Raw genomic sequence first — 71,827 nt, 5'->3', positions numbered from 1 at the left:
AGATTGTACTAGAAGGGCCAGGTGCAGTGGGAGGTAGAAGCTACCGTGAGCTGTGATTGTACCACTGCGCTCCAACCTGGGCGACAGACGGAGGCCCTGTCTCAAAAAAATAAAAAAGATTGTACTCGATTTGCCATGTAAGAATAATCAGGAAATTATTTTATTTCTTTCTTTATCAAGCAAGTTAAAGGTAATAGTAGAATTTCTGGTTTGAAATGATGGATTGAACATATGTATCTAACTTCACTTCCTCCTGAAATCCCACTAACCCTACAATAAACAAACAAATACAATTAGAAACCAACAAAGAGAACAGGAGAGGAAAACAGCAACCACAGTTTGGAAACCAGAAAGCCAGTGAGCTAAGGGGAACTGGTTTAGAAGCCCCAAGAAAGGCAGTTTCTGCACTGGCAGAGAGGGGAGCTGAGAGTCAACTTGGTTTATGCTGCAGAACCTCACAAAAGTACAGGAGCTGGCAACGTCAGGGCCTCTGGCACCGGAGGAACAAGGGAATGGACTAAAATCAGGGCTGCTGGAAGCTGTTAATCATCGATTGGATTCCTAGGTGCCCTCTACTCCACGTGGCGGGGTGACAGCTCCACCCCAGGCCCATCTCTGTAAAACAGAATGTCTGAATTGGGGGATGCTGGGCATGGCTGAAGATGTGACCTCCATACTAAGTGCACAGGAATATTGGATTCAGATTCCCCACAGCCTCCTACCGTGCTTCAAGAAGGCTGGCAGCCAGGCTGTTACTCTCCAGGAAGAAAACTGAAAGACTATTTCCTAGGGAATTTGGCTAGCTGTGAGGAAGTAGCTGAAGTTATTGACAACAGGAGTTCCCCTAGTAAGTGGATAACCTGATCGCCGAGAAGGAGCTCAAAGTCAGCAATTCCCACTCACACGCAGAGCTCCCAATATGTGTTCTTAGCCTCCGTGTCTTAACTGCAAATAGAAAAACAAGAATTACTGAAAGTTTGAGAAAACCGATCTGAGGAAACCAAAAGAAACAAAGAGGAAAAAATAGTTTAGAGGAAACAGAGACTATGTAGAGAAAGAAAACTAAAACAGGCCGGGCGCGGTGGCTCACACTCGTTATCCCAGCACTTTGGGAGGCTGAGGCCAGCAGATCATGAGGTCAGGAGATGGAGGCCATCCTGGCCAACATGGTGAAGCCCTGTCTCTACTAAAATACAAAAAAATTAAAGGGGCGTGGTGGCGTGTGCCTGTAGTCCCAGCTACTCAGGAGGCTGAGGCAGTGAACCCAGGAGGCAGAGATTGCAGTGAGCCGAGGTCGCACCACTGCACTACAGAGAACGAGACTCTGTCTCAAAAAGAAAAAGAAATAGAAAGCAAAAAGACCAGAAAGAAAGAAGTAAAACTGTTTTTGTGTATGACATCATTATTCACATAGAAAACAATAAGAATCTACAAAAACTGAGTAGAATAAGTTAAACACAGAAGGTGAGCGCACAAAAATAATTGTATTTCTATACAGTAACAGCAAATACATTTTTAAAAAGTTAAATACCATAAAAAAGGGCAAAAGAGCTGAATAAACAGCTCACCAAAGACTGTATGTGGATAGAAAACAAGCATATGAAAAGGTGCTCAACATCATACATCAGAGAATTACAAATTAGAACAATGAGGACCAGGCACAGTGGCTCATGCCTATAATCCCAGCAATTTGGGAGGCTGAGGTGGATGAATTGCTTGAGCTCAGGAGTTCAAGGCCAACCTGGACAACCTGGTGGAACCCCGTCTCTACTAAAAATACAAAAAAGTATCCAGGCATGATGGCCCACACCTGTAGTCCCAGCTAATCAGGAGGCTGAGGTGGGAGGATCACCTGAGCCCAGGGTGATCGAGCTTCCAATGAACCATGATCATGCCACTGCACTCCATCCTGGGTGACAGAATGAGACCCTGTCTCAAACACAAAGCAAAACAAAAAACCAGTGAGACACAACCACACACTTATTTGAATGGCTAAAATCCAAAACACTGATAATGCCAGATACTAGCAAGGATGTGAGGCAAGAACTCTCATCTGTCAAGGTGCAGTGGCTCGCACCTGTAATCCCAGCACTTTGGGAGGCTGAAGTGGGCAGATCACGGGGTCAAGAGATTGAGACCATTCTGACCTACATGGTAAAACCCCATCTCTACTAAAAAATACAAAATTAGCTGGGCATGGTGGTGCATGCCTGTAGTCCCAGCTACCTGGGAGGCTGAGGCAAGAGAATTACTTGAACCTAGAAGGTGGAGGTTGCAGTGAGCCAAGATCATGCCACTGCACTCTACCCTGGGTGACAGAGTAAGACTCCATCTAAAAAAAAAAAACTCTCATTGATTGTTGGTGGAAATACAAAATGGTACCACCTCATTGGAAGGCAGTTTGGCAATTCCCTACGAAACTAACCATACTTTTACCATAAAATCCAGCAATCACACATTTATTCAAGTAAGTTAAAGATTTATGTCTACACAGAAACCTGCAGATAGATGTTTTTATCAGCTTCATTCATAATTGCCACATTGAAAGCAGCCAAGATGACCTTCAATGGGTGGATGGATAAGTAAACTGTGCTACATCCAGACAATGGAATACTATTAAGCCCTAAAAAGGAAATAAGTTATCAAGTCATGAAAAGACCTGGAGGAACTTCAATACATATTGCTAAGTGAAAGAAGTCAACTGAAAGGCTACCAAATGAATGATTCCAACTATACAATGTTCTGGAAAAGGCAAAACCATGGAGATAGTGACAAGATCACTGGTTTCCAGGTGTTGATGAAGAAGCTTGATTCAGGCCAAGTCCCAGCTTTGTTGACAGGGATTGGGCCCCAGACCAGGACCTGTGGCTTCTTCTGGAATCCTAAGGCCTCAGCCTCCCACCTGAGAGCGGGATGCAGGAATATGTCAGGCTGCATAGGAGGAGCCTCTTGAGTCGGCACTGGGAACCACGAGGCAGCTGGGGCTCTGGCGGGCACGCTGTGGGACTGGGCAGGCAGGATTCCAGCCTGAGCCCCTCTGCTGTGCATCATGGGCAAACTCTTAACTTCTATAAGCCTCATCCATAGAGTGGAGGCTTTTTTTTTTTTAATTGAGGTAAAAATTACAAACAGGAAAATGCAGATTTTTGTAGTACAATTCAATTAGTTTTGACAAAGTATAACCAAACCCAAGTGAAGGTCTGGAGCATGCCATCACTCCCGTGAATTCTCTCAGACAAGTCCCTGTCCCTCCACCCGCTAGGCACTAATCATCTGTCGCCAGAGATTAACTTTGCCTTCTTGGACCTCCTACGAATGGAATCGTATGACATGTATTCTCTGTGTTGCTTCCTTCCATATACTGTTTCTGAGATTTTTCCATATCATTGCATGTATCAGTACTTCGTTCCTTTTTTTACACATTAAAATTTTTTTTTAGAGATGCGGTCTCACTCTGTTGCCCAGACTGGAGTACAGTGGCATAGTCATAGCTCACTGCAGTCTTGACTTCCTGGGCTCCAGCGATCCTCCCACCTCAGCCTTATAAGTAGCTGGGACTATCGGCCCATGCCACCATGCCCCACTCATTTTTTTTTTTTTTGAGACAAAGTCTTGCTGTATTGCCAGGTGCCATACAGCTGGAGTGCCATACAGGCTGGAGTGCAGTGGCCCGATCTCAGCTCACTGCAACGTCTGCCTCCCAGGTTCAAGCAATTCTCCTGCCTCAGCCTCCCAAGTAGCTGGGACTATAGGCGCGCACCACCAGGCTTAGCTAATTTTTGTATTTTAGTAGAGACGGGATCTCACTACGTTGGCCCAGGATAGTCCCGATCTATTGACCTTGGGATCCACCTACCTCGGCCTCCCAAAGTGCTGGGATTACAGGCATGAGCCACTGCACCTGGTCTGCCCCACTCACTTTTAAATTTTTTGTAGAGATGGGGTCTCCCTGTGTTGCCCAGGCTGGTCTTGAATTCCTGGGCTCAAATGATTTGCTACTCTGGTTTCCCAAAGTGCTGGGATGACAGGTGTGAGCCACCGCACCTGGCCCCTTCATTCCTTTTAATTCATATCCATCACTGTATGTACATAGCCCTATTTTTTTTTTTTTTTTGAGACAGAGTCTCTCTCTGTTGCCCAGGTTGGAGTGCAGTGTTGTGATGTCAGCTCACTGCAACCTCCGCCTCCCAGGTTCAAGAAATTCTCCTGTCTCAGCTTCCTGATTAGCTGGGACTACAGGTGCATGCCACCACACTCAGCCAATTTTTTTGTATGTTTGGTAGAGACAGGGTTTCACCATGTTGGCCAGGCTGGTCTCGAATTCCTAACTTCCAGTGATCCACCTGCCTCACCCTCCAAATGTGCTGGCATTACGGGCGTGAGTCACTGCGCCCAGCCCCATTTCTTTATCCCTTCACCTGTCTACGGGCAGGTGGGTGGTTTCCAATTGGTGGTGATTATGATAAAGGTGCTGAGAGCATTTTTGTGTAACGTTTTGTAGACATGTTTTTCCATTTCCGTGGGGTAAATATTTAGGCGACGGCCACAGAAGCACACCAGCCATGTCTCCCCCAAGAGAACCTGCCACTGGGGTCCCAGGTGGCCAACAGCTAGCACTGCCCCTTGGGATCCACTTCTCTTAGCTCCTCCCTGCCCATGACTAGGGAGAGTGAGAGCTAGTGCTGGCCCATCCCTGCAGGGCACAGGACTCCCCACTGGGCTTCTGGGCTCAGGGTCTCCCCATCAGTCTGGCTGAGGTTTTCTCAGAACTGCACCGAGACCTGAGGTTTGCTTGGTCTTTTCTTTCTTCCTTTCTTTTTCTCTCTCTTTCTTGCTTTCTCTCTTTCTTCCTCTCCTCCTTTCTTTCTCTTTCTCTCTCTTTCTCTCTCTTTGCTTCCCTCCATCCCTCCCTTCCTTCCTTCTTTCCTTCCTTGCCTTTCCTTTTCCTTCCTTCCTCCCTCCCTCTCTCCCTCTCTCTCTCTCTTTCTCTCAAAAGTGTCTTCTCTGTGGCTTAGGCTGGCGTACGGTAGTACGATCTCGGCTCACTGCAACCTCTGCCTCCCAGGTTCAAGTGATTCTCCCGTCTCAGGTCTCAGCCTCCCGAGGAGCTGGGATTTCAGGCGTGCACCACCACCCTCAGCTAATTGTTTGTATTTTTGGTAGAGATGAGGTTTCTCCATGTTGGCCAGGCTAGTCTCAAACTCCTGACCTCAAGTGATCTCTCCACCTTGGCCTCCCAAAGTGCTGGGATTATAGGGGTGAGCCACCGCAATGGCCTCTTTCTTTTTTTAAAAATAGAGTTTCCCTCTGTTGTCCAGGCTGGAGTGCAGTGGCATGATCTCAGCTCACTGCAACCTCTGCCCCCAGGTTCAAGTGACTATCATGCCTCAGCCACCCATGAGTAGCTGGGATTCCAGGTGTCCACAACCACGCCCAGCTAATTTGTGTATTTTTAGTAGAGAAGAGGTTTCACTATGTTGGCCAGGCTGGTCTAGAACTCCTGGGACCTGAGGCTCTTTCTATCCAAACCTCCTTTCTTCCCCACTCCTTACACAGGGGTGAGACCTGTATTGCCACCTGAGGGCCCTCCCCGGGATCCTCCTGCTTCCTCTCCTTATGCTTCACAAGCATTTCCTCCATCGCTGTCTTACGTGTCCAATCCTGTCCTGGTGTCTTCTTCTTCGAAGACTCACACTGACACTATCCAGGGATGACACGGTGGGCTCATGCATGGCCCACATTTTGGGGAGGACAAGCCAGCAAGGCAGTAGGTGTGAAGCACCCTGCATGGAGCTGGCCCCCTTCCTGGGAGATCAGCTGGGATTCTTGTCGGCCAGGGCAGGAGGTGTGTCTGTGGCTAGAAGTGGAGAGGGGATCCTCTCTTGCGCCCCCGGTGCTTCACGCAGGAAGGCGCAGGAAATCCCTGACACGTGGGCAGCCCTCAGGTTCTCCTGGCTCCAGAGCAGTGGTTTCAGAGCAGGAAACGGCCTCAGAGGAGCCTACAGAACATGGGGAAACTGAGCCCAGAGTGACAGTGCTGTGCTTGAGGTCGGCAGACACTTGAGCCCATGGGTGCCTCAGTGGCTCTAGACTCGGGCTTTGGCTGACACAGGGATAGAAATAACACCCAATGGCATTGTCTGCCTGAGTTTAAGGAGACTCTGGAGGTGTGTGCACTCTAGTGGCTGCATTCAGCTCCATGACACAGCCAACCTGTCTACACAACGCACCACCCCCATTCACCAGTCTGTTACTTTAAAGACTTAGATGAGGTCTAGCATGGTAGCTCATACCTGTAATTCCAGCACTTTGAGAGGCCGAGGTGTGTGGATCACCTGAGGTCGGGAGTTCAAGTCCAGCCTGGCCAACATGGTGAAACCCCATCTCTACCAAAAATACATAAAACAGTGGCCGGGCGCGGTGGCTCACGCCTGTAGTCCCAGCACTTTGGGAGGCTGAGGCAGACGGATCGTCACCCAAGGTCAGGAGTTGAAGACCAGCCTGGCCAACATGATGAAACCCTGTCTCTACTAAAAATACAAAATTGGCCAGGTGTGGGGTGGCAGGCATCTGTAATCCCAGCTACTCGGGAGGTTGAGGCAGGTGAATTGCTTGAACCCAGGAGGCAGAGGTTGTAGTGAGCTGAGATAGCACCATTGCACTCTAGCCTGGGCAACAAGAGTAAGACTCCGTCTTAAAAAAAAAAAAAAAGAAAGAAAAACCGTAAACTAGCCGGGCCTGGTGTCGGACTCCTGTAATCCCAGCTACTTGGGAGGCTGAAGCAGAATTACCTGAACCTAGGAGGCAGAGGTTGCAGTGAGCCAAGATCATGCCACTGGACTCTAGCCTAGGCAATAGAGTGAGACTCCGTTTCAAAAAACAAATAAGTAAATAAATAAAAAATAAGCAAAAAGACTCAGGTGAGCCAGTTCCCTAACAGGCAGGTGATGACACGGGGCCCCACACAGGCAGGTGAAGGTTCAGGCCACCATCTGCTGATTGCAAGGCTGAGATTCTCTGAGCTGCCACGTGGCGGAGGGAGAAAGGGAAAGCTGAAGGGGCTTCCGGAGGAAAGTTAGGGTCAGAGGCGTTCACTGACAAGACTAACGCAATGGCAAGAGTGTGGCGGGCAGTGGGGCAAGGTCTGGGGATTCAGTGGGAGAATAAAAACACAGGGAGGAAAAGAAGGAAGGGAAGAAGAAAGGCAGGAAGCAAAAGGGTGAAAGGAAGAAAGTTACAAAGAGACAAATCTTCTCTTTATAGGTTCTAAACACTTTCCCACACACTGGCTTTTCTTTTCCTTTTTTTTTTTTTTTTTTTTTTTTTGAGAGAGTCTGGCTCTGTCACCAGGCTGAGTGCAGTGACATGATCCTGGCTCACTGCAACTTCTGCCTCCCAGATAACTGGGATTACAGGCGTGCACCACCACACCTGGCTAATTTTTGTATTTTTAGTAGAGACAGGGTTTCACCAAGTTGGCCAGGCTGGTCTTGATTTCCTAGCCTAAAGTGATCTGTCTGCTGCGTTCGGCAGGCAGAGCAGGTCCTGCTGGCTGGACTTCAAAGTCCTGCTTCTAACTCAGCCCCATGGCTGGGCTGGGGCCAAGTGAGGAGACCACGTGCGGCTAAACTATCAATTCCCTGAAATGACATTTCTCTTATCAGTGGTTCTTTACCCTGGCTGCACTTCAGAATCCCTGGGGGAGCTTCAGCAATTACCACAGCCAGGGTCCATCCCCTGGGCTTCTGGAGCAGGGCTGGGGCCACTGGTAGGGTTCAGAAGCTCAGCAGGGGATTTTAACGAGCAGCCAGGTTGAGGCAGCCTCTGTGTGGCGTGGCACGTGGGAGGAGATTGGCCATGCCCACCAGAAGGATCCAGACCAAGGGCGAAGCTGACAACTACCTAATCAAGAGGCAGAAGATGGCAGCCATGTGTCCATGTCCATAGATACGCTGACGTGCCCAGAGTCCTGCCTCTCATGCTTCCCATCCACATAGTAGGCGCCTTCCGGAGCAATCTCTTCCGGGGTCATAGGGAGAGGGAAGGCATGTAGGTGACACACCCATTTTGGAAGGAATGAGGTGTACTTGTGATTGTTGGCCACATGTCAAAGGCTTGGCCGGGCATGGTGGCTCACACCTGTAATCCCAGTACTTTGGGAGGCCAAGGCAGGCAGATCATGAGGTCAGGAGATAGAGACCATCCTGGCCAACATGGTGAAATCCCATCTTGGCTAAAAATTGAAAAAAAATACAAAAATTAGCTGGGTATGGTGGTGCATGCCTGTAATCCTAGCTACTCGGGAGGCTGAGGCAGGAGAATCACTTGAACCAGGGAGTCAAAGGTTGTAGTGAGCCGAGATCACACCACTGCACTCCAGCCTAGTGACAGAGCAAAGCTCTGTCTCAAAAAAATAAATAAATAAATAAAACAAAAGACTGAACCAGGTCCCTCCACACCTTTCAGGAACACAGTAAAACGTCCCTATCAGGGGATACCTGGGCACAAGGAGAGAAGAGTGTGGTGCTTTGGGGAATGCGGGAAGTAGAAAAGTTCCTTTTTAAGTTTCCTTTCTTGTTAAAGCATCATGTGCTGCTCTTTGAGGAAGACACGGTGGTTGTTGCGGATCCTGGATCTGCTTCTGCCCCTGCCCCTGCCCCTGCCCCTGCCCCTGCCCCTGCTCCTGCCCCTGCTCCTGCCCCTGCCCCTGCCCCTGCTCCTTCCCTGCCCCTGCCCCTGCCCCTGCCCCTGCTCCTACTTCTGCCCCTGCCCCTGCCCCTGCCCCTGCCCCTGCCCCTGCCCCTGCTCCTGCCCCTGCCCCTGCCCCTGCCCCTGCTCCTTCCCTGCCCCTGCCCCTGCCCCTGCCCCTGCTCCTACTTCTGCCCCTGCCCCTGCCCCTGCCCCTGCCCCTGCCCCTGCTCACCACTGTTCGCTCTCACCAAAGAACAAGTTGGTCAGGAAACCTCGAAGCAGCCATGCCTTTTAAGGATACCAGAAAAACACCTGTGGAACCAGAGGTGGCAATTCACCAAATCTGAATCACTGTAACGAGCCACAACATAAAATCCCTGGAGAAGGTGTGTACTGACGTGATCAGAGGAGCCAAGGAAAAGAATCTCAGAGTGAAAGGACCTACCAAGACTTTGAGAATCATTACAAGAAAAACTCCTTGTGGCGAAGGTTCTAAGACACGGGATCGTTTCCAGGTGAGAATCCACAAGCGACTCATTGACTTGCACAGCCCTTCTGAGATTGTTAAGCAGATGACTTCCAACAGCATTGAGCTAAGAGTTGAGTTGGACGTCACCATTGCAGATGCTTAAGTCAGCTATTTTAATAAACTGATTACCAGTTGTTAAAAAAAAAAAAAAGAAGTGTGCTAATAACCCTTTGTTAAGCCCTATCCTATGTAGCTGTGCTTAGTCACATAGAACATTCTATGTCATTGTACTTTAACCAAGATCTCTGTGCTGGACGTGCTCACAGGCATGTCCCAGCTCTCTATTGCTTTTACCTGTTTAGAAAAGTTTTAAGTTGTTAGCCGGTTAGGTTTTAGTTTAGATTGTGAGGTCTGGCTCCAGCCAATAGAGATCAGACACACAGCAGTAAGGATGACCCCAAATGCGTGAGGGATAAATGTGTGTGTTTTCCTTGGTTGATTATATTCTAATGGCACAACGGCTAGCAAGGGTACCCTTCCTGCAGTCCAGGAAGTAAAAATTGCATTGCTGAAAGATCCTTTGTCTCAGTGCTAATTTTTCTTTGCAGCACCCAGCATCTATTTCCAACAGGAAAGTAGCCATTTTCCTTCTGGGTTCACCTTGCACCCCCAGGGTAGCCCCATTTCTTTGACTGAGTGATGGAGTGACTATTGCCACTAGCTTTGGGGCCAGACCCTCCAAGTTCCAGTCCTGGCTGCACGCATCAAGTCCCAACCTAAATGCACGCAAGATACTTTGTCTCTTGGTCTCTTTAGCCATAAACAAAAACGAGTAATAATAGTGACCTCTTAGTCCATTCTGGGGAAGAAATGAGAAAACAGTGTGAGGAAGCCTGGCCCCTCCTAAGGGCTTGACGAATGTCAGCTATGGTTCCAAGCCTGAATGGGCCATCCCAGGATGATCAGATCTGTCATCATTACAGCATGCCAGGAGTTGAAGTGGGCAAAAAACATCAGGCCAGACATGCTGGTGGGGCAAGGGCTTTGCAGCTTTCCACCAGACACTCAGACCGTCAGAGCTGCGGGCTCGGCAGCCTGCTGGCCAGGAGTCCCCAAACCTCGCTGTGCTTCAGAGGAGACGAGGAGCTTAAAAGGCAACAGACTAAAAAGCTCTCCAGGTGATCCTGATGGGTAGCCAGCTTCATGGACTGCTGAGCTGCTCTAGCTCCCTTACAGAGGGCGGTGGTGGGGAGGTGGAGACGCAGGGTTAAGTGATCTGTCCAAGTTCCTGCAGTCAGTCAGTGGCCAAGGTGGGCCCAGCACTTGCCGTGTGACATCAAAGCCCCCATCATCTACCCTCAAGGGTTTCCTACAGCACTGACAGTCAGGCCCTCTTGGCCAAAGGCCACCTGGGAGGAAGTGACCCAGCCAGGAATAATCCCGAAGCTGCCTGAATGCCTTGTGTTCTTGGAAGCATTTTTGTCATCTAAAAGGTGGAAAAGTACATTTCCTGCCAACATAGTTAAACACTTCCCTCTAGAAGAAAGGCTGGGGCGAGGCACAATGGCTGGCTGGGCGCAGTGGCTCATGCCTGTAATTCCAACATTCTGGGAGGCTGAGGCTGGCAGACCACTTGAGGTTAGGAGTTCAAGGCCAGCCTGGATGACATGGGGAAACACCATCTCAACTAAAAATACAAAAATTACCCAGGGCTGGTGGTACGTGCCTATAATCCCAGCTACTCGGGAGGCTGAGGCAGGAGAATCACTTGAATCCGGGAGACAGAGATTTCATTGAGCCGAGATTGGGCCACTGCACTTCAGCCTGGATGACAGAGGAAGATTCTGTCTCAAAAAATAAATAGGCCGGACGTGGTGGCTCACACCTGTAATCCTAGCACTTTGGGAGGCCGAGGCGGGTGGATCACGTGGTCAGGAGTTCAAGATGAGCCTGGCCACGATGGTGAAATCCTGTCTCTACCAAAAATATGAAAAAATTGGCTGGGTATGGTGGCAGGTGCCTGTAATCCCAGCTCCTTGGGAGGCTGAGGCAGAGAATCACTTGAAGCCCGGAGGCAGAGGTTGCAAGATCACACTACTGCACTCCAACCTGGGCAACAGAGTGAGACTCCATCTTAAAAAATTAATTAATTAATTAAAATAAGTAAAAGAAAGCCATCCCTTCATGAAGGGCCATTTTAGCTGAATCCAAGTAGGAGCCTTCACCTTGTGGACACAAAGGACGGAGGCTGGGTTGAGCCCTTTACATTTGGAGGATTGCTTCCTGCAAATCAGAAAGAGCTGAGCTCAGCCATCTGTTTTAGAATCCCCTCTTTTCAGGAGGAGGGTAAATACCTATGTTTGGAAATAAAGCATAGGTGTCAAATGACAGTCATTTCTCTTTAATGGCAGACATTTGTTAATGATTATATAAGTGTCCAGAGGTGAGGCTGTCACAGCCTGGACATCATGATTTCCTAGAAACATATTTGCACTGAGGACCAGATGGCATTTGGACTGCCAGAGACACCGAGGCTCAGATGAGCAGGTCTTTGCTCCTGCCTCTCTCTCCTGCTGCTGGCCTGGCTGGCAGTGCCAGGGAGGGGCCCTGTCAGCTGACTCCTGCGCTGGTGGTCTCCCCTGGGAGGGAGGGAGAGAGGAAGGGTTCATGGGACACACGCAGGCCTCACCCTCAGGCAGCTTCAGGATGATTCCTGGCTGGGTCGCTTCCTCCCAGGTGGCCTTTGGCCAAGTGGGCCTCTCTGTCATCCCCAAAGAGCGTGGATAATGCCACCTATGTGGTGCAAGGCAGGTGCCCGCCCAGAGCCTGGCAGTGGGTATGCCATGAGTGACAGCAGCTATGGTCACCAGGCCTGGACTCCTCCCTGGCCTGACCTGTTTTGGGGCTGAGACGCTGGCTCACTGCCATGCTGTGCTCTAAAAAGGGAATGTAGTGTCAGGTCCCAGGCAGGCAGGAAACAGAGCCTCATTCCCAGCCCACGTGCTCCTTGCACGTGCTCCTTGCAGACCTCAATCTCCCCATGGAAGATGAGGGCCAGAGGGAGGGGCTCTGAGCTCTTCCAGCCTCAACAGGCTACATATTTGAATGACTGGAGGCTTAGACTGGCTGCTCATTAAAATCACCTGCTGTGGCTGGGCGCAGTGGCTCACACCTGTAATCCCAGGACTTTGGGAGGCCAAGGCGGGCAGATCACCTGAGGTCAAGAGTTCAAGACCAGACTGGCCAACATGGTGAAATCCCGTCTCTACTAAAAATACAAAAATTAGCCAGGTATGATGGTGGGTGCCGGTCAACCCAGCCACTTGGGAAGCCGAGGCAGGAGAATCTCTTGAACCCAGGAGGCAGAGGTTGCAGTGAGCCAAGATGGTGCCACTATACTACTCAGCCTGGGTAACAGAGTGAGACTCTGTCTCAAAAAATAAAAAACATAAAATCACCTGCTGAGCTCCTGAACCCTGCCAATGGCCCCGACTCTGCTCCAGAAGCCCCAGGGATGGGCCCCAGCCGTGGCATTTGTTAAAGCTCCCCCGGGGATTCTGACGTGTAGCCAGCGTAAAGAACCACTGATAAGAGAAATGTCACTTCAGGGCATTGATTAGCTTAGCCTCACGAGGTCTCCTCACTTGGCTCTATCCCAGCCATGGGGCTAAGTTAAAAGCAGGTCTTCAAAGGCCAGCTAGCAGGACCTGATCTGCCTGCCCTGGCTGGGGAGAAAACAGGTTGGTGGAGGCGGGAGACTGGCCTGGGAATCCTAGCGGAAGAGGTCAAGCATAACCTGGACTGTGGTCCTGGGAGAGCTTCCTTGCACATGTGCAGAGGGTCCTACTCCCAAGCACACCCTGGGCTGGGAAGGGCAGCCTGCTCCAGGATGGAGCCCACAGTTCTTCCTACCTTTCCCCAGCCGGGCCAGCCAGGCGGCAGCCTCCGACCCTTCCAGGTCTTTGGTGGTCTGCACAATGCTAAGGATTGAGACCCCAGTGGTTTTTCTTTTTCTTTTCTTTTCTTTTTTTTTTTTTTTTTGAGATGAAGTCTCACTATGTTGCTCAGGCTAGTCTTGAACTCCTAGGCTCAAGGGATCCTCTTGCCTCAGCCTCTCAAGTAGCTAGGACCACAGGTATGAGCCACCAGGCCCCGTGAGGCCCAATTATTTTAACAACGTCATCACCATCCATTTCTTCAGGGCTGGCTTAGTACCCGGCCAGTACTACTTTACATACATTAGCCAAGGCCAGTGGTGGCAGCTCACACCTGTAATCCTAGCACTTTGGGAGGCCAAGGCAGGAGAACCACCTGAGCTCAGGTGTCCGAGACTTGCCTGGACAACATGGTGAATACCCATTTCTACCAAAACGTACCAAACTGAGCCAGGCATGGTGATGCACACCTGTAGTCCCAGCTACTCAGGAGGCTGAGGTAGGAGGATGACTTGAGGCTAGGAGACAGAGGTTGCAGTGAGTTGAGATCGTGGCACTGCGTTCCAGCATGGGTGACAGAGCCAGACTCTGTCGCAAAACAACAATAACCACAACAAAAAATTAGGCAAAATTTAATTCCCACGGCATCCCAATGATAGGTAGGTGGTATGGTCCCTATTTCATAAAGAAATAGGCAGCTGGGTGCAGTGGCTCACACCTGGAATCCCAGCACTTTGGAAGGCCGAGGCTGAAGGATTGCTTGAGCCCAGGTGTCTGAGACCAGCCTGGGCAACATAGTGACAACATAGTGAAACTTCATCTCTATGTGTAGTTCCAGCTACTCAGGAGGCGGAGGTGGGAGAATCACCTCAGCCTGGGAGATCAAGGTTGCACTGAGCTGAGATCGTACCACCGCATTCCAGCTTAGGTGACACAGTGAGACCCTGTCCTTAAGTAAATAAATAAATAAAATCAGCTGGGCATAGTGGTGCACACATATGAGGAGTCTGAGGTGGGAAGATGGCTTGAGCCCAGGAGGTTGAGGATGCAGTGAGTCATGTTCATACCACTGCACTCCAGCCCAGGTGACAGGACAGGGCCCATCTCAAAAAAAAAAAAAAAAAAAAAAAAAAAAAGGTAAGGCTGGGCACAGTGGCTCATGCCTGTACTTTGGGAGGCTGAGGCGGGTCAATCACCTGAGGTTGGGAGTTTGAGACCAACCTGACCAACATGGAGAAACCCCATCTCTACTAAAAATACAAACAAAATTAGCCGGGCGTGGGTGGCGCGTGCCTGTAATCCCAGCTACTCAAGAGGCTGAGGCAGGAGAATTGCTTAAACCTGGGAGGCGGAGGTTGCGGTGAGCTGAGATCTCACCACTGGACTCCCGCCTGGGCAACAAGAGTGAAATTCCTTCTAAAAAAAAAAAAATAAATAAAAAGTAAAAGAACTGAAAGAAAGAAAGAAACTTGGTAACTGGCTCAAAGTCTCACCAAGAGTAAAACTGCCAAGCCAGAATTCACTCCCAGTCTGACAGGCCCAATTGTCCACGCCCCACCTGCTGCTAAACCACCCTGCTCCTGCCCCCCATGTGGCTCTGAGTCTATACTGCATAAAAATGCAAACTTGTTGGTGTGTGTGAAGCTGGGGTCCAAGCTCTTCACAGCTAGTTCTTTCAGCTATGACCCACTTGCAGCAAAGCCCCATTCAAGAGTTCATCAGGGATTCTGCTTCCAGCTGTGATGCAGTAGCTTTGAGCATGCCAATTTTCCCCCCCGAAAACAAGTAGAAAAACCAGATAAACACACACAAAGATGCGCACAAACATGTTTGAAAGTATATGATAACTCCTGAGGCAGCTAGAACTTAAAATAATAGTAAATACTTGATTTTTCCAAAGAAGCCAAAAAGAGAGAAAAAAAAGAAATAAAAAGGTAAGACAAATAGAAAATAAATATTAAAGCCAGGTGCAGTGGCTTACGCTTGTAATCCCAGCACTTTGGGAGGCTGAGGCAGGTGGATCACCTAAGGTCAGGAGTTCGAGACCAGCATGACCAATATGGCAAAACCCCATCTCTACTAAAAATACAATGGTGGCACATGCCTGTAATCCCAGCTACTCGAGAGGATGAGGCAGGAGAATTGCTTAAACCAGGAGGTTGCGGTGAGCTGAGATTTCGCCATTGCACTTCAGCCTTGGCAACAAGAGTGAAACTCTGTCTCAAAAAAAAAAAAAAAAAGAAAAGAAAAGAAATATTAAAGTGCTCTATTTAAATACAAACATATCATTAAATAAATGTAAATAGACTAAACACTCCATTAAAATACTTATGTTTTTAGTGATTTGATGTAGAATGGTATATTCTGAGGACTGAAGCCCATCGAATTCTTCCATATAAGACTGCACTGTTGATTTTTCAGTATTCTCTTTTTTTTTTTTTTTTTTTTTTTTTGAGACGGAGTTTCGCATTTGTTATCCAGGCTGGAGTGCAATGGCGCGATCTCGGCTCACTGCAACCTCCGCCTCCTGGGCTCAGGCAATTCTCCTGCCTCAGCCTCCTGAGTAGCTGGGATTACAGGCACGCGCCACCATGCCCAGCTAATTTTTTTTTTTGTATTTTTAGTAGAGACGGGGTTTCACCATGTTGACCAGGATGGTCTCGATCTCTTGACCTCGTGATCCACCCGCCTCGGCCTCCTAAAGTGCTGGGATTACAGGCTTGAGCCACCGCGCCCGGCCTGTACTGTTGATTTTTAAAAGGGATTGGAGCCAGGCACAGTGGCTCACGCCCATAATCCCAGCACTTTAGGAGGCCGAGGCAGCTGGATCACGAGGTCAGGAGATCGAGACCATCCTGGTCAACATGGTGAAACCCCGTCTTTACTAAAAATACAAAAAATTAGCTGGGCGTGGTGGCGCGTGCCTGTAATCCCAGCTACTCAGGAGGCTCAGGCAGGAGAATTGCCTGAACCCAGGAGGCGGAGGTTGCGGTGAGCCGAGATCGCACCATTGCACTCCGGCCTGGGTAACAAGAGCGAAAACTCTGTCTCAAAAAAAAAAAAAAAAAAAAGGGATTGGAAAGAAACTGACTATTCTGAACAACAGTGCAATAGCAGATCCAAAAAGGGCATGGAGAGAAGGCAAGGAAATCATAAAAGCAGCCAGAGGCCGGGCGTGTTGGCTCACGACTATAATCCCAGCACTTTGGGAGGCCGAGGCGGGTGGATCATGAGGTCAAGAGATCGAGACCATCGTGGCCAACATGGTGAAACCCAGTCTCTATAAAAATCAAAATAAAAGCCATCAAAGAGAATGAATGGATCACGTTAAAAAAATTAGACTGACAACAGCCTTATGAAGGAGAGGGCAGGAGGCTAATTCCTTCCAGAGGGGAGAAAATCACTGGCAACTCAGAATTGTAAATCCAGAAAAAGTATTTTTCAAAGGTGAAAATGAAAATAAAATTATTCACGTAAACAAACCTGGGAGACTTTACCACCAACAGAGACTAACTAAAGAAACTTCTGGGGCTGGGCACAGTGGCTCATACCTGTAATCCCAGCACTTTGGGAGACCAAGGTAGGCAGATCAACTGAGGCCAGCCTGGCCAACATGGCCAAACCCCATCGCTACAGAAAATACAGAAATTAGCCAGGTGTTGTGGCACATGCCTGTAATCTCAGCTACTTGGGTGGCTAAGGCACAAGAATCACTTGAACCCAAGAGGCGGAGGTTACAGTGAGCCAAGGTTGTGCCATTGCTCTCCAGCCTGGGGACAGAGTGAGACCCTGTCTCCAAAAAAAAGGAAACTTCTGGCTGGACGCAGTGGCTCTTACCTATAATCCCAGCACTTTGGGAGGATGAGGTAAGAGGATTGCTTGGGCCCAGGAGTTCGAGACTTGCCTGGGGAACATAGAGAGACCCCATCTCTACAAAAAATACAAAAATTAGCTGGGCATGATGGTGTGCGCCTGTGGTCCTGGTAATTCTGGAGGCTGAGATGGGAGGATCACTTGGGCCCAAGAGGTCGAGGCTGCAGTGAGCCATGATCTTGTCATTGCACTACAGCCTGGACAACAGAGTGACACTTGTCTCAAAAAAAAAAAAAAAAAAAAAAAGCTTCTAAAGAATGTACATTAGGAAAAGGAACATGATCATAGGAGAAAGAGCTGAGCTGCCACAGGAGGAGGCAGCAAAGAACTGACAGACGTGACCCTCCACAGCTCCAGGAACTGCCACTCGTGATCGCAGCTTTACTGCCAACTGCCCGGCCTTGCCTCACCCATGAGCTTGACTTCCATGAGCAGGTTTTCATTATGAACAAACTGCTCTCCTAAGGACACTGCTTTCTAGAGTAGCAATTCTTAAAGTGTGGTTCAGAGAGTCCTTGGAGTCCCTGAGACATTTTCAGGTGGGTTCATGATATCCAAACTGCTTTAATAATAATACTAAATTGGCCAGGTATGGTGGCTCACACCTGTAAGCTCAGCGCTTTGGGAGGCTGAGGTGGGTGGATCACCCAAGGTCAGGAGTTCAAGACCAGCCTGGCCAACATGGTGAAACCCCGTCTCTGCTAAAAATACACGTGGTGGCGGACGCCTGTAATCCTAGCTACTCAGAAGGCTAAGGCAGGAGAATCACTTGAACTCAGGAGGCAGAGGTTGCAGCGAGCCAAGATTGCATACCATACTCCAGCCTGGGTGACAGAGCAAGACTCTGTCTCAAAAAAAGAAAATGATAGTAATAATATTAAATTGTTATTTACCTCTTTCTACTCATTATTTCATGAGTGTATGATGGAGTTTTTTGAGGGGCTAGAGATTGAATATAGAAGCTGATCTGAAAATCTGTCTTCCATTAAGCCATACATAAAGGAGATTTATAAAAGTGTAAAATAATACTACTGTTCTCACTAAGTGTTTTTGTTTTAGAAAATGTAGTTACTCGACTGGGTGCGGTGGCTCACACTTGTAATTCCAGCACTTTGGGAGGCCAAGGTGGGCAGATCACTTGAGGTAAGGGGTTTGAGACCAGCCTGGCCAACAAGGTGAAACTCTATCTCTACTAAAAGTACAACAATTAGCTGGGTGTGGTGGTGGGCACCTGTAATCCCTGCTACTCAGGAGTCTGAGGAACAAGAATTGCTTGAACCCAGGAGGTAGAGGTTGCAGTGAGCAGAGATCGCACCACTATACTCCAGCCTAGGCACCGGAGTGAGACTCTGTCTCAAAAACAAAAACAAAAACAAAAAAAGAAAAGGAAAAAAATATGGTTACTTTTCACTTAAAAATGTTATTTGCATTCACATTAGTGGGTTTATTATTTTTGCTTTTTTCAATTACTATACTTTAATTCTGGGGTACATGTGCAGAACGTGCAGGTTTATCTACATAGGTATACACGTGCCATGGTGTATACACGTCCCTCCCTTAGCTTCCCACACCACAGGTCCTGGTGTGTGATGGTCCCCTCCCTGTGTCCATGTGTTCTCATTGTTCAGCACCCACTTATGAATGAGAACATGTGGTGTTTGGTTTTCTGTTCTGGTGTCAGTTTGTTATTTCAGAAATGAATGGATGAAAATTTAAAATTTCCTCAATTTTGTAGCCAGGCGCAGTGGCTCACACCTGTAAACCCAGCACTTTGGGAGGCAGGCTGCAAAGAGTGCTTGAGTCAATTAGTTTGAGACCAGCCTGGGCAATATGGCAAGATCTCATCTCTACTTTTTTAGAAAATACAATACAATAAAAATAAAGATAATGTCCTTAATTTTCATTTTTAATAGGAATCATTGATAAATATAATCCACATAACAAAAGCTCTTTAGGGTCCCCAAATATTTTAAGAGTCTAAAGAGGTCCTAAGACCAAAACATTTGAGAGCTGCTATTTGAGAACAATAAAAATAAAAACTTAAATTAATAAAATCTGCCAGCAATAGTGAAAACGTTTTCCCACAGTAGAAGACCAAACTTCCCCAGTAATTCACCAGACTAACAGCCTTTCATATTCTCTTCCTAATTTTTGGGGGGAAGAATATGTATTCAGATTTTTTAAATTTCTTTGAGCTTCTAAATTTCTCTCTTTAAAAATATTAGACACCATGCTCTTAAAAAGCTTAATAGCCCTCAACTGATCCATCCATAATCTGTCTACCACAACACAGCCCAACATTCTTTAAAGGAATACAAAAAAATATAATAATCAAAAACACAAATTGTACAATGTCCAGTACCTAGTTAGAAATTACCAGGCAGGCTGGGCACGGTGGCCCACACCTGTAATCTCAGCACTTTGGGAGGCCGAGGCAGGTGGATCACCTGAGATCGGGTATTCAAGACCAATCTAACCAACATGGAGAAACCCCATCTCTACTTTAAAAAATAAAAACAAAAAACTTTTAAAGAAAAATAAATAAATTTTAAAAATTAAAAAAAAAAAAATTACCAGGCACGGGCCAGGCATGGTGGCTTACACATGTAATCCTAGCACTTTGAGAGGTCGAGGTGGGTGAATCATCAGGTCAGGAGTTCAAGACCAGCATGGCCAAGATGGTGAAACCCCATCTTTACTAAAAATTAAAAAAAAAAAAAATTAGCCAGTCATGGTGGTCGGCACCTTTAATCCCAGCTACCCAGGAGGCTAAGGCAGTTAATTGCTTGAATCCAGGAAGCAGAAGTTGCAGTGAGCCAAGATCGTGCCATTGCACTCCAGCCTGGGCAACATGAGCAAAACTCCATCAGAAGAAAAGAAAGAAAAGAAGGAGGGAGGGAGGGAGGGAAGAAGGAAGGAAAGAAAGAAAAAGAAAGAGAAAGAAAGAAAGAAAGAAAGAGGGAGGGAGGGAGGAAGAGAGGGAGGGAGGGAAGGGAAGGGAGGAAGAAAGGAAGAAAGGGAAAATATCTTTTTTTAAATGAAGGCTACATAAAGACCCTTCTCAAAGGAAAAAAAAAATTTAAAAAAAGCCAGGCAAGATGGCATGCACCTGTAGTCACAGCTACTCAGGAGCCTGAGGCAGGAGGATCGCTTGAGCCTGGGAATTTGAGTCAACCTGGGCAACATAGTGAGATCCCATTTCTAAAAGAAAAGAAAGCAAGCCAAGGGAATTGATTGCTAGCAGGCCTGATCTGCAAGAAATGTTAAAAGCAGTCTTTCAGGCAGAAAGAGAATGATACGCGATGAAAATGCAGATCTACACAAAAAATAGAAAGTGTCAGAAAGAGTTAATATTTGGGCAAAAACTTCAGATAAAGTTGTGCTTAGAAAGACATTGATAGTGTTAAAGGCATATATTAGAAAACAAGAAAGGCTTTATCCATTACAATAAACCAGGAAGAGTTCAACAGTAAGTGAAATTCAAGTAAAATAGAAGAAAGTAAATAATAAAGATAAAAGCAGAAATTAATGAAATAAGAAATGTTGTCGGGGGTGGCAGCTCATGCCTGTAATCCCAGCACCTTGAGGGACTGAGTGGGGAGGATCACTTGAGCTCAGGAGTTCCAGACTGGCCTGGGCAACATAGGGAAACTTCTCTACAAAAATTAAAAAAGATTAGCCAGGCCAGATGGCACAAACCTGTAGTCCCAGCTATTGGGGAGGCTAAGGTGCGAGGCTCGCTTGAGGCTACGAGGTAGAGGCTGCAGCGAGCCACAGTCACCCCACTGCACTCCAGCCTGGGCAACAGCATGAAAACCTGTCTCAAAAAAGAAAAATGATGCTGGGCGTAATGATTCAGGCCTGAAATCCCAGCATTTTGGGAGGCCGAGGCAGGCGGATCACAAGGTCAGGAATTTGAGACCAGCCTGACCAACATGGTGAAACCCCATCTCTACTAAAAATACAAAAATTAGCCAGGTATGGTGGCACACACCTGTAATCCCAGCTACTCAGGAGGCTGAGGCAGGAGAATCGCTTGAACCTGGAAGGCAGAGGTTGCAGTGAGCCAAGATCGTGCCACTGTACTCCAGCCTGGGCAACAGTGGTCCTAACTACTCGTGAGGCTAAGGCAGGAGAATTGCTTGATCCTAGAAGTTTGAGGCTGCAGTGAGCCATGATCAGGTAGGTCTCTCTCTCTCTCTCTCTCTCTCTCTCACACACACACACACACACACACACACACACACACACACAACCAGATACATATGGCTTCACCCGATAATTATTTCAAACAGTTTAAGAAAAAATAACCCCAGTGTTACACAAGCTCTTCCAGAGAATGGTAATAAATGGAACACTGTCCAGCTGATTTTACAAAGCCAATATAATTTCAATTTTAAAACCTGAGCAGGATGTTTATTTATTTATTTTGAGACGGAGTTGGCTCTTCTTGGCCAGGCTAGAACAATGTCTCGATCTCAGCTCTCTGCAACCTCTGCCTCCCAGGTTCAAGTGATTCTCCTACCTCAGCCTCCTGAGGAGCTGGGATTACAGGCATGCATCACCACGTCCAGCTAATTTTGTATTTTTAGTAGAGATGGGGTTTCTTTCTCCATGTTGGTCATGCTGGTCTCAAACTCCTGACCTCAGGTGATCTGCCCGCCTCGATCTCCCAAAGTGCTGGGATTACAGGCGTGAGCCACTGTGCCTGGCCAGAATGTGATAAGAAAGGAAAATGACAAGTGAATCTCTTTCATGAACATGGATGTAAAGTCCCTTAGCAAAATATTAGCAAATGAACTCCAGTGAGATATGAAAAGAGAATACCTTTAATAAGAAACTTGGTTTATTCTACAAATGAAAGATTATTTCAACTTTTAAAAATCAATCAATATAATTTACCACATTTAACTCAAAAAGGGAGAAAATCATATGTGTTTGATTACATTTTATATTCATTCATAGCAATAAAAAGAAACTTACCAGAAAACAAGGCATAAGGCTGGGTGCAGTGGCTCATGCCTGTCATCCCAGCACTTTGGGAGGCCGAGGTAGGTGGATGGTTTAAACCCAGGAGTTAGAGATAAGCCTGGGCAACATGGCGAGACCCATCTCTACACAAAAGACAAAAATTAGCCAGGTGTGGTGTCATGTGCGTCTAGTCCCAGCTACTCAGGAGGCTGAGATGGGAGGATGGCTTGAGGCTGGGAGATGGAGGCTGCAGCAATTGAGTACCTCAAAAAAAAAAAAAAAAAAAAAGGAAGAAAGAAAGAAAAGAAAGAAAGAAAGAAAATAAAAGATTATAGAAGTTTACCGGCCGGGCGCGGTGGCTCAAGCCTGTAATCCCAGCACTTTGGGAGGCCGAGGCAGGTGGATCACGAGGTCAAGAGATCGAGACCATCCTGGTCAACATGGTGAAACCCCGTCTCTACTAAAAATACAAAAAATTAGCTGGGCATGGTGGCACGTGCCTGTAATCCCAGCTACTCAGGAGGCTGAGGCAGGAGAATTGCCTAAACCCGGGAGGCGGAGGTTGCGGTGAGCCGAGATCGCGCCATTGCACTCCAGCCTGGGTAACAAGAGCGAAACTCCGTCTCAAAAAAAAAAAAAAAAAAGATTATAGAAGTTTAAGGAAACATTCTCAGTCTCATAGAATATCTGCCAAAAAAGAAATCTACAGAAAGTATCTTATTTTTATTTATTTATTTATTTATTTATTTTGGAAACAGAGTCTTGTTCTGTTGCCCAGGCTGGAGCAATGTCTCTGTATCGGCTCACTGCAACCTCTGCCTCCCGGGTTCAAGCAATTTTCATGCCTCAGCCTCCTGAGTAAGTTGGGATTATAGGCATGCACCACCATGTTCAGCTAATTTGTGTGTGTGTGTATTTTGTAGAGATGAGGTTTCACACCACATTGCCCAGGCTGGTCTTGAACTCCTGAGCTCAAGTGATCCCCCTGCCTCAGCCTCCCAAAGTGCTGGGATTACAGGTGTGAGCCACTGTACCCGGCCAGAAAGCATCTTACTGAATGTGGAATATTGAAAGCTCTCTCTCTGAGATCAAGCATGAGACAAATACTTTTACTTAACAGTATGTTTGAGGCCCAAGCAAGTATGAAAGGTAAAAACAGAAGTGAAAAGTGTAAAGACTGTGAAAGAAGAAATGAGGCTGTCTGTATTGACAGGAAGTGTGACTGTATATGTAGAAAGGAAAACAATTGTAAACTCTTAGAATTAATAATCAAAGAAAAGAAAAAAATTAATAATCAAATTTAGCCAGGCGTGGTGGCTCAAGCCTCTAATCCCAGCACTTTGGGAGGCCAAGGCGGTGGATCACGAGGTCGAGAGATCGAGACCATCCTGGTCAACAAGGTGAAACCCCGTCTCTACTAAAAATACAAAAAATTAGCTGGGCATGGTGGCGCGTGCCTGTAATCCCAGCTACTCAGGAAGCTGAGGCAGGAGAATTGCTTGAACCCAGGAGGCAGAGGTTGCAGTGAGCTGAGATCGTGCCATTGCACTCCAGCCTGGGTAACAAGAGCGAAACTCCATCTCAAAAAAAAAAAAAAAAATCAAATTTAACAAGGTTGCCGAATACAAGATCAATATCAACAAAAGTCACTTGCCTTTCCATGCACTTAGAACAAACAAGTAGAATGTAAAAATTTTAAATAATACTATTTACAATAATACAGATGTGCATACAAACGCACATCACACGTCGGCCATCTGGAAGCAAAACAAATGAAAGTCACACAAGCTCTCCATACCGAGTCCAAGTCAGTTTGCGGAGAAATGAATCAAGACCAAAATTCATGGACAGCTAGTTCATGGATTAGGAGACTCAATATTGTAAAGATGTCCATTCTTCCCAACGGGTCTATAGCATCAATGCAATATTTTTTAAATCTCAACAAGATTATATGGGACATGCAAAAAATGACAAGCTAATTCTGACATGTTTATGGAAATGCAAACAGCCAAGAGTGGCCAAGAACAAAGCTACAGGATTTACACTACCAGACAGTAATGGTACAGCTAGCCTACATGAAGATAAAGAGACCTCTAGAACAAAAGAGAGCTTAGGTCAGGTGCAGTGGCTCGCACCTGTAATCCCAGTACTTTGTGGGGCCAAGGCAGGCAGATCGCTTGAGGTCAGCAGTTTGAGACCAGCCTGGCCAACATGGCGAGACCCCATCTCTACTAAAAATACAAAAATTAGCTGGGCATGGTGATGGGCGCTTGTAATCCCAGCTACTCGAGAGGCTGAGGCATGAGAATTGCTTGAACCCAGGAGGTGGAGGTTGCGGTGAGCCGAGGTTGCAGTGAGCCAAGTTTGGGCTACTGCACCCCAGCCTGGGGGATAGAATGAGACTCTGTCAAGAAAAGACAAGACAGAAAGAGAAAGAGAGAGAGAGAAAGAAAGAAAGAAAGAAAGAAAGAAAGAAAGAAAGAGAAAAAGAAAGAGAAGAAAAAGAGAGAGGAAGGGAGGGAGGGAGGGGAGGAAGGAGTGGGGAGGGAGGGAAGGAGGAAGGAAGGAAGGAGGGAAGGAAGGAGGGAGAGGGAGGAAGGAGGGGAAGGGAGGAAGGAAAGAAAGAAAAGAAAGAAGGAAAGAAAAAGAAGAAGAAAGCGAGCTCAGAAACAGATCTGTGTTTGATTTATGACAAATGTAATAATTCAGGGCAGTAGGAAAGGATAATTTTTAACAACTGGGGCTGAATCATCTAGACATTCTTTTTTTTTTTTTTTTTTTTGAGAGAGGGTCTCACTCTGTCACCTAGGCTGGAATGCAGTGGCTATTTACAGGCCCAATCAGAGCACACGGCAGCGTCAGCCTCCGGGGCTCAAGCATTCCTCCCACCTCCTGCTCCCAAGTAGCTGGACTACAGGTGCATGTACCATGCCTGGCTAAGGTTTTTCTTTTCTTTTTTTTTTTTTTTTTTTGAGATGGAGTTTCGCTCTTGTTACCCAGGCTGGAGTGCAATGGCGCGATCTCGGCTCACCGCAACCTCCGCCTCCTGGGTTCAGGCAATTCTCCTGCCTCAGCCTCCTGAGTAGCTGGGATTACAGGCACGCGCCACCATGCCCAGCTAGTTTTTTTTTGTATTTTTAGTAGAGACGGGGTTTCACCATGTTGACCAGGATGGTCTCGATCTCTCGACCTCGTGATCCACCCGCCTCGGCCTCCCAAAGTGCTGGGATTACAGGCTTGAGCCACCGCGCCCGGCCTTGGCCAAGGTTTTTCTATTTGTAGGGATGGGGTTTCCCCATGTTGCCCAGACTGTCTGAATATTCATAGGGAAAAAGTAAATGTTGGCCTCTAGATTATAAAACATACAAAAAATATAACTATTCCTTCATACCATATACAAAAGTTAAAATGTGAAAAGTTAAAACAATAAAGCTTCTTTAAAAAAAAAACACTCAAAACAAACTCAAAGTTTCATGGCCTTGGGTAGGTAAAAATTTATTAAACAAGATACTAAAAGAGCCATAAAGGAAAACAATTGGTGAATTAGACTAGATTGTAATTATGAATTTCTGTTCAGCAAAAATCGTCTTTGAGAGAGTAAAATGGCCTGATGAGGTGGCTCACACATGTCATTTCAACACTTCAGGAGGTGGAGGTAGGATTGCTTGAGTCCAGGAGTCCAAGACCAATGGCATAACCTTGCCTCTACTGAAAAAAAAAATTAGCTGGGAGTGCTGGTGTGCGCCTGCAGTCCTAGCTGCATGAGAGAATCGCTTGAGCCTGAGAGGGCGAGGTTGCAGTAAGCTATGATTGTGCCACTGCACTCTAGCCTGGGTGACAGAGGAAGACCCTCTGTTCCCTCCACCCCCAAAAAAGAGTAAAAAGACAAGCTATTAGCCGGGCGTGGCAGCTCAAGCCTGTAATCCCAGCACTTTGGGAGGCTGAAGCGGGTGGATCACAAGGTCGAGAGATCGAGACCATCCTGGTCAACATGGTGAAACCCCGTCTCTACTAAAAATACAAAAAATTAGCTGGGCATGGTGGCGTGTGCCTGTAATCCCAGCTACTCAGGAGGCTGAGGCAGGAGAATTGCCTGAACCCAGGTGGCGGAGGTTGCGGTGAGCCGAGATCGCGCCATTGCACTCCAGCCTGGGTAACAAGAGCGAAACTCCACCTCAAAAAAAAAAGACAAGCTATTAAATGGGAGAAAGAAGATAGCTGGTATATATGCATATATATATATATATATATATATGTATATACACGCACATGCACACACACACACACACACATATACATTGACATGCATGTATATTTTAAACCTCATATCTGGAATATCTATAAAGTCTGCAAACCAATAAGAAAAAACAGACAACATGTCAGAAAAACCGGTGCAGGACCAAACAGGCTCATCAGCTTTCGAGGCAATGCAACTGCGAATCACCGCATCTACATGCTAAGCAGAATGGCTTAAACGATTCAAACTGACAATACCGAATGTGGTTGAAGATGGAGTTCCTGGAAGGCCCATTCTTTGCTGTGGGAGTGTGAATTGGCGGGACAACTTTGAGAAAAACTGTCGACTTTATCTACTAACGCTGAATATTTGCAGCCTTTCTGACCAGCAGTTCACTCTTAGCTATCTAAATACCCCAAATAAATGCAGACATCTGACATCCCTTTCCCAAAACACACGAGAATGTTCACACCGGCAGCATTGGCACCCTCCTTTCAAAAGTCTCAAATGTCCATCAACAGTTGGCCATTGGGTACTCAATAATCTGAACGAGTCATACAAGCATCATGTCGGGCAAAAGAAGCAGGAATGTCTATAACCAGACAAAATCAATTTATGTTGAGAGAGGATCACAGAGTGAGGGGTAACAACCAAGGGGGACGTGAAGGGGCGTTGTAAGCCACGGGCATGTTCTGTTTTTTTGTTTGTTTTTTGAGAGTCTCATTCTGTCGCCCAGGCTGAAATGCAGTGGTGCCATCTCAGCTCACCGCAACTTCTGCCTCCCAAGTTCAAGTGATTCTTCTGTCTCAACTTCCTGAGTAGCTGGGATTACAGGCACCCACCACCATGTCCAGCTAATTTTTGTGGGTTTTTTTTTTGGGAGATGGAGTCACTGTCTGTCTCCCAGGCTGGAGTACAAGGGTGAGATCTCGACTCCCAGGTTCAAGTGATTCTCATGCCTCAGCCTCGCAAGTCACTGGCTGCACCACAGGCATACACCACCACACCCAGCTAATTTTTGTATTTTTAGTGGAGACAGGGTTTTGCCATGTTGGTCAGGCTGGTCTTGAACCCCTGACCTCAGGTGACTCACTCACCTCAAACTCCCAAAGTGTTGGGCTTACAGATGTGAGCCACCGTGCCTGGCCAATGTTCTGTTTCTTAATGTTCGTGCCAGTTACATAGTTATGTTCACTTTGTGAAAATCTGACAAGCAATACATTTATAGTTTGTGTCGTTTTTTATATATGTGTTACACCTTGATAAAAATCTACTCGAACAAAAGAGAAGGGAAGGGAAGGGGTGGTGAGAGAGGGAGAGATGGAGAACTGAAAAAGAGAGAGAAAGAGTGAAGGAGGGAGAGAAGATGCTAAGAAAATTGGGCTGCAATGGGTCCCACCTGGTCTCCCGGTGCCTGGAGCACCCTCTCCCAGCGTCTGCTCAGGCACAGCGCACTCAGGCCGGGTCGGGAGCAGATGGCTAGAGCAAGGTGCCAGGGCTCTCTCTTGCCATCCCCCTTCTCCTGAGGGCTTGGATGTCACTGAGCCTCGCCCGTAACTCTGTGCCCACTCTCCCTGGGTGGGTGGAGATTTGAATGCCAGTCTCCGGATGAAAAAGGGGATTAATTTGATCCTCCACCTGGGTACCCCTGAGCAGGCAGGCCAAGGACTGAGCAGGTGGAAGGTGTGGATGAGCTGCAGAAATGAGGTTGACTTCTGCTGGATACAGCCTTCCCTGTCACAGCCTGAGCAGGGGGAGGAGTGTGCTTGCCAGGACAAGGGCCACCGAGATTGCAGCTGCCCCAGGCATGTCCCCTTACCCTTCCCACTCTGGCCAGCCTGCATCCAAGGTGCCAGGACACTATGAAGAACGTCCCGGGCTGAGCTAAGGACAGCCATGCTTCCTGAGCAGGATGCCAAGCCCCGTGGGGGCTCAGAGCAAATGCTCCAGCCTGTTCTTTGTTTATTTCAATCTGGGACGAATGTTGCCGGAGAGGATCTCTGCTGTCCTTCCTGAACTGACTTTCTCCAAGCCCGTCATGGTCCGGAGCAGACACAGCTGTAAGAGGAGGCAGGAGGCCTGTGCTCTGGGTCTTTCAGTGGCTCTGTGACCTTGGGCCCATCACCGTGCTACCCTTGCTTCAGCTGTTCCCTCTTTGTGAAATGAGGGGTCAGCATCCTATGTCATCCAATATGGTAACTACTAGCCACATGGCATGCAGCTTCTTAAATCTAGATTTGAATGAATTAAAATTGAATGAAATTTAAAATGCAGGCTGGGTGCAGTGGCTCACACCTGTAACACCAGAACTTTGCTTGAGGTCAGGAGTTCGAGGGCAGCCTGGGCAACAAAGTGAGACCCCCATTTTTACAATTTTTTTTTTTTTTTTTTTTTTGAGACGGAGTCTTGCCCTGTCGCCAGGCTGGAGTGTAGTGGTGCGATATCACCTCACTCCAACTCGAAAACAAAAACAAACAACAAAGACTTTGTCCATAGTTTCAAGTTATGTCTATGTGAGTGGAACTCAGGAACAGTAAGTAACTGCTCTCTGGAAATAATAAGCATAGCGTAGATTCCTGGCACACACGTAAGATGGGAAGTTAGGAGATGCGTTTTACACAACTGGACTCCTTAAAGAGTTCATCTCAATCTGTCACAATCCTTTTTTTTTTTTTACCTTTTTTTTTTTTTTTTTTTTTACTTCCAGGCTGGAGTGCAGTGGTGCAATCTCAGCTCACTGCAACATCTACCTCCTGGACTCAAGCGAGTCTCCTGCCTCAGCCTCCTGAGTAGCTGGGATTATTGGTGTCCACCACCCATACCAAGCTAATTTTTTGTAATTTTAGTAGAGACAAGGTTTCGCCATGTTGGCCAGGCTGGTCTTGAACTTCTGACCTCAGGTAATCCACTTACCTCAGCCTCCCAAAGTGCTAAGATTACAGGTGTGACCCACCTCATCTGGCTCTGGACAAGGTCTTTTGGATGATACACATTCCAGGACAGAGAAATCATGCTTCAAATCAGTTGAGACCGAAAGGCCTCATCTCTACCAAGCAGAGCCCACAATTGGTTGGCCACAACAAATGTCCCAAATTCCTACAGATTTACTTTGCAATAAAACACCTCCCAGACTTGTTTGTATGTGGACCGGACTAATACTTAATACAACCAAAGGGAAAACCTGGCAGGAAAGGCATTGTTCAGCATTACAGCAAGCATGACACAAGAATCTTTCAAACAGGCTGGCTGTGGTGGCTCACGCCTATAATCCCAGCACTTTGGGAGACCGAGGCAGGCAGATCACCTGAGATCAGGAGTTCAAGACCAGCCTGGCCAACACGGTAAAACATGGTCTCTACTAAAGATACAAAAGTTATCTGGCTGTGGTGGCACAAGCCTGTAAAAATACCAGCTACTCGAGAGGCTGAGGCAGGAGAATCGCTTGAACCCATGAGGTAGAGGTTGCAGGGAGTCAAGATTGTGCCACTGCACTCCAGCCTAAGTGACAGAGCTGGAGTGCAGCGTCTCAGAAAAAAAAAAAAGAAAGAATCTTGCAAAGAGAGTATCTGCAAAATCAAGGAGATCCGCCTTACATTTTAAGACTCTAAACATCCATGTTGTAGTAGACACATTTGCCTTAAGAAAAATATAAAGAATTGCTCCAGTTTTGAATTACCTTCAATCTCTGAAGTTATTTCTTAAGTGCTTCTTGGAAATTTAGGAAATGGGTTCTGAACTAAATAAAGTTGAACAGGCTCCAGATTTATTAGGGAAAAAAAGATCAGTGTCAAGGCAAAACAAAATGCGATTTTTATCTGGAAATGAGATAAAGGTTGACTGCAGGGAAGAGAGCAGCCCCACCAAGGCTGATCTCATGCTGGCCGCAGAGCTGAAAAATTCAAGTGTGGTGAATAAACTCAGAGAATCAAGAATGTTTCCAGCATCCCCCCTTTATTTTTTTTATAAGAAAAAGAATAAAGAAGAGGAAGAAAGAGAAAGAGGAAGAGGGAGAGAGGATGGGGGTATTGCTTTATTGCCCGGGCTAGAATGCAATCTAAATATGGGTATGCCTATCATCGTCCTTAATAATGGAGATATAAAAGAAAATGAGGGAAGAGTAACAAACAAGGAGCCAACCAACATTTCGTTTAAACTTCTAAGTTGATATGATGTGGTACTGACAAGAGCGTATATTTTGTGTATTTAAAGTGGAGAGTTCTATAAATGTTAATTACGTTTACTTGTTCCAGATCTGAGTTCAAGTCCTGGATATCATTGTTAATTTTCTGTCTCATTGATCTGTCTAATATTAATGTTGAAGTCTCCCACTATTATTGTGTGGGAGTCTAAGTCTCTTTATTAGTCTTGTATGTCTGCGTATTCCTGTATTGGGTGCGTATATATTTAGGATCTTTAGCTCTTCTTGTTGTTGCATTGATCCTTTTATCATTATATAATGTCCTTCCTTGCTTCTTTTGATCTTTGTTGCTTTAACGACTATTTTATCAGAGGCAAAAATTGTAACTTCTGCTTTTTATTTATTTATTTTTGCTCTCTGTTTGGTTGGTAAATCTTTCTCCATCCCTTGTTTTGAGTCTTTGTGTATCCTTAAATGTGAGATGGGTCCGGATGCAGCATACTGATGAGTTTTAGTTTTTTATTCAAATTGGCTGTCTGTCTTTGGATTGGGGGATTTAGTCGATTTAAATTTAGAATTAATAATGACATATGTGAGTTTAATACTGCCATTTAATATTAGCTGGCTATTTTGCCCATTAGTTGATGTAAATTCTTCAATATATTGATGCTCTTTTTAGTATTTTTTTAGAAAGGCTGATACTGTTTGTTCCTTTCTATGTGTAGTGGTTCTTTCAGAAGCTCTTGTAAAGCAGGTCTGGTGGTGATGAAATCTCTGAGTGCTTGTTTATTCAGAAAAAACGTTATTTTTCCTTCACTTATGAAGCTTAGTTTAGCTGGATGTGAAATTCTTGGTTGAAAGTTCTTTTCTGCTGGGTGCGGTGGCTCAAGCCTGTAATCCCAGCACTTTGGGAGGCTGAGGCGGGTGGATCACGAGGTCAAGAGATCGAGACCATCCTGGTCAACATGGTGAAACCCCGTCTCTACTAAAGGTACAAAAAAATTAGCTGGGCATGGTGGCACGTGCCTGTAATCCCAGCTACTCAGGAGGCTGAGGCAGGAGAATTGCTTGAACCCAGGAGGCGGAGGTTGCGGTGAGCCGAGATAGCGCCATTGCACTCCAGCCTGGGTAACAAGAGCGAAACTCCGTCTCAAAAAAAAAAAAAAAAAAAGAAAGTTCTTTTCTTTAAGAATGTTGAATAAGGCCGGGCGTGGTGGCTCAAGCCTGTAATCCCAGCACTTTGGGAGGCCGAGGCGGGTGGATCATGAGGTCGAGAGATCGAGACCATCCTGGTCAACAAGGTGAAACCCCGTCTCTACTAAAAATACAAAAAATTAGCTGGGCATGGCGGCGCGTGCCTATAATCCCAGCTACTCAGGAGGCTGAGGCAGGAGAATTGCCTGAACCCAGGAGGCGGAGGTTGCGGTGAGCCGAGATCGCGCCATTGCACTCCAGCCTGGGTAACAAGAGCAAAACTCTGTCTCAAAAAAAAAAAAAAAAAAAAAAAAAGAATGTTGAATATTGGTCCCCACTCTCTTCTGGCTTGTAGGGTTTCTGCTGAGAGATCTGCTGTAAGTCTGATAGGCTTCCCTTTGTGGGTAACGTGACCTTTCTCTCTGGCTGCCCTTACTATTTTCTCCTTCATTTCAACCCTGGTGAATCTGATGATTATGTGCCTTTGAGTTGCTCTTCTTGAGGAATATCTTTGTGGTGTTCTCTGTATTACCTGGAGTTGAATATTATCCTGCCTTACTAGGCTGGGAAAATTTTCCTGAATAATATCCTGAAGCGTATTTTCCAGCTTGGATTCATTCTCTTCATCACATTCAGGTACACCTATCAAGCGTAGATTAGGTCTTTTCACATAGTCCCATATTTCTTGGAGACTTTGCTTGTTCCTTTTTATCCTTTTTTCTCTAATCTTGTCTTCTTGTTTTATTTCATTGAGTTGGTCTTCGACCTCTGATATCCTTTCTTCTGCTTGATCAATTCGGCTGTTAAAACTTGTGCATACTTCACGTAGGTCTCGTATTGTGTTTTTCAACTCCATCAATTCACTTATATTTCTCTCTAAATTGTGTATTCTTGTTAACATTTTGTCAAACCTTTTTTTAAAGTTCTTTGTTTCTTTAGATTGAATTAGAACAAGTTCTTTTAATTCACAGAAGTTTCTTATTATCCACATTTTGAAGCCTGCTTCTGTAATTGGAACACACTCGTTCTCCATCAAGCCTTGTTTCCTTGCTGATGAGGAACCGTGATCCCCTGCTGAGGGAGAGGCGTTCTGATCTTGGGTATCCTCGGCCTTTTTTGACTGTTTTCTTCCCTTCGTTATAAATTTATCCATCTGTGGTCTTTGTATTTACCGTCTTTGTAATTGGGTTTCTGAGTGGACGTCCGACTTACTGATTCTCAGCGCCGAAATCTGAGCAACCCACTGCGCCGACTCAGTCAGCGGCGTTAAGATTGATGGTGCTTTTCTGACTCTGCACCAAGAACCTACGCTCCGAGGCGCCGGCAAAACCGCCTCGCCGGTCACAAGAGTCGCGCTGGCGACCCGTGGGGCTCCTCCGCTGGGAATCTCCTGGTGCGTGAGCAACAAGAATTCATGTGAAGGTGTGGCGTCCTCTCGCTCTTTGCGCTTTCACTGGGAGCTACAATCCCGAGCTGCTAGTGATCAGCCATCTTGGATCTCTCTCCTCCAGCATCCACTTTTAAGGTGGTGTGCATGAAATAACTCACGTAATCAGTGACCACCATTTCTGAAGTCTTTTGTTATATAAACACTAACTGCAGAAAAATTATAAAATACAAATGAAAGAGAAAAAATTAATTCATCTTGCCACATCTTGGGACAACATTGTAAACACTTAGGTGAATATCCTCCCAGATTGTTTTCTATCAAGAACAATACTAATTTTTCCCCACAAAAATCAGATCAAACATACCGTTTGGAAACCCGAGTTTCTTCGTTTGGTGTCTTCCATGTCAAGAATTTTTTTTTTTTTTTTTTTTTTTTTTTTTTTTTTTTTTGAGACAGAGTCTCACTCTGTCGCCCAGGCTGGAGTGGAGTGGCATGATCTTGGCTCACTGTTAACTTCTGCCTGCCAGGTTCAAGTGATTCTCCTGTCTTAGCCTCCCTAATAGCTGGGACTACAAGCGTGTGCTACCATGCCGTGCTAACTTTTGTATTTTTTAGTAGAAATAAATTGACAGGCTAGTCTCGAACTCCTGACCTTCTGATCTGCGAGCCACCACACCCGGCCAAGAAATCCTTTTTATTTTGGACAGTCTCAGTCAACGAGGCTGGAGTGCAGTGTCAAGATCTCAGCTCACTGCAACTACCGCCTATGGGGTTCAAGTGATTCTCGTGCCTCAGCCTCCCCAGTAGCTGGGATTATAGGCATTCAACACCACACCAGGCTACTTTTTGTATTTTTAGTAGAAATGGGGTTTCACCATGTTGACCAGGGTGGTCTTGAACTCCCGACCTCAGGTGTCCACCTGCCTCAGACTCCCAAAGTGCTAGGATTACAGGTGTGAGCCACCATGGGTGGGCTTGCTTTGTTTGAATAGAGAGTGTTCCACCATGTTGCCCAGGCTGGTATTGAACTCCTGAGCTCCAGGGATCCGCCCGCCTCAGCCTCCCAAAGTGCTGGGATTACAGGTCTGAGTCACTGTGCCCACCCATCTTTTTGATTTCTACCTCAATATTGTTAATGGCTGCAAAGACTATTTCTTCTGGAGTGTATCAAAATTTAACCATTTCCCTACATTAGCATTCATGTTACTTCCAGGTTTTTGCTATTACAAATATACTGCAATGAGCTTACTTTTGTTAAGCACTACATTCTGGACCACGTGTCACATCTGGCATCCAGAGGGACATTTGCTTGCAGATGTTACAAAGCCTCACTGCTAGAAGGTACTCCTCCCCTCATCTCTAGGGATTAGAAGAACCCCAGAGTAACCCAATTTGGAGGTACTGTATGTCCTGACTCACCTTATTTAGGACATTACAAAAATCACGGTATAAAAGGAAAACAGCTAAGCCACATCCCAGATTTTTCCAAAATCTGTGTGTCATAAAGTTGAAAAGTAAACATTTTTCATTATTTATTAGCACATTTACAAATCCATTTGCCTTCAGGTTTCCTGCCTGTCTGGCAGAATTCAAGTTTGCTATAGGAAAGGACGAAGCAGATCCTAACGAAAAAAGAAAGATCTTTCAGTAACTGAAATGAAACCTACAACCAAGTAAGTCAGACCCAGAACACAGTTAATAACCGTGAGTTATTTCCACTATATTTTTATTTCACATCATCTCAGATTCTTTTTATCTCCTTAAAACATAGACTTACAAGACAATTTAAATATTTTTGTTAAAGCAATTATGGTCAATGCCCCACTGTGTCTGCAATTAAAAAAATACATATCCTGAATATTTGGGGACGAGATTTCTATTTTGACTCCAGAAAAAGCAACTACAATACGTAATTGGGCATTTCCAGACTTTGAAGTGAAAGAATCCAGTCTCCTTTTCTCTGAATTCTTGGAGATGTTGAGTAGAATCCTAAAACGCTGGAATTTGCACGTAAAAACCCTGCTGAAAACACTCTCTCCTTGCATTTCGGAAGAGATACACATCACTCAACCGGAATGGCGCCCTCAGAATCCAGAATACATGTGTTAGCCAGCCGACCCTTGTTCTAAAGTGACCCCACAATTCCTAAGACACTCTTGGGCAACAAGTTCTACAGTACCTCCATTGTTAGGGGATCCAGGCTGAGGAATCACTTTAAACAAGATCTGTTCTTCTATGGAGGATGCCTTTTAGGGCCCTTTCCAAGATTCAGTTGATACTCAATTGATACTTAGTCTTGTAGGTAACATGAAATCAACAGAAACATTTTGGAAACTGAAACTTGAAAATCACAGAAAAGTAAGGTTTTGATACCCTTTAAAAAGCTCTTTCAAGTCCACTATGAATTGCCAGGATGACCACACTGAGGCAAGGCCTCACCCGGTGCTGAGACAGACATGAAAACAACGGTACCGAGATTAAGTAAGTTTTTATTGTCACATTTAACTGCTTTGTCAGATATACATTGTAGATTTCAGTATGGCATCAAAATAAAAATATTTTCCTGAATGTCAAAATCTGAACCGAGGAGATGGCAATGGCACTTAAAAAAAATAAACTCACACTGGTGCTGAAGCTTAGTGGGTAGGTAGCTGATAACAACTGGAACGCATTTGCAGAAAGTGGTCTGCAGCATTTTAAATCAAATGGCAGTGGTGTAAGGCCAACAAAACCAGGAGAGTAGTTAAAATACAGACGCCCATAGAGCGGCTATCCAAGGAATGGCAGTTGCAGCGTTTCACTTTTGGTCTGTATCATATTGTCTAATTTAGTACTGGAACTGGGGCTGAGGAAATAACGTCTATTCTATAAACCGAAACTACTTTTTCAGAACCCAGATTTTAAGCCTCTCCAACTTCCTTATTCTTACAGGTTTTAACTAGCTCAAAGGAAAGGCAGCTAAACTCCAAGTAATGACCTTGTGGCCGTCCTTGTCATAAATGGCGGGTCTTGCCATTTCCAAACCAGAAGCCAACATGCTCCTGAGTGTCTTAGTGGTTTCACACATTGTGGGCAAAACTAGAAAACAAGTAGTCATTAAATAAAAATTTAAGTGCATCCCAAGACAGTCTCTACACATACTGTGATTATTCCCCAAATGGCAACTTAAGTATGGTTACTCAGCTTGAAAAGGAATCTTTATTTACCAATATTCCCAAACAGTTTATCATTAAATGTCTTTCCTCCACAAATAAAACTAACACTAGGATTTGTCAGAAGATCTAAATGAGTTATATCCCTTCTGTATGAACTCAGCTAAACCTACCATGTCTGGAATCTGTTCATTATAAAACTCTGGTCTGGTACCAAACTTCTGTTATCCACAGGTGTGTGTCCTTTAAGATTCCAGAACAGAGACCATAAATGTGCTAGTGCAACACAGCAGTCACTGTAATCCACCAAGAAAAAAATAATTAATTTATTTTATGACATATTTATTTGGATGATTACCTACTGGTAGTTAGTATCTCTGCTTTTTTTTTTTTTTCTTAAAGGCAACCATTTTAAGTGATAATACATATCAGGCTAGTAGAAAAAAGCTGAAAGCCCTCTTTTTTGATCTCACAAAGTCATGCAGACAAGAGAAGGTATATCTGATTTGTTCCAATCAGGCTTCTTAGAATTAACAAAATTTCTTTTCTGGCAAAGATGAATTTGGCTCATCATAGAAAGAAGTTCTTTGAAGGCTGCTGCTAAACTTGTTTCCCTTTGAAAAAGTAAATTTCAAGGCATGATAGTGCAAGAGGTAAGTTTTTGATTTATAGAACATTTATAGACTAATTGTGCTTAGTCTCTAATTTCCAATTTATTTTAAAGAACAGAAACTACACTGATAAGTTTCACTTTGCCTAAATTTACCAGTACATCCATGAATCGCACCAGAATTAGGACAATTTGATTATCTTAATGATTCTGTCATGAAACTTGCACCCTACATCCAAAGGCAAAGACCAGCGGATGGAGGCTCCCACCAGTTCTGTGCACAAGGACTCTCTTCTTGGGAGTCAAGGTATCTGAGAAAGCAGTTCTCAAAAACCCTCTCGGTAAGCAATGAAGAAAAACAGTGCTAGGTGCAGAGTTTCTTTTGTTTAGTTAAATCTGGGAGGTCTGAGTGTTCCTGGGGTCCTCGTCGGGATGTGTCATGGGTCGAGAATCCTTCGAATGTGAGTACTCGCTATTAGAGGGCTCTGTAGGGTCAATCAAATTTTCATAATCACTGTCGTCTGAATCCTCGCCACTGTCTCCAGCTGCTCTTTGGGAAGGAGGAAGGTCGGCTCCACTTCCAGGATACTTCAGTCCGGCACTGGTGGAAGCATAATTGGAAGAGCCCACAGCTTGAGGTCGAGGCATAAAAACACTCCTTTCCATGCGAGAGTGACTCAAAGTACTTTCTTGATTGTTTGGGTGAAAATCAGAATAGGGGGGAGGAGGATCAGAGGCCTCTGCGTCTCCAAGGGTACTTCGACCTTCAGCTGCAAACCCAGAATAGGGCATCCGAGGACTGAACGCTGGCTCCAAACTTTCACATGGCACCTGTCTGCTTAACACTGCCTGCTGCAATCCTGGATGAAAACAAAGAAAATTCTAACACTTTCTAGATTCTCACAGCTTTTCATCTCAATATACGACATGGTCAATCCAAACGTTCTGGAAAGCAGCAGTGGGGCAATGAAGTTGACTGCTATTAATTATTTTACAATTGCCCAGTACTTTATAATTTACAAAGCATTTCCCTCAACATTAAATTCATTTTAAGCCCATGACAAATTTCTGAAGTGTTATCATTATCATTATTATTACTGTTTCCATTATATATGCCAAGGAACCAGAGTTCAGAAAGGTGAGGTGATGTGACTATGGGGACAGCGAGAAGTCGGCCTGAGACTCAGAATGCAGGCTGTGTCACTCCACATCCTGTGCTAGTTCCCGGGTGTGGGGCTCACTGCCTCACACTGTGGGGCCCAAAAGTTGAAATGCAAACGTCCTGTACACAGCATGAGAGTGTGAGATTCTTTTCTCGGCAGCATCCTATCAAAAAACCAATTTATTTATAGCTACCTGTCATAATACACTTATACACCTCTTTCTCATTAAAACTTTTAAAGCCCTGTTTGTTAAGAAGGTACTGAATCCACAGCTTTACTCTATTTTTATTAATGTTCTGAAAGAACCCACATAGTCTATATAGCCTTGAAGCTTTTTCTACGTAGCATTTAAATTTTCTTAAAAAATACTATAAAACTGATGCACACTTGTGCAATATTTAGAATATTTAGAAACAAAGAAAGAAAATAAAAGCTGCCCACAATTCCATCACCCCAATAACACTGTCAAGATGAAAAGAGCACAGGATTTCAAGTGAAGGGACCTAAATTGTAAATATCAGGCCCTTACTTCCTAGCTGTATTACAGAAGTCACTAATCCTTGTTGAACTCTGGTTTTATTATCCAGCTTTGAGTGTTTGTCTGTACATGTACATGTTTGTCTGTACATGGCTGAGATTACTCTGTTTATACTGTCTTATATCCTAGCTTTTTGTTTGTTGAGACAGGGTCTCACTCTGTCACCCAGGCTGGAGTGCAGTGACACAATCATGGCTCATTGCGGCCTTGACCTCTCGAGCTCAGGTGATTCTCCCACCTCAGCCTCCTAAGTAACTGGGACTAGAGGTGCACGCCACCATGCCTGGCTCATTTTTTTTTCTTTCTTTAGTAGAGAGGGGGTTTTGCCATGTTGCCCAGGCTGGTCTTACACTCCTGGGTGCCAAGTGATGCACCTGCCTCGGCCTAAGTGCCGTGATTAGAGGCGTGAGCCACCATGGTAGGCCTAGTTTTTTTACTTAAAATTATATATTGGGCATTAACTCAAATTCACTTCAATGGTTGTATAATATGCCATCATACATATACATACCACTATTTAAAGAAAATTTACAACTGTAAATTGGCAAATTATACATATTTGTAACATACTGTAATTTATTCAATTATTTTACTTTTGTTGATTTAACTACTTTAAATTCCTGTTTTGGCCAGGCACAGTGGCTCACACCTGTAATCCCAGCACTTTGGGAGGCGGAGGCAAGAAGATCATTTAGAATTCAGGAGTTTGAGACCAGCCTGGGCAACAGAGTGAGACTTCATCTCTTTTTTTTTTTTTTTTTTGAGATGGAGTTTCGCTCTTGTTACCCAGGCCGGAGTGCAATGGCGCGATCTCGGCTCACCGCAACCTCCGCCTCCTGGGTTCAGGCAATTCTCCTGCCTCAGCCTCCTGAGTAGCTGGGATTACAGGCACGCACCACCATGCCCAGCTAATTTTTTTGTATTTTTAGTAGAGACGGGGTTTCACCATGTTGACCAGGATGGTCTTGATCTCTTGACCTCGTGATCCACCCGCCTCGGCCTCCCAAAGTGCTGGGATTACAGGCTTGAGCCACCGCGCCCGGCCGAGACTTCATCTCTAAAAAATAAAAATAAAAATTTCTGTCTTCTTCTCTCCTATCTCCCTCCCTCCCTCCCTCCCTTCTTTTTTTTTTTTTTTTGACAAAGCATTGCCCTGTGACCCAGGCTGGAGTGCAATGGCAAGATCTCGGCTCAGCGCAACCTCCACCTCCCAGGTTCAAACGATTCTCCTGCCTCAGCCTCCTGAGTAGCTAAGATTACAGGCGCCCACCACTACATCCAGCTAATTTTTTGTATTTTTAGTAGAGACTGGGTTTCACCATGTTGACCAGGCTGGTCTCGAACTCCTTACCTCATGATCCGCCCACCTCGGCCTCCCAGAGTACTGGGATTACAGTCGTGAGCCACTATGCCCAGCCTTGTTTTTTTTTGAGACAGAGTCTTGCTCTGTCACCCAGGCTGGACTGGAGTACAGTGGCGTGATCTCGGCTCACTGCAACCTCCACCTCTCGGGTTCAAGTGATTTTCCTGCCTCAGCCTCCCCAGCAGCTGACATTACAGGTGGGTGCCTCCATGCCTGGCTAATTTTTGTATTTTTAGTAGAGACAAGGTATTGCCACACTGGCCAAGTTAGTCTTGAACTCCTGACCTCAGGTGATCTGCCCATCTCGGCCTTCCAAAGTGCTGGGATTATAGGCATGAGCCACCGTGCCTGGCCCTATCTGCATTTCTGATTATTTCTAGAAAAATATAACAGTAAATTAGACTGTTATATTTTCCTGGAAACATAAATTACATTTTAATTGGATTATATATATTCTTATTAACTTAGAAAAGTTTAGCCCCAACCTTATCTTTAACACTTGATATTATCTGCCATACGTTTATACATTTTACACACAGATATTAAGTCTGGTGGTGTTACAGTAAACACGTCTATTATGCAGGAATTATTAGGTTCCTCGGCCTAATTCTCAATCACTTGGTTCCTCAGCCTAATCGTGTCTATCCATCCATGGCTACCAAAATTAGACATTTAAAACCTTTACTGGGACCAAACATAAAGCTGAAAGAATATTCGATAGTTCCTTTATGAGGCTATATTTAAGACAGGAAACAGTGCCTGCCTGCTGGGCATGCCAGGGTTTACTTAGTAATGCCCACCACATTCACTGTAAGTAGATCCGACTGTCAATATATACACAAATCTGTATCAATAACTTCTTGGGATTTATTCTAATTTCCACTTCAGCCTTTCTACCTTCAGTTTTGTTTTTCTTCAAGTGTCAGAGAATTAGGGGTAACTACGAAAAACGGCACTTGCCCTCCAGAGGAGCTTAACAAGAGACTACTGTGCCCCAATCAGGCTCATCTGAGACTTGTTGAGCATAGGAAGAGGCACGCCGTTTACTGCATGATATGATCTGATGTTTAAAACAACTTTTCCTTGACACCGACTGGTAAAATTAACAAGAGACTTACTTCTTTCTTGTTCCTTTTCATTTTTCCTCTGAGTGATTTGTCTTCGTAATTTGTTCACTTCTGCCTGACAAGATTCAACAACTCGCTCACTCTTTTCAACATCTGCACACACTGCCTGAGGAAAAAAATGACAAGCAAGGTTAGCTTCAAGTTCAAGCTCAAGGCATTCCAGAAATTCAGTGCTGATTACAACTCTAGAAAAAGTCCAGATGGTTTATTGAGTTTAAAAGCAGCCACATAAGGTAGAACAAAATCATGAAAGCCCAAAAGCTTAGAATTGTTATTATTCACTGATTTGCTTTCTTAAGATGATTATGCTATTTAGCTTATAAATTCTTGACCAATAGGGTTAAGATAGGAAAGATGTATTCTTTTCCTTTGATTAACCACTTTTATTGAAATGAAAAAGGAAACTCTTGTTACCAGTTTAGCATAAAAGGAAGAACAAAAGATAAGATGGATGCTTCCAACTTTTATTACCAACACTGAAAAATCAGATAAGACAGTTTATCAGGAAATGTTTATAAAGAAAAGTTGAAAAAAAGTTTCAAAGTCAAGGTTTAATAAAAAATAGCTATTTGAGACTGCTTCTGTGTAATTTAGCCATTTATAATCCTGACAACACTCTATGTGATTTGATATTTTCAAAGCAGAGCTTATTCAATCAACAATGAAATATAACAGCCACTTTTGGCCAGTGCTGATATTCTGAAAAGGGCATGGTCATGAATTCAGGACAAAAAGCTGTTTTCCACTGCACGTTCCTTCCATAGCAGAAATACCAGAAGCTTCCAGAGAGTAAGCTGGTTACCAGTGAGCCTGTATAAAGTTCCCTACACTGGTCCGTGCACAGTGACCCTAGTTTGGAACAATAGACTGGAATTGGCTCCTTTATGCTTCTCCTTCTGCCCCGCCCTGAACTCAGCCTGTTTTCCTCTTTTTCAGTACCTGCCTTCATTTCTCTTTCTACTCATTGAGGCCTTCATCCTTTTAATTTTTTATATTAGAGATGGGGATTCACTCTATCACCTGGGCTGGAGTGCAGCAGCAAAACTGTAGCTCACTGCAGTCCAGCCTTGACCTTTTGGGTTCAAGCAATCCTCCTGCCTCAGCTTCCCAAGTAGCTGGGGACTATAGGTGCATGCTGCCACACTGGATTAATTTTTTAATGTTTTTACAGAAATGGGGTCTCATTATGTTGCCCAGGCTGGTCTCGAACTCCTTGGCTCAAGCAATCCTCTTGCCTAGGCCTCCCACAGTGCTGGGATTACAGGTGTGAGCCACCATGCCTGGCCAAAGCCTTTTTCCTTAAAGTCAGGCTTTCTCTAGGTCTGGGAGAGCTTCATCAACTTTACCACTTTCCTTGCTGTACTCAAAGGCAAGCTCAAAGGCTCTTTTGTTCTTAGGGTTTAGAGTAAACTACTCCTGAGAACACAGCAGGGATGATGAAAAGAATGTGGGAAAGTATCATCAGCACCTAGTTCAGTATTTGGCTCACAGATGTTTCCATCGATTCTGTTGCATGATGACTAGGAATGAACAGGCTCCACTGACACCCCCCCACTCGATGGAGAAAGCTGGGGCAAAAAGTTAAGTGAACTAGGATGAAGAGGCAGAGCTGCACCCAGTTATGGGTGCCTTTTGATACAATCTCTACTTAGAATATAACTGATGGAGACAGCTGTGTTCTTAACCAGTCTTCCTTAAATATGGAATACAGTTTCCGAGAAAAACTACTATCACAAATGGGGCCATAAGTATTTGTCAACAGCCCGACTCTATTCTGGGAAAGCAGATTCTGCGCTGGGCGCGGTGGCTCATGCCTGTAATCCCAACACTTTGGGAGGCTGAGGTGGGCGGATCAGCTGAGCTCAGGAGTTCAAGATCAGCCTGGCCAACATGGTGAAATCCCATCTCTATAAATAAATAAATAAATAAATAAAATAAAAAGAAAGCAGATTCTGCCTTTCAGATTCTAACTCTATTTGTCAGTTGGAAGATAATTAAAAATTAAAGTAGAATTAAAAGCTTTTGGGTAAGACAAATAAGATGAAAACTAATAAATAAATCAGTTACCTGCACTTTCTCCTGAAGTGCATTATAAACCTGATAAATCGCCCTGATGTCTTTCATTACTCCATCCTTGTCAAAAAAGTCAGTACTAGAAGACAAAGAGAAAAAAGATGCCACAAGGTTATCGTAACTGCTGTGAAACAGAAAGGCATTTTTTCTATCACTTCCACTTTACTCTACTGTTTACATGCTGTGCCTCCATCTAAACCAGGTGTCCCCAAACTATGGCCCGCGGGCCGCATGTGGCCCGCTAAGGCCATTTATCCGGCCCCCCGCCGCACTTCAGGAAGGGGCACTTCTTTCATTGGTGGTCAGTGAGAGGAGCACAGTATGTGGCAGCCCTCCAACGGTCTGAGGGACAGTGAACTGGCCCCCTGTGTAAAAAGTTTGGGGACGCCTGATCTAAACATTAAAGTGCTTAGGGAATAATGTCCAGACAACAAGAATCACGGAAGAGAAATAAAAAAGAACCCATGTTTCCAAGATCATTTAAAAAATAATAAACAGGTATGTATTCTTCAGTGACTATGGTTAGCTTTTAGAATCTCAGAAATAATACTCTATCCAAAACTTTTGTATCATTGTGGTAAATGATTTTAAAAATTTGTAAAAGCGGCCGGGCGCGGTGGCTCAAGCCTGTAATCCCAACACTTTGGGAGGTCGAGGCGGGTGGATCACGAGGTCAAGAGATCGAGACCATCCTGGTCAACATGGTGAAACCCCGTCGCTACTAAAAATACAAAAAAGTAGCTGAGCATGGTGGTGCGTGCCTGTAATCCCAGCTACTCAGGGGCTGAGGCAGGAGAATTGCCTGAACCCAGGAGGCGGAGGTTGCGGTGAGCCGAGATCGTGCCATTGCACTCCAGCCTGGGCAACAAGAGTGAAACTCCGTCTAAAAAAAAAAAAAAAAAAAAAAAATTGTAAAAGTAAATTATCTTTTCAACAAGAATATAATTTTGATATATGCTGGTGGTATCTAGATAATTACCTTACTGTATTCTTCAACTTTAATCATATCAAACTTAGTTTTACATTTCTCCATATACCTTTAAATGTTATTAACGAAAGAAATATTGCTGATAAAAGAAAAAACCAGCAATTTACCTTTCAACTTACCCATGTTCTTTAATCACTTTGGCATAACTCTGAGAAGTATTTGGCACTGAAGACACTTTGTACTCTTGCTGGCTAGTATTTCCTAGATTGGGAATAGCAAGTGATATCCTTTGATTATACCTATGGGAAAAATTCAGAAAGATATCGTGTTAAATGTACCATTCTATCATAAACAAGTGAGAGTGACAGTTTAAAAAAAAGGGGGTGCTGGGTGTGGTGGCTCAAGCCTGTAATCTCAGCACTTAGGGAGGCTGAAGCGTGCAGATCACCTGAGGTCAGGAGCTGGAGACATGGTGAAACCCTGCCTCTACTAAAAATACAAAAAAAATTAGCCAGGCGCGGCAGTGCAGACCTGTAGTCCCAACTACTCTGGAGGCTGAGGCAGGAGAATCACTTGAATCCGGGAGGCAGAGGTTGCAGTGAGCCAAGATCGTGCCACTGCACTCCAGCCTGGGCAATAGAGCAAGACTCCATCTCTAAACAACTGAATTTTTAAAAGGGCATGCATGCTGGCATGTACCTATAGTCCCAGCTACTTAGGAGGCTAAGGTGACAGATCAGGAGTTCAAGGTTGCAATGAACTATGATAGCGTCACTGTACTCCAGCCTGGGTGACAAGACCCTGTCTCTAAAATAATAAAAAATTAAAATAAAGGCTGGGCGCGGTGGCTCAAGCCTGTAATCCCAGCACTTTGGGAGGCCGAGGCGGGTGGATCACGAGGTCGAGAGATCGAGACCATCCTGGTCAATATGGTGAAACCCCGTCTCTACTAAAAATACAAAAAAATAGCTGGGCATAGTGGCACATGCCTGTAATCCGAGCTACTCAGGAGGCTGAGGCAGGAGAATTGCCTGAACCCAGGAGGCGGAGGTGGTGGTGAGCCGAGATCGCGCCATTGCACTCCAGCCTGGGTAACAAGAGCGAAACTCCGTCTCAAAAAAAAAAAAAAATTAAAATAAATAAAGTTAATTAACTAAAAGAAGAATGGGGCATGGTGATAGGAGTCTTAGTTGCTGACACTGATTAACAGGAAGGTCTCATGGAGCACCTTCGTCTACAGACACTCAAACACACATGAATTAGAAATTTTTTCCCTTCTTGTAAAGTAGAACCTTGCTTATCAACTCCTTGAGAGCAGAGGTCATGCCTCACACATCTTTTGTATACCCAGTGACTGACACAATGCTGAGCCTGTTGTAAATGCTCAAGAAATACATACAGATTACATAATGAAATCTTACAAAAGCCTTTTTAGCAATTAACAATTATTTTCACTGATGTCAATTTAATTTATTCTACAACAAATAAATCTCCAGAGGGAAACCATTCTGCTGTTTATAAACAGACAACCTGATCATATAATCATATGGTTTTTTTTTTTCTTTTTGCTTTAATAAGTTCACAATGCAAAACCCTTATTAACCAGTAGGTGGACCAATTTTACATTTTTGTATTTGAAATTTATGTTTCAAAATTATAATCAGACTTCCACAGCAATAAAACTGCATTTCCACATAGTGGATTATGGAGATGTAAAAGACAATTTCCAGCTATTTATTCCTATAAGAATTTATGCATAATAAACATGTCTTCTTACTGCTTCTTGATCCAAAAATAATTTTATATAAATAACTGACAGAAAAATACCTCCTCTATGCTGGGCACAGTGGCTCATGCATGTAATCCCAGCACTTTGGGAGGCTGAGGTGAGTGGATCACCCGAGGTCAGGAGTTCAAGACCAGTCTGACCAGCATTGCGAAACCCCTTCTCTACTAAAAATACAAAATTAGCTGGGCATGGTGGCGCGTGCCTGTCATCCCAGCTACTCAGGAGGCTGAGGCAGAAGAATCGCTTGAACGTAGGAGGCGGACGTTGCGGTGAGCCAAGATCGTGCCATTGCACTCCAGCCTGGGCAACAAGAGCGAAACTCCAACTCTCCAACGCAAAAAAAAAAAAAAAAAAAAAAAAGAAAGAAAAATAACTTTTCTAACCACAAAAAGAGCTAAAAAGAATAATAAAAGTTTTTATTTAAAGATGCATAGAAGATGGCTGATCACTAGCAGCTCAGGATTGTAGCTCCCAGTGAAAGCGCAAAGAGCGAGAGGACGCCACACCTTCACATGAATTCTTGTTGCTCACGCACCAGGACATGCCCAGCGGAGGAGCCCCACGGGTCACCAGTGCGTCTCTTGTGACCGGCGAGGCAGTTTTGCCGGCGCCTCAGAGCATCGGTTCTCGGTGCAGAGTCAGAAAAGCACCATCAATCTTAACGCCGCTGATTGAGTCGGCGCAGTGGATTGCTCAGATTTCAGCGCTGAGAATCAATAAGTTGGACGTCCACTCAGACACCCAATTACAAAGACGGTAATTATAAAGACCACAGATGGATAAATCTACAACGAAGGGAAGAAAACAGCCAAAAAAGGCTGAGAATACCCAAGATCAGAACGACTCTCCCTCAGCAGGGGATCACAGTTCCTCATCAGCAAGGAAACAAGGCTTGATGGAGAACAAGTGTGTTCCAATTACAGAAGCAGGCTTCAAAATGTGGATAATAAGAAACTTCTGTGAATTAAAAGAACTTGTTCTAATTCAATCCAAAGAAACTAAGAACTTTGAAAAAAGGTTTGACGAAATGTTAACAAGAATACACAATTTAGAGAGGAATATAAGTGAATCGAAGGAGCTGAAATACACAATACGAGAACTACGTGAAGTATACACAAGTTTTAACAGCCGAATTGATCAAGCAGAAGAAAGGATATCAGAGGTCCAAGACCAACTTAATGAAATAAAACAAGAAGACAAGATTAGAGAAAAAAGGATAAAAAGGAACAAGCAAAGTCTCCAAGAAATATGGGACTATGTGAAAAGACCTAATCTACGCTTGATAGGTGTACCTGAATGTGATGAAGAGAATGAATCCAAGCTGGAAAATATGCTTCAGGATATTAATCAGGAAAATTTTCCCAACCTAGTAAGGCAGGATAATATTCAACTCCAGGTAATACAAAGAACACCACAAAGATATTCCTCAAGAAGAGCAACTCCAAGGCACATAATCGTCAGATTCACCAGGGTTGAAATGAAGGAGAAAATACTAAGGGCAGCCAGAGAGAGAGGTCAGGTTACCCACAAAGGGAAGCCTATCAGACTCACAGCAGATCTCTCAGCAGAAACCCTACAAGCCAGAAGAGAGTGGGGACCAATATTCAACATCCTTAAAGAAAAGAACTTTCAACCAACAATTTCACATCCAGCCAAACTAAGCTTCATAAGTGAAGGAAAAATAAAGTTTTTTGTGAACAAGCAAGCACTCAGAGATTTCATCACCACCAGGCCTGCTTTACAAGAGCTTCTGAAAGAACCACTACACATAGAAAGGAACAAACAGTATTAGCCTTTCTAAAAAAATACTAAAAAGTAAAGAGCATCAATATATTGAAGAATTTACATCAACTAATGGGCAAAATAGCCAGCTAATATTAAATGGCAGTATTAAACTCACATATATCATTATTAATTCTAAATTTAAATTGACTAAATCCCCCAATCCAAAGACAGACAGGCAATTTGGATAAAAAACTAAAACCCATCAGTATGCTGCATCCAGACCCATCTCACATTCAAGGATACACAAAGACTCAAAACAAAGGGATGGAGAAAGATTTACCAACCAAACAGAGAGCAAAAATAAATAAATAAAAAGCAGAAGTTAACAATTTTTGCCTCTGATAAAATAGTCATTAAAGCAACAAAGATCAAAAGAAGCAAAGAAAGACATTATATATTGATAAAAGCATCAATGCAACAAGAAGAGCTAAAGATCCTAAATATATACGCACCCAATACAGGAACACCCAGACATACAAGACTAATAAAGAGACTTAGACTCCCACACAATAATAGTGGGAGACTTCAACATTAATATTAGACAGATCAATGAGACAGAAAATTAACAACGATATCCAGGACTTGAACTCAGATCTGGAACAAGTAAACATAATTAACATTTATAGAACTCTCCACTTTAAATACATAAAATATGCACTCTTATCAGTACCACATCATATCAACTTAGAAGTTTAAACGAAATGTTGGTTGGCTCCTTGTTTGTTATTCTCTTCCCTCATTTTCTTTCATGTCTCCATTATTAAGGATGATGATAGGCATACCCATATTTAGACTGCATTCTAGCCCGGGCAATAAAGCAATACCCCCCTTCTCTCCCCCTCTTACTCTTTCTCTTTCTTCCTCTTCTTTATTCTTTCTCTTATTATTCTTTTTTTCTTTCTCTTAAAAAAAAAAAAGATATCCAAAGGACAAGTAGCAGCATATTCTCAGCAGTACTACTCATGGAAGTCCCAGACCAAAAACGACCATGTGCTCGTCAAAAGTAAAATGGGAAAATAAATCATGGTGAATTTACCTAACACAGCACTAAACAGCATTGAGAATGAATGATCTACAACCACAGCCAACATTGAGTGAATCTCACAAACCCAATGTTGAGGGGGAAGTCCAGCTACTAAAGTGGATGTGCTAGAAGATTCTATTCCAGGGGGTTAGAATCAGAATAGTCACCCTCAGTGGGATGGGGTAGGGGACATTGGAGTACCCGGAAGGGGCACAGCTACACTTGTGTGATGTTTCTTCCTCTGGGGGTTGGTGACACAAGCATGTTCAACTTGTGAATTCTGGGGGGTGAACATATGTGCACTTTTTGGTGTGTATGTTATACTTTAGTTTTTAAAACTTAAGAAATTAGCCAATGAACAAAAACAAACATGATTAAGGATGAAGCCGTCCAGTGGACAAGGCTTTTGGAGCCATATTTTACTTGGCACGTATCATTCCGGGGAACTCTCCCCTGTCGGTGCCAGGACTGACTAGCTGAGCATTCTGAGAGGGTATTCTGTAAGAACAGATGAAAGGGAGAAGAGAAACTGGCACTTTCATAAAAAAAACTAAAAATAAAAAAATAAAGATGCATAAAAGAGGCAGGCAGGTCACCTGAGGTAAGGAGTTCGAAACCAGCCTGGTCAACACGGCGAAACCCTGTCTCTACTAAAAATACAAAAAAATTAGCTGGGCATGGCGGTGTGTGCCTGTAATCCCAGCTACTTGAGAGGCTGAAGCAAGAGAACTGCTTGAACCCAGGAGGTGGAGGTTGCAATGAGCCAAGATTGCACCACTGCACTACAGCTTGAATGACAGGGCTGGACTCCATCTCAAAAAAAAAAAAAAAAAAAAAGCATAAAGTACACTATAAGGCACATTTTTGACATTTTTGACATGAACCTCAATGACCTGTACCAACGTCCTTCTTTTTTATTTTTGTTTTTTGAGATGGAGCCTCGCTCTGTCGCCAGGCTGGAGTATAGTGGTGCACTCTAGGCTCACTGCAACCTCTGCCTCCTGGGTTTAAGCAATTCTCCTGCCTCAGTCTCCCCAGTAGCTGGGACCACAGGCACACGCCACCAGGCCCAGCTAATTTTTTTATTTTTAGTAGAGTCTGGGTTTCACCATGTTGGTCAGGACGGTCTCAATCTCTTGACCTCATGATCCACCTGCCCTGGCCTCCCAAAGTGCTAGGATTACAGGTATGAGCCACTGTGCCTGGTACCAACGTCCTTCTCATATGTGAGGCAGATGGAACAGCAAGCTTTACCTTCTATTTGGTCTAAAGAGTACGTATTCTAAAGCATGAGTCGAATTGTTGGCAGTGGAGATGAAGCTGAAGAGAAGAAAGACGAGGTCAGGCACGCCAAGGATGCGGGTGAGTTGCTTGTGAAGAACCTGCTCTCTGTAGGACATCTGCTGCTGCGTGTTGCGCCGGAATCTGTACCACCCGATGACTTTCTGAAAGAAAAGTGTGGAAAGTTGCGTGAAATCTTACAAATTTAATTCTGAAGGTATCCATACAAACACGCACACACAAATGTTCACAGCAGCTTTACGTGCAATAGCCCTGCATTGAAACAACCCGAGTGTCCCTCAGCAGGAGTGGGATAACAGACTGTGGTTATGCATACGCTGGACTCTTGCTTAGTCATAAAAAGGAACACGGATGAGTCCCAAAATTATTATGCTGAGTGAAAGAAGCAAGACACCTCCCTCACTAAAAAAAGTACAGGTGGCCGGGGCGCGGTGGCTCACGCCTGTAATCCCAGCACTTTGGGAGGCCGAGGCGGGTGGATCACGAGGTCAAGAGATCGAGACCATCCTGGTCAACAAGGTGAAACCCCGTCTCTACTAAAAATACAAAAAGTAGCTGGGCATGGTGGCGCACGCCTGTAGTCCTAGCTACTCGGGAGGCTGAGGTAGGAGAATTGCTTGAACTCAGGAGGCGGAGGTTGCGGTGAGCCGATATCGTGCCATTGCACTCCAGCCTGGGTAACAAGAGTGAAACTCCAACTCAAAAAAAAAAAAAAAAAAGTATAGGTTATAGGATTCTATTTACACAAAATTCTAGAAAAGGAAAACTAACCTACAATGACGTAAAGCAGATCAGTTGTTAACAGGACTGAGGAGAGAAGGTAGAAATGGAAAGGCAAGGGGAAGCTTTTGCAGGTGACAGAGATGCTCATTATTTTATTATGGTGATGGTTACATACATCAACCTTGTAAGAGTATACTTTTGAAATATGTGCAGTTTATTATACGTCAGTTTTACCTCAATAAAACTATTTTAGAAGTTTAGCTTTGTCAGCTCTAACTACGGCATAACTAAAGTGGCTAATGAAACTGTTATGCTCTCTGGAAGAATACTTCTTATAATGGGCTTTGTTGGTCGTCTGGAAGTCAGATGACTGCAGAGCTATCTAAAGACTGCTGCAGTGCAGACTCGTGGGCCCGACCCAAATCTGCAGAATCGGAACCTTAAGACAGAGCCAGGAATCTGAATTTAAGATGAGTTTCTGAGTTCCTTCATATACTGAAATTTTAAAACATCTGTTGTCAAAACATTTAATTCTTTATTAGAAGATCAATCTTCATACAGCTTCCTTCTTTGAAACAAACTCTGGGTTAAAATCTTGTTTTAAGAAGTAAAGGTAGTTTAAATATTAGTGTCATATTAAAATTAACAGTAAATTGAGATATTTTGACACTTTCATCTAAAAAGTAAATCAACTTTTGCTGAGGCAGCTATGTCACAAATATTTTCACTAATTGTTACACCACACTAAGCGAATAATGTTCTCTCCATTGAGTTCATATCACATGCAAAGAACGCCAAAGAACAAATAAGCAACAGTTCCTAACTCAAGGAGTACTACTGAACATAAAAGGTAACTTCCCAGAGATGAAAGCAATTAATTCTGATATCCCTTAAATAAAAAGAAAACCCAAGCCTTTCTTTCAGTGTATAATCTTTTTTTTTTTTTTTTTTTTGAGATGGAGTCTTGCTCTATTCCCCAGGCTGAGTGCAGTGGCGAAATATCGGCTCACTGCAATCTCTGCCTCCCAGGTTCAAGCGATTCTCCTGCCTCAGCCTCCCAAGTAACTGGGATTACAGGCATGAGCCACTATGCCTGGCTAATTTTTGTATTTTTAGTAGAGATGAGGTTTTACCATGTTGGCCAGGTGGGTCTCGAACTCTTGACCTTAACTGAACCACCCCCGCCTCAGCCTCCCAAAGTGCTGGGATTACAGGCGTGAGCCACTGTGCCCGGTCTCAGTATAATCTTATAAAAGAGATGTTTTGTCCAAAGTCACACAGCTCATGAGTGACGGCCAAGATGTGGAATCAACATGCCTGCCTCTTTCCACTGGGCAACACTAGCTTTCACATTCTACTTAGACATGATGGTGGTCATAAAAAAGGTAAAAGTAGTTTTCCTTTCAAGAAAATGTGGATACAATTAGACAGGGCTATTGATGTATGTGAACACGGCACATTCCATTCTAAGAGTCAATACTCTGTATTTAACTCCTACATAGTATGTTGGAATTCCCTACTCAGCAGAACCCAGGCATGCCTCGTACTTCCCCTGCAAAGATGGTGTTTCACCATGTTGGCCAGGCTGGTCTCGAACTGCTGACCTCAAGTGATCCGCCTGCCTCAGCTTCCCAAAGAGCTGGGATTATAGGCGTAACCCACTGTGCCTGACTGATTTCTTCTTTCTTTTCTAAATTTCATGTTCATGGTCGTTACTCATTTTTCTCACTTATTTTGAAATCTGCCAGGTGCAGTGGCTCACACCCTGTAATCCCAGCACTTGGGGAGGCTGAGGTGGGTTGATCACTTGAGCCCAGGAGTTTTGAGACCAGCCTGAGCAACATGGCAAAACCCTGTTTCTGCTAAACACACAAAAAATTGACTGGGCATGGTGGCTCATGCCTGTAATCCCAGCACTTTAGGAAGCCAAGGTGGGTGAATCAGCTGAGGTCAGGAATTTGAGGCCAGCCTGGCCAACATGGTGAAACCCCACCTCTACTAAAAATACAAAAATTAGCCAGGCATGGTGGTACTTGCCTATAATCCAAGCTACTCGGGAGGCTGAGGCAGGAGAATCACTTGAATCTGGGAGGCAGAGGTTGCAGTGAGCCGAGATTGTGCCATTGCACTCCAGCCTGGGCAACAGAGTGAAACTCCATCTCAAAATTAAAAAAAAAACAAAAACAATTAGCTGGGCATGGTGGCATGCGCCTGTAATCCCAGCTACTCAGGAGGCTGAGACAGAAGAATCGCTTGAACCTGGGAGGTGGAGGTTGCAGTGAGCTGAGATCGTGCCATTGTACTCCAGCAACAAGAGCAAAACTCCATCTCAAAAAACAAAACAAAACAAAACAAAAAAAATTAACGAGGTGTGGTGGTGCATGCCTGTAGTCCCAGCTACTTGAGGGTGCTGAGATAGGATAATCACCTGAGCCTGGGCAGGTCAAAGCTGCAGTGAGCCAAGATCATGCCAGTGCACTCCACCCTGAGTGACACTGTGAAACTCCCATCTCTAAATAAATAAAAATAAAATAAAAATTTGAAATCTATTTTTAAAAAATACTTACTGGTACTTCTAATATGTAGTGAATGTTCTAGAAAATCGTGCTCCAAAAAGAATCTTCATAGAACAAATTCTAGTTTTAAAAAGTATAACAAAGATTCATAGCCGGGTGCAGAGCTCATGCCTGTAACCCCAACACTTTGGGAAGCCAAGGCACGTGTATCACTCAAGCTCGAGAGCAGCCTGGGCAACATGGTGAAACCCTGTCTCCACTAAAAATGTAAACATTAGCTGGGTGTGGTGGCACACACCTGTAGTCCAGCTACTTGGGAGGCTGAGGCAGAAAAATCACTTGAACCCAGGGGGTGGAGGTTGCAGTGAGCTGAGATGGTGCCATTGCACTGCAGCCTGGGTGACAGAGCCAGATTCCATCTCAAATAAATAAATAAATAAATATTTTAAGTATAAAGATTTACAATTTAAAATATGAAAAATGAGGAGGTAAGGGAGCATCTGAGAGATGAGGGACAGGCTGGGGCTAAGAGATTCCAGAACATCTGCTCCCAGGCAAATTGCTGAAAATGAGAGCGCTGGACCACATGATGCTTGTGGCTGCTTTAACACCCTTTCCTGGTTGGGCAGGCAGCTTGGTTAGACTACCAGGATGGAGCACCTCTTGAGCTTACTATCATACACAGAGCCGTTTGCCTGTCTTCGGACTGATCCTTCCACATTTCCTATTCTTCTCTTTATCCTTACCTGCTTTTCTTTCCTCTTTTACATGGAATATACCCATCAGTGGTACTGGGAAAGTCTTGTACATTAGAAAGGCTGCTGTTTTAATCTAACTGCACTTAAACTCCTGCCACTGTTTTTTTTTTTTTTTTTCCTTCATAAAGACGGGGTTTCACCATGTTGGTCAGGCTGGTCTTGAACTCCCGATCTCAAGTGATCTGCCCACCTTGGCCTCCAAAGTGTTTGGATTACAGGCGTGAGCCACCATGCCTGGCCAACTCCTGACACTGTTAAACAAAGGTATTTTGTTTCCTGTTTGACAAGTTGAAAGCTTTTATTGGTACTTTCTTCCCCAAGACATGGTTAGTAACTGATCTATTTTTCTAGAATTAATATCCCAAGGTAAAAACAGTAAAACCCATACATAATAGAAGACAGTAAATTACAAATGGCACTATTAGACACTACTGCAGCAATAAAACTTTGGTTTATTTTCACTTGTGTTCAGACTTGATAACCTAGTCTACACATACCTAGAATGCCATATGCAAATATTGATAGAAATAATAAACGCGTGACCTTTTGGAAAAACATCTGTGTTCAACTTTTTAAAATTGAGATAGAGTCTCGCTCTGTCACCCAGGCTGGAGTGCAGTGGCGCAATCTCGGCTCACTGCAACCTCCGCCACCCAGGTTCAAGCGATTCTTGGGCCTCAGCCTCCTGAGTGGCTGGGACTACAGGCGCAAGCCACCACATCCAGCCAATTTTTTTGCATTTTTAGTAGAGATGGAGTTTTGCCATGTTGCCCAGGCTGGTCTTGAACTCCTGACCTCAGGTGATTCACCTGCCTTCTCTCCCAAAGTGCTGGGATTATAGGTGTCAGCCACTGTACCTAGCCTGTGTTCAAGTGTAATTGAACTTGAAAGAGTAAACTATCCAAAGCTGTTTGATTGCAACTTACATTTTTCAGGAATACTTTTTCTGATTATAAGATCAATGTATGTATATTAAATACCTTCAAAATTATGTTTTTAATTACAAAGCAGAAAGAACCACCTAGAGTCAAATGAACTACTGTTAACTGTCCAGATTATAGTTGATGCTTTCCTTCTAATTTTTACCTAATGGAATCATGCTATAAATATCTAAATTTTTTTATATTAATATATCAAAAAATCTACATAGGTTAACAAAACTCTTAAATACTACCATACATCTCATTGTTCCATTTTACATTCCTGTCTGGTTTTAGCTTTGGGTGATAACGAATGACCTCAGAATCATACTGGGCAACAAACAGAACATACCTTTCTCCGATCTTTAAGAATCCTATCCAAACTCTCCTCATTCACCTTGCTTGCGTAGTCATAAAAACTGTTTAAGAGAAAAAAATATTTTATTAAAACCATATAGTATTGTGACATAGACGTGCTTAGCTACATGTGTCTATAGGACAGCCAACCCTAATGAAGACCTAATTTCTCACCTTACATAGGTACATAAAGAGAAATCGGTCTAAATGCTTTTCTGAAATGAGGTACCTTTTGCATTGAAGAATACTCAAGAGATTGCTACATTCAAATGGTATTTCCACATGCGGGAGGTGTTGATAGCAAGTAATTATAAAATGTGGGGTTTCAAATGGCTGTGACATCTTTTCTTTGTTTCTAGGTATCAATTACTTATGAAAAAAAGATAAGCTAGCAGCTCATTTTCTGAGAAATGAAGAAGGGAAATAAGCATTTGTTGAACGTGTAAGACACTGGGCTGCACACTTCCTCAGGCTGTTTCACCCGCTTCTAGCCTCAGTGCTGGGAGGTATTAGTTTGACCCAACAATTCCACAAATTGTATTTCCAGTTTTGTAGATAAACACATGAAGGCCAAGTGACTTCCTCCAAATCACAGAGCTGGTAGACAGAAGGACTGGAATTTGAAGCCAGGTCCAGCTAGCTTCAAACCTAATATAATCACCTCCAAAAGAGACCAACGTGACCAGGATCCCATGGTGTGCATTCGGGTATAATGACGGATGGGCCTCCTCTACCACTGAACTCGGGATTGGGAAGGCCACCCCTCTACCTCTCCCTACGACCATAAGCTCAGTCCTTATAAGCCAGAAAGGAGTTCAAGATATGGTAAACAAACAAAAACAAAAAAACCCTGACTTGGAAGGCAAGAGACATAAGCTCCAGCTCCAGTTCTGTTTCTCACTGCATGATCTAGGGCAAGTCACTTAACCTGGTTTCCATTTCATTTTTTGCAAAATAAGGAGTTTGGAATAGACATGTTATCTAAGGTTTCTTTTGGCTTGAATAACTGAGTCTATTCTTTAAACTCAAATCCATGTTCTGGTACCGATTTGCTGATAGTATTTTAATGATTTCTCAGAAGGCTAGGCAGGGTACACTTAGTGAGGCTTTGGACAGTCAGGACCAAATCAGACACCTTCATAGACCAGACAGAGGCAATGTGTGGACCAGAGTCTAAACAATTTCACTTGCTTGGAGATTCCACTCAAATGAACTGCTGGCTGCTCGTCTTGCTTCCCCAGTCCCCTTTCAGTTATGTGTAAATCTAAAAGAGGCAAGGTTCTCAGCCATCGTTGGCTTTTATAGGTAGCCATCTTGCTTGATGACAATTCTCTGAAGCAATCAACAGGTGGGTGTGAATGTGGGGGGGGGGGGGTGAATGTGACACAGGTCCGCAGGGGCTTTTGGGTGCAAAGGGGGCTAGGTTTTTGGGCCAGCAGACAGTGGGCGAGTGGTCAGGGTGAAAGCTGCAGGGAATGCACAGCAGGAAGAGCTAAGCAGAAATTGCTGGCTGGTGTTATGGAAGGAAGTGCTGAGCAAGAACACTGATTGTATTCGTGTGGGCAGTGCCAGAAGGAAAGCATTTGCCTGGCATCTGGGAAGGGGTAAGAAGTAGGGTCTCAGGGAGTTTTATGAAACATAGAGTTGAAATCATGACCCTAGCCATTAGGTGAAAGGGTTTGGGGCTGAGAAAGGGGGCATAGGCCTGGTGGTGGTTTGCTGGGGAAGTCCAATGAGTAAGAGACCCTGAACTTTCCAGATCTTTCTGTTGTATGCTTTCCTCTTTGTGAAGAGAAGAGAGTGAGGGAGCACATTCACCTAACTTCAAGCATCTCTTACTGTGTCTCATTCAAAAGTGGAACTTCATCATAGGTATGCATCTATAGGAAAAACCATAGTGCATACAGACAGTGTTCAGTCCTACCCACAATTTCTGGGAGCTTTGGCACATATCCCCTGAGGATAAGCAAGGACTACTGTATTAACTTAAACACAAAAACAAAGTTTTATGCTCCTTTTTCCTACATTTTTAAAGTTGAACATTAAACACTTCTTATTCCTCTTAAAAACATCCATTAAGTTATTTTATGTTGATTAATTTTGTTCTCTGTAATTGAAGAGCCCTGGATAGGCTGAGTGATTCTGAATCACTAAGGCCACAATTTCCACTTACCCCCTTCCCCTCTCCTCACCTAACACAGTGCTGTGTACATAGCACTCAATAAATTTACAGCCACAATCAGCTACAGGCCTAAATTCACCAGTTTTTCATCAATCAATCCTTTTAATAAGGACTAAAAGCTTACATGTGGCTTACCTAAAAAGTTTTGAACAAGGCTGATGGTTGTGGATTTCTGTAATTAGAAAGAGGAAATACGTCTTAGTTAATCATGTAAGGCATGGGCACCTATCAAACAGCTCAGGATTTTTTTTTTTAAACCAAAATCTCTGACAACAAAGACAGTTTTTTCCTCTGCCAAACAGTTGCTATGTGTCCACTAGTGAGGGCAGGGTGACTTCTGAACAGTCACCCTGAGTGACACACTCTCAGAATAAAGGAGACTACAGAACCAAAGTTCTATCTGTCCATGTCCGAAGAGCACACACCTGAAAGGTATTATTCAGGAATACACAGCTACTGTGTGCCTTAGTCAATCTTACTTATTTAAAAAAAGGAAAGAAAAGTTCATTTGCCTAGCTAGACAGTAAGCTAACCCTCACCTCGGCTGGTCTAAGGTAGAGTTATCTCAATTGCTTGTTTAAGGTTTTAGACCTGAACCCTTGTTCTACTCTTTCCCCCTCCTCACTACTTCACTTGACTAGTCTTGTACATTAAAAAGTAAAAATAGGTTGGGCGCGGTGGCTCACACCTGTAATCCCAACACTTTGGGAGGCCGAGGCAGGGGGATCACGAGGTCAAGAGATAGAGACCATCCTGGTCAACATGGTGAAACCCCGTCTCTACTAAAAATACAAAAAATTAGCTGGGCCTGGTGGCGCGTGCCTGTAATCCCAGCTACTCAGGAGGCTGAGGCAGGAGAATTGCCTGAACCCAGGAGGCAGAGGTTGTGGTGAGCTGAGATCGCGCCATTGCACTCCAGCCTGGGTAAGAAGAATGAAACTCCGTCTCAAAAAAAGAAAAAAAAAAGTAAAAATAGGCCGGGCGCAGTGGCTCACACCTGTAATCCCAGCACTTTGGGAGGCCAAGGCGGGCAGATCACGAAGTCAAGAGATGGAGACCATCCTGGCCAACATAGTGAAACCCTGTCTCTACTAAAAATACAAAAATTAGCTGGGCATGGTGGCGCACGCCTGTAATCCCAGCTACTCAGGAGGCTGAGGCAGGAGAATTGCTTGAACCCAGGAGGCGGAGGTTGCGGTGAGCCGAGATAGCGCCATTGCACTCCAGCCTGGGTAACAAGAGTGAAACTCCGTCTCAAAAAACAAAACAAACAAACAAACAAACAAAAAATTAGCTGGGCATAGTGGCGCACGCCTGTAGTCCCAGCTACTCGGGAGGCTGAGGTAGGAGAATTGCCTGAACCCGGGAGGCGGAGGTTGCGGTGAGCCACGATCGTGCCACTGCACTCCAGCCTGGCGGCCTGGCAACAGAGCAAGACTCCATCTCGATAAATAAATAAATAAATAAAAATTCTTATTCTGGAGGATAAGCTATGCCAGAAAATCTCTTTATACAACTGATAGTGAATATTACTCAATGCACTTCACCTAATGTTTGACTTTTCAACCCAGGTTTTCCAGAGTTCCCAGTTTATGTTTTCAAATATATTTATTGATTTTTGAGACAAGGTCTTGCTCCACCCAGGCTGGAATTCAGTGGCATGATCACAGTTCACTGTGCCCTCAATCTCCTGGGCTCAAGCTGGGGGCTCTCCTATCTTTTGCTGTACAATTTTTAACTTAACATTCAGTTTATTGAAACAATTATGGATCTCATGGACAAAATGTTTGCTAGTATCTTAAATTTGTTGTTCCCATTGTAACATTTTTCTTTTAAAAGTAAATATAGTGAGTGAGGTGGCTCACACCTGTAACATTTTCAAAGGCTGAGGTAGGAGAATCACTTGAGGCCAGGAGTTCAAGGCTAGCCTGGACAATATAGTGAGACCCTGTCTCTACTAAAAATACAAAATTAGCCAGGCATGGTGGCACATCCCTGTAATCTCAGCTACTCAGGAGGCTGAGGCAAGATAACTGCTTGAACTCAGGAGGTGGAGGTTGTGAGACCATGCCACTGCACTCCAGCCTGGGCAACAAGAACAAAACTTGGTCTCAAAAAAAAAAAAAAAAAGAATTTTAATTATTTTATCATTTTATTTCTTTAAAAATAAATAAAGCCAGGGTTTTAATCAGAAGTGCTATTTTGTGATCATGCCAGAAAATAGGTCTTTCATGGTTTGCTGTCCATTAACTGCAGCTGGCAATTTAACCTTCACCTACCAGAGTATGTTTGAAAACCCAGGTGCATATAATAAATAACCCACAGATGGTCTAAGAAATAAAATTCTGTTTTAGGATTTTAAAGAATGAGGCAAAACAAAAACACCCTTGATGAAGGACTAGCTATACCATCTTACATAGACCAAGTCTTTTTTCTTTTTTGAGATGAGATCTTGCTCTGTTGCCCAGGCTGGAGTGCACTGGTATGATCACAGTTCACTGTAGCCTCAAACTTTCAGGCACAAGCAATCCTCCCACCTCAGCCTCCTGAGTAACTGGGATTATAGGAGAGGAACACATCACCACACCTGACTAATTGTAAAAATCTCTTGTAGAGACAGGGTCTTGCCACTTTGCCCAGGCTGGTCTTGAACTCCTGGCCTAAAGCAATCTTCCCGCCTCAGCCTCCCAAAGTGTTGGGATTACAGGTATGAGCAACTGCACCTGGCCTCAAGCCTTTACTTAGTAAAGAAGTCAATAAGGTGATGAGTGGGTTTGATAGTTTTGATCCATTAGGGCAAGGGTATCCAATCTTTTGGCTTTCCTGGGTCACACTGCAAAAACAATTGTCTTGAGCCACACATAAAATAGACTAACAATAGCTGATGAGCTTTAAAAAAATTGCAAAAAAGGGCTGGGCGCGGTGGCTCACGCCTGTAATCCCAGCACTCTGGGAGGCCAAGGCGGGTGGATCACGAGGTCAAGCGATCGAGACCATCCTTGTCAACATGGTGAAACCCCGTCTCTACCAAAAATACAAAACATTAGCTGGGCATGGTGGCGCTGCTACTCAGGAGGCTGAGGCAGGAGAATTGCCTGAACCCAGGAGGCAGAGGTTGCGGTGAGCCAAGATCGCGCCATTGCACTCCAGCCTGGGTAACAAGAGCAAAACTCCGTCTCAGGAAAAAAAAAAAAAAATTGCAAAAAAACTCATAATGTTTTAAGAAAGTTTACAAATTTGTGTTGGGCTGCATTCAAAGCTGTTGTGAGCTGTGTGCAGACTACAGGACATGGGTTGGGCAAGCCTGCATTAAGAGGCAGTTCAGTCTCTTGATTCCTCCAATCCTAACCTAACCTCAATACAAACTCCTGGGGCCAGGCACAGGCGGCTCTTGCTTGTAATCCCAGCACTTTGGGAGGCTGAGGCGGGTGGATAAATTGAGGTCAGGAGTTCGAGACCAGTCTGACCAACACGGTGAAACTCTGTCTTTACTAAAAATACAAATATTAGCCAGGCTTGGTGGTGCACACCTATAATCCCAGCTGCTCAGGAAGCTCAGGCAGGAGAATCACTTTAACCCAGGAGGCAGAGGTTGCAGTGAGCCGAGATAGCATTACCGCATTCCAGGCTGGGTGACAGAATGAGACTGCATCTCAAAACAAAACAAAACAAAAAAACACACACCCTTGTCCCCTACCCCACGTACCAGAAGCCTCTCAGAACAAGCTTGAAATTATTTGTTTGCAACATGACCAAACTTGCCAACAGCATTTTCTTTTTTTTGTCTCTTTGAGATGGAATTTCACTCTTGTTGCTAAGGCTGGAGTGTAATGGCACAATCTCGGCTCACTGCAACCTCTGTCTCCCAGGTTCAAATGATTCCCTTGCCTCAGCTTCCTGAGTAGCTGGGGTTACAGGCATGCGCCACCATGCCCAGCTAATTTTGTATTTTTAGTAAAGACGGGGTTTCTCCATGTTGGTCGGATTGGTCTCAAACTCCTGACCTCAGGTGATCCGCCCGCCTTGGCCTTCCAAAGTGCCAGGATTACAGGTGTGATACACTACGCCCAGCTAGCCAACGATATTTCAAACCGCAAACCACTCATCCCTACATATCTGTATTTTAGTCATCAAACAGGCCAGATTCCATTATGTTCTCTGCAGTCCTCATTCCGTGCTCCCATGAATGTACTGCCCATTAGGGTTACCTCCTTACTGACATCTCTACTCATCTCCCCACTAGCAGTTTTCTCTCTCCTTCGGGCACTTAGGGGATTTTCTTTGTTACTTTCTTACAGCACTCTTCTTGCATGGTCTGGTATTTCTTCCTGCCTGTCTAATCCTGCTCACAGCTCTAGAAGGCAGGAGTGATTCTGGGGATTTCCTTCACTGCGCAGCACATGCCTCATACATAAAAGTTCTTCAATAGCTGAGGAGCTTTAAAAAGTAAACGTTTGCCGCATAAATAAATGAAAAGTTCCTTGCTTTGTTCAGAGTATTAGGATATGTGGTTTGGTGATCTGCCTGAAGTGTACTCAAAAGGACTGTGACATCTCTGTATCAAAGGAGACTGATCCAAAGAGAGGGGGTGCATCTATATCTATAAAGACACCTTCATCCTCCCCAGATCTCTCCTCCAAAATGGGTATTTGGCTAATCCCTCAGAAGGCTGTATAGGTTTAGCAAACATCCCATGTAAACATTGCTGCTGGATCCCTTTAGAAGGACCAGCACAACACATGCATTTATCACAGTATGAGGTGATAATGGCAATGGGAAGAGCCTCATTTGCAAACCTGAGGTTTGTGGTGGTTCAATCAAGTGGTCACACAGCAATTCAGTAAAAGTCACCCCCACTGGTGGGTAAGGAATACTTTATAGAAGACCCAAAATTATTAGACACTGTGTTTTCTCTGTTTTTTTGTTTGGTCCTGTTTTGAGCCAGTTTCACTTTGTTGCCCAGGCTGGAGTGCAGTGAGGCAATCTCGGCTCACCGCAACCTCTGTCTCCCAGGTTCAGGCAAATCTACCTCAGCCTCCTGAGTAGCTGGGATTACAGGCACGCGTCACCATACCCGGCTAATTTTGTATTTTTAGTAGAGACGGGGTTTCACCATGTTGGTCAGGCTGGTCTCAAACTCCTGACCTCAGGTGATCCGCCAGTCTCTGTCTCCCAAAGTGCTGGGATTATAGGCGTGAGCCATGGCGCCGGGTCTCTCTGACTTTATACTGACATGAAAACATCTCATATCATTTATTAGTGCAAATAATTTTAGTGTTTTTCTTTTTTTTTTTTTTTAGTCTCACTCTTGTCACCCAGGCTGGAGTGCAATGATGTGATCTTGGCTAACTGCAACCTCTGCCTCAGTCTCCCGAGTAGCTGGGACGACAGGTACCTGCCACCATGCCTGATATATTTTTGTATTTTTAGTAGAGAAGGGGTTTCACCATGTTGGCCAGGCTGGTCTCAAACTCTTGACTTCAGGTGATCTGCCCGCCTCGGCCTCCCAAAATGCTGGACAGGCATGAACTACCACGTTGGCCTTATTTTAGTTATTTTTTTCTACATACTCTTTTAATTCTTTAGGATAAAACAACAAAACAAACAGTAAGTAAATACATGAAAAAAGATATTTACTGCCGGGCGCGGTGGCTCAAGCCTGTAATCCCAGCACTTTGGGAGGCCGAGGCGGGTGGATCACGAGGTCGAGAGTTCGAGACCATCCTGGTCGACATGGTGAAACCCTGTCTCTACTAAAAATACAAAACATTAGCTGGGCATGGTGGCACGTGCCTGTAATCCCAGCTACTCAGGAGGCCGAGGCAGAAGAATTGCCTGAACCCAGGAGGCGGAGGTTGCGGTGAGCCGAGATCGCGCCATTGCACTCCAGCCTGGGTAACAAGAGCGAAACTCCGTCTCAAAAAAAAAAAAAAGATATTTACTTACCAATTACTTGCAGAAATTCTGTGTTGCTGATTTGTGAGTCACTGATGCTAAAGGTTTCCTCTTGTCTTACCTCTCCCAGCAAAAATCCTTCCTAAAAGTAATAAAAGAAAATAGTTATAGATTAAAAATAAAAATGACTTTTACTGAAATTAAGAGGAACTGAGGTCACATAAACTTATAGTAATTTTTACAATAATCCAAACAAGCTTCCCATGTGAACCACTGTTTTATAAACCAACAAATAGAGTAAAGCAATCTGAGCTATATCTATTAACTGGATTATTCCAAAAAAGGATCCTATAAGATAAAATATTTTATACCCTTCAACTCTTCCCTGTCTTTTGAAGAGAGAATTTCATCACCTAAATCTTAAGTATCATAACCAATGTCAAAAAACTCAGGAAGTAGAAACATTTCAAAGTCGTTTTCTTGAAATCACATACAATATATTTCATTGTCATAAAAATGTTGCTGATGATGAAAAGATAAAGTTAACTTAATGACAAGTAAATGCTTTTATACAGGCTGGCATAGAAAATTAGGATTTTAGCAAAACAATTAAGTTTCCTATCATCCACATGAACATTTTTCTTTAATAAATGCAGAGGTTAACTGATTTACACTTTTGGAGGGCATTTACCACCACTGTTGATTCTAGATTACTGGCTTATTACCTACTCTCTGTGTACTTGCTACCATGTTCTGTACAAGCACAGCTAGCAGAAGACATATTCTAAATCCTAAAGTAACTTTCCTGTACAGAGGGTGAACTGAGAAGCTGTCCTGGAATCTCTCTTCCCAAATAGCAAAGGGCTTCCTCCTTTCCTGCATTCAGGTCTTCACTCAAATGGCACCCTATCAAAGAAGCCTTGCCCGATCAACTTCGTGGAAATAGCATCTGCCCACTTTACCTTACAGTCTTTATCTTCTTAGTCTTCTCACTATCCATCATGTTATATATTTATAAATAAATACATTTATTATCCCTTGCCAGAATGTAAACTCCATAAGAGCAGGAACTTTGTGCTTGTTAACTGCTCTGTCTCAGCACCCAGCACAATGCCTAACACTTAGTAGGTGCCTCACTAACATTGGTTGAATAAATTTGTTGAAACAATGCCTTTGTACTATATATCCTTCTATTCTAAGTTGATCCTTCAAATCAGTTAATGAAATTTCCTAGTTTAAAAACATTTCCAGTTTAGTGAGAAGCTTTGGGAGTGAGGGGAAAGACAGATGCTTTACAGCCAAGTTCTTGTATTTAATTTGAGGAGTGGGAGTGTCCTAAAATACATAATCCCAGAACTTTGGGAAGCCTAAGCAGGCGGATCACCTGAGATCAGGAGTTCGAGACCATCCTGGCCAATATGGAGAAACCCTGTCTCTACTAAAAATACAAAAACTAGCCAGGTGTGGTGATGTATGCCAGTAATCCCAGCTACTCAGGGGCTGAGGCAGAAGAATCGCTTGAACCTGGGAGGTGGAGATTGCAGTGAGCCAAGATCGTGCCACCACACTCAATCCTGGGCAACAGAGCGAGACTCTGTATAAATATATATATATTCCCTTAAAAAAAAACTCTCTCAGACCCAAAGGAGTGTCCATGACTGCTAATTTAAGAAATATTGGCTAAATAAGCTTGTTTTATCCTATGAAAATCTTTCAGTTATGAATTCTCACCGCAAAAGCAGCTTTGTCTTGTCACAAGCAAAAGACAAACAAAATAAAGAAAAGAAACTCCACTTTCAAAAAATCAAAGTGAAAAAATAATTTCACATTCACACAGAACTTTAGACCTTAAGAATATAGCTGGATTTGGATTCCTAGTGTTCTACAGTATTGGGTTGCCAGATTTAGCAAAAACATACATGACACCAAAATTTTATTTTCAGATAAATAATTATTTTGTAAGTTTTGGGATATGCTTACACTATAAATTAATTGCTATTTATCCAAAATTCAAATTTAACTGAGTGTCCTGTATTTCATGTGGTAATCCTACAACAGTCTTCCGTTTGAGGAATAATGATATAAATCAACAGTGACATCAAGAAATTCTAGGTCAGATGAGGTGGTTCACGCCTGTAATCTCAACACTTTAACAGGCCAAAGAGGGAAGATCACTTGAGGCCAGGAGTTTGAGACCAGCCTGGCATAGTGAGACCTTGTCTGTAGCTTTTTTTTAAAAAAGGACATTCTGCGGCTGGGCACAGTGGCTCATGCCTGTAATTCCAGCACTTTGGGAGGCTGAGGTGGGTGGATCACCTGAGGTCAGTAGTTCGAGACCAGCCTGACCAACATGAAGAAATCCCGTCTCTACTAAAAATTACAAAAAATTAGCTGGGTGTGGTGGCACACGCTTGTAATTCCAGCTACTCGGGAGGCTGAGGCAGGAGAATCGCTTGAACCCAGGAGGTGGAGGTTGCGGTGAGCTGAGATCACATCATTGTACTCCAGCCTGGGCAACGAGCGAAACTCCGTTGCAAAAAATAAAATAAAATAAAAATAAAAACAAATAGGGATATTCAAAAGCCAAGTACAAGAGGAAGGTTTAGACATAAACTGGTCTGGATTATCTGAATCACTGTTACTTTATAACAGGAGTTAGCAAACTGTGGCACGGGGACTAATTCAGCCTAATGCTTATTAATGTACAGCCTATAAGCTAACAATGGTTTCTATGTTTTTATTTTATTTTTATTATTATTTTTTGAGATGGAGTTTTGCTCTTGTTGCCCATGCTGGAGTGCAGTGGCACGAACTCAGCTCACTGCATCCCCCACCTCCCAGGTTCAAGCGATTCTCCTCCCACAGCCTCCTGAGTATCTGGGATTACAGGCTTGCACCACTGCACCCACCTAATTTTGTATTTATAGTAGAGGTGGGGTTTCTCCATGTTGGACAGGCTGGACTCGAACTCTCGACCTCAGGTACTCTGTCTGCCTCAGTCTCCCAAAGTGCTGGGATTACAGGCATGAGCTACCACGCCTGGCCAAGAACACAGGCTCCTTGAATCTTTTACTGTCTATAGCTGCTTTCTGCCAATAACAGCAGAGTTGAATAGTTGCTACAGAGACCATATGGCTTACAACGCCCACAGACTTTATTATCCGGCCCTGTACAGAAAAGCATGCTAGCCCCCAGGTCTACAGATGAGTGGTCTTAAATTAATTTCTTGCCTGGACAAAATAAGCATGTACTGCAAAAATAAATTGTTGTTTATTCAACCTTAAAATTGAATTTGTTTTCAAGGATTCCACATCTATAATTGTGGCAAAGTTAATATCAACAAGCACGGATGGTCATATAAAACACAGCTGCCAACTATTGGCATTGGTGAAAATTTCTATGAAGTCTAGTACCACGCCTTGCACAGAGTACATATTAAGGGAGTATCTCCTGAATTAATTGTTTTCAACAGGTAGTTGCTTGTTCTTACAGTAATCTTGTCATATACATAAACTGTGATTATAACTAGGCATTCTAAGAAATAGGGTAAAGGACATTTTTAATAGTCCATAGACACGAAAATCCTTACATATGGAACTATATTACATTATTAAATAGCTGGCTGTAATATCCTAGGCCATATTGTTCAAAGCTGCCTCTGGAAAAACCCATGCTGTATATATTCCTAATCCTGTCATTAAGTTCTACCATCAGCACTGAAGAGATGAAAGGTACAATAATTTAATTGCATTCAGTTTACTAATGGAATCACCTCTCTGTGAAATCAGTTTTTATTAACGGAAGCTAAGATTACTGACATCAAACCAAATGCAGTTCCTCCTCCTGCAGTGTACCATTTTGCTTCGTAATGACAACCAAAAACCCCACACATAGGTTTAATGAGTTTGAATCAGTCACTGTTAACATCACTTAAAATAATCCCCCAATTTGGTGGCCAAATTATATACTTCCTTTAAGAGAGAAGTGATCTAGTTTCACAAAGCATTTCCAATCAGAGGCCAATGACGTTAAATGACAATTTGTAAAATAAAGACAATGAAACGAGAGAGGATCTGCGCCTGCCACGGGCTCCAAAGCCTATGCATTTCCGTTCACTCACTCGTGGGCCTGTCACTTCCCTATTTCACTGTGACTAGTCTCCTGCTCTGAGAACTCTGGCCAAAGAACTAAACACGCAACTCCAAGGAAATACAAATAGACCCTGCACCTAAAGCTCCTGTTCACATTCTCCATTTTGCATCGGGGCGAAGAAAACATACAACCGTGTCTAACAAGTACGAATAGTGACAGCCATGGTTTCACTCGTAGCACCCCCACGACAACCTGTGAGATCGGCGGGCGGGGCTGAGTACCTCGCCTCCTGGACTAAACGCCCGGTCGCCAGATTCCTTCCCGACCCCGTGCGCCCCTCGTTAAGTCTAGAAGCCTGACTCTCAGGGAGGGGCAGGCGCTCGGTTTCCACCGAACGACTCCTGACACTGCAAGAGGCCAAGCGGGGCAGCTTTGCTGCACAGGAGACGGCTGTCCCGGGACGGCTGAGCGGCGGAGAGCGAGAAGCGAAGGGGCCCGTCCCGGGGGCGAAGGAGCCCCCAGAGGCAAGAGCTCACCGGGGGCGGGAGCCGCCCGGGTCACCAGCTCCTCCGGCCGGCCCTGGTGCCCAGAGGGCGAGCCGCATGCGGTCCCAGCTTGGCCGCGAGCGCCGGTCTAAGACAGAGGCTGAAAGCCCACAGCGGCTGCGGCAGGGGGCCCGGCACCTACGTGGTCCGCGTTGCTGTTGGCGCTGTGGAAACACACAGCACTGAAGGTGTAGCCCGAAATGGACGCCGCCATGATGGAAATCTCCAGTTCCCCCATCATGCCCCGCGGAGGGCACACGGGCTTCCGGCCGGCCCGACCCCTTGGCATCATGGGAAATGGAGTCTGCAGCTGGCAGCCGCTGAGAGCCCTGAGCGCCCCCTAGTCCTGAGGGCTGAAGAACGCCGGTTTTCGCGATCGGAAGGACCCTGGCACTGTGTCCTCCGCAGGGGTGTCGCTCCTGACGCGCCTCTGACAGCAGTTGATCGTTCCCTAGACAGTTCTTTCCCTTTGCAAATGACACTCTTAGTACTAAAAGCCAACATTGAGGCCTGGCGCGGTGGCTCACGCCTATAATCCCAGTGCTTTGGGAGGCCGAGGAGGGCGGATCACGAGGTCAGGAGATCGAGATCCTGGCTAACAAAGTGAAACCCCGACTCTACCAAAAATACAAAAAATTAGCCGGGCGTGGTGGTACGCGCCTGTAGTTCCAGTTACTCGGAAGACTGAGGCAGTAGAATCGTTTGCCCCCGGGAGGTGGAAGTTGCAGTGAGCCGAGATCGCACCACTGCACTCCAACCTGGGCGACAGAGCCAGGTTCCGTCTCAAAAAAAAAAAAAAAGCAAACATTTAAGGCCGGGTGCGGTGGTTCACGCCTGTACCCAGCACTTTAGGAGGCCAAGGCAGGTATATCACCTGATGTCAGGAGTTCAAGACCAGCCTGGCTAACATAGTGAGACCCTCCCCCCAATCCATGTTGGAAGTCCTGCTCTTGCTCTTGGGAAGGGGGCCTCCTGTGAGGGGCTCAGGCCTCCCAGGGAACTTCCCTGTGTCCAGTCCAGAGCAACCCCCTCAAAGGTGACCTTAGGTGTGTGGCTTAAGGCAGGTGCGTCCTGCTGGATGAGAGGCCAATTGCTGGGGCAGCAAGGTTTTCCTTGTGAAAAGACAGCTTTCTGCCTTACCTGTCCGTACTTGTGAGCACCTTCCCAGTCCACCGCCTGGCCACAGCCAGGGAGACTGAGTCAGCACCAAAGGCCATCCTGGAGCTGTATTTAACTTGTGAAATGGGACAGGCAAAGGAAGGTGGTGGAGTCCTGGGGAAGGAGCCTCAGGAGGCTGAGGCATGAGAATTGCTTGAAACCGGGAGGCAGAGGTTGCCATGTGCCAAGATTGTGCCACTGCACTCCGGCCCTGTCCCAAAAAAAAAAAAAAAGCCAACATTTACTGCACTCAAGGATGAAAGGAGGGAGATAATTTGGGCAAATAAACAGTTTGGTATAGTAGTGACATAATGTGGTGACGGATAACACGACCGCTCTGGTTGCAGAGTTTGGTGGTTCAAGGTGCCATCATCTCTCTCTGTTGGATTTTTGTAACCTCTGACTCAGGGAGTCTGAACTGGTGGCAGTTTTGGCCCCCAAAAGGCATGTGGCAATATTTGGAAACATTATCAGATACCATAATTTGGAGTCAGGTACCACTGGCATCTGGTGGGTGGGTAGAGGCCAGCAAAATGGCTAAACATTTTACAGCACACAGGGACAGGCCCACAACGAAGAAGGATCAGTGGTGACAAGAGTGGCGAAATCCGGTGTTCCTGCTTCAGCTTTTAATCCCCTCCTTGCCAAATCTATGCTCCACACAGCAAAACGATCCACATTTAAATGTAAAAATTAAAGCATGTCGTTTCTTGGCCAAACACCAAGTCTTGCCAAGACCTGGCCCCCAATTACTTGTCTGATTTCATGATCTGCTACTACCCCCTTTGTTTACTGAGGTTTAACTACATTAGTCTTCTTTCTGCTTCCTGGACATCCCTAGCTCATTCTACCTCAGGGCCTTTGCTCTTGCTGTTTACTTTGCCTGGGGTGCTCTTCTCCCAGGCAATGGCATGGTTTACTATTTCTGCCTTAGATGCTCTGATGTGCCACGCAGACCTCCGGTCAGCAGGATTGACTGATTGCTGCAGGTCTGCTCTCTCCTGTACTTATCCCTAGTGTAGAAAGCTACATTACCTAAGGCCACTCCTCCCTTCTTGGAAATCCAGCATTCAATGCCTGTTCAAGGTAGAGGAATAAATGGGAGGGCTAGGAGGGATTCGCTGAAGTTCTCTTTTAGTGGTGCCTCAGTTCAGCTACTTCATTCATCCAGTCCTGCTTCTTTTTCTTCCCCAACAGATGATGATCCTCAAAATACTTCCTAATCAACTTCTTCCCTGTTCATCTCAGTCTCAGACTTTGCTCCCTAGGAACAAAACCTATGACAACCTCTTTTAGGTTTTCCCTCAGTGCTGCTGCCCCCTCAGAGAGTCCTTTCCCGGTACCCTTTCGAGGACTGCAACCTTCACTCCATGTTCCCAATATGACTTCCCTGTTTTACTTTTCCCTTTACCACTTACCGTCTAGCAGCATCTCTATGTTATTCATGTTCTGTTATTCATGTTCTGAACTTCATGAAGACAGGGATTCTTCTTTTTTTTTTTGAGACGGAGTTTCGCTCTTGTTACCCAGGCTGGAGTGCAATGGCGCGATCTCGGCTCACCGCAACCTCCGCCTCCTGGGTTCAGGCAATTCTCCTGCCTCAGCCTCCTGAGTAGCTGGGATTACAGGCACGCGCCACCATGCCCAGCTAATTTTTTGTATTTTTAGTAGAGACGGGGTTTCCCCATGTTGACTAGGATGGTCTCGATCTCTTGACCTCGTGATCCACCCGCCTCGGCCTCCCAAAGGGCTGGGATTACAGGCTTGAGCCACCACGCCCGGCCTCTTCTTTATTTTTATTTTTATTTTTAGATATGGGGTCTTGGTCTGCCAATAGCTCACTGTAGCCTCAAACTCCTGGACTCCAGTCATCGTCCTCCTCAGCCTCCCGAGTAGCTGGAATTATAAACGTGAGATACCAGGCTGGGTGCGGTGGCTCACACCTGTAATCCCAACACTTTGGGAGGCTGAGGCAGGCAGATCACTAGATCAGGAGATTGAGGCCATCCTGGTTGACATGGTGAAACCCCATCTCTACTAAAAATACAAAAAAAATTAGATGGGTGTGGTGGTATGTGCCTGTAGTCCCAGCTACTTGGGAGGCTGAGGCAGGAGAATTGCTTGAAACTGGAAAACGGAAGTTGCAGTGAGCTGGCATCACGCCACTGTACTCCAGACTGGCGATAGAGCGAGACTGTCTCAATAAAATAAAATAAAATAAACGTGAGACACCACACCTGGCAAAGACAGGGATTCCTGCTTATATACTGTTGCATCTGCATCATCTAGAATAATGGCTGGCATGTAAATATTGCCCAATATATGACTGTTGAATGAATAGTGCATGAAAAAGTGGGAGGGTCCCAGGGAAGATAATTGTGTTTGATCAGCAGCATGCTAGAGGGGGACGGAGACAGAAGCAGGTGATAAAAGGTGTAGGCTGGGCCGGGCACGGTGGCTCAAGCCTGTAATCCCAGCACTTTGGGAGGCTGAGGCGGGTGGATCACATGGTCAAGAGATCAAGACCATCCTGGTCAACATGGTGAAAACCCATCTCTACTAAAAATACAAAAAAGTAGCTGGGCATGGTGGTGCGTGCCTGTAATCCCAGCTACTCAGGAGGCTGAGGCAGGAGAATTGCCTGAACCCAGGAGGCGGAGGTTGCGGCGAGCCGAGATCGCGCCATTGCACTCCAGCCTGGGTAACAAGAGCGAAACTCTGTCTCAAAAAAAAAAAAAAAGGTGTAGGCTTGCTAATAAGGAGGTGCCTAGGTTTGCTCACTGAATAAACAATTGGAATGTAGGAGATGAGAGAGGAACGAGAGGCAGATGACTGGGCAAATTTAGGGGCTAAAGGAGAAAAAGAATGAGAAGACGATGTGAGTGGTTGCAGTGAGATTCTGGACTTTGGGCACAGAAAGAGGAGGATA

General features: G+C 44.7%; 1 protein-coding gene and 1 pseudogene across 1 annotated transcript; one reads left to right on the top strand and one right to left on the bottom strand.

Annotated features, from left to right (window-relative positions):
* The first annotated feature begins 8,975 nt into the window (after positions 1 to 8,975).
* Positions 8,976 to 9,323, top strand: LOC120362543 (small ribosomal subunit protein uS10-like; annotated as a pseudogene).
* Positions 9,324 to 35,367: 26,044 nt separating this feature from the next.
* On the bottom strand, positions 35,368 to 67,981 carry ABRAXAS2 (abraxas 2, BRISC complex subunit). The gene is made up of 9 exons (XM_039465350.2): positions 67,883 to 67,981; positions 63,155 to 63,245; positions 57,344 to 57,380; positions 55,022 to 55,088; positions 49,705 to 49,895; positions 44,032 to 44,151; positions 42,919 to 43,003; positions 40,843 to 40,957; positions 35,368 to 37,520 (listed from the first exon to the last, which is right to left on the bottom strand). The coding sequence occupies exons 1-9, from the start codon at positions 67,979 to 67,981 to the stop codon at positions 37,051 to 37,053; spliced, it is 1,275 nt and encodes a 424-aa protein (XP_039321284.1). The 3' UTR covers positions 35,368 to 37,050.
* Positions 67,982 to 71,827: the final 3,846 nt, after the last annotated feature.

The sequence above is a fragment of the Saimiri boliviensis genome, chromosome 12, assembly GCF_048565385.1.
Source record: "Saimiri boliviensis isolate mSaiBol1 chromosome 12, mSaiBol1.pri, whole genome shotgun sequence".
Lineage (NCBI taxonomy): Eukaryota > Metazoa > Chordata > Mammalia > Primates > Cebidae > Saimiri > Saimiri boliviensis.
Note: the sequence above shows the minus strand (reverse complement) of the source record. Positions and strands in the feature narration are given on the sequence as shown.

Excerpts from the sequence above, each read along its gene's own strand:
- ABRAXAS2 (XM_039465350.2), bottom strand. The coding sequence starts at position 67,981 with ATGATGGGGGAACTGGAGATTTCCATCATGGCGGCGTCCATTTCGGGC. Across the intron at positions 57,381-63,154 it reads AGAATTTCTGCAAGTAATTG|AAATCCACAACCATCAGCCT; the intron begins GTAAGTAAATAT and ends TTCTAATTACAG. Across the intron at positions 55,089-57,343 it reads CCTTGTTCAAAACTTTTTAG|TTTTTATGACTACGCAAGCA; the intron begins GTAAGCCACATG and ends TCTCTTAAACAG.